Source organism: Peromyscus leucopus, chromosome 6, assembly GCF_004664715.2.
Source record: "Peromyscus leucopus breed LL Stock chromosome 6, UCI_PerLeu_2.1, whole genome shotgun sequence".
NCBI lineage: Eukaryota > Metazoa > Chordata > Mammalia > Rodentia > Cricetidae > Peromyscus > Peromyscus leucopus.
The window spans coordinates 33,506,179-33,578,267 of NC_051068.1; the positions used below are offsets into that span (position 1 = coordinate 33,506,179).

The 72,089-nt window shown below is 40.8% G+C and overlaps 1 pseudogene; it reads left to right on the forward strand.

The window, feature by feature from the left end:
* Window positions 1-22,005: 22,005 nt before the first annotated feature.
* LOC114695866 lies at window positions 22,006-26,543 on the forward strand (annotated as a pseudogene).
* The last annotated feature ends 45,546 nt before the right edge of the window (window positions 26,544-72,089 follow it).

Genomic DNA, 72,089 nt, shown 5'->3' on the forward strand with positions numbered 1-72,089 from the left:
TAGTCTTAGATATATTTTGCATCTCTGTTTCTAAATGGCTTCAGTTCTGGCAGTTGTTACTGCCACATCCTCAAGCTGAAGGAGTTTTTCCTTAACTGCCACTTATGCATTCACCATAGATGCTCTTCATTTCTCTTGTCTAGTTTTGAACTTAGAATTTCTCTTTTTTTTCTTATAATTTACAATTATTTGCTCCTATCAAGACTCGTGATAGTTCCAACAAAACTGCTATTTTAATGCTGGCTCTGATGTCAGTTAGTCTCTTCAGATTGTGTTTTGATTGACTGATTAATTAATTAGTTGACTTTATGTTTATGCATGTGTTTCTGTGAGAGTGTGAGCACATGAGTGTAGTTGCCAGTGGAGGCCAGAAGAGGGCATGATGCCCGAAGTGGGCATTACAGGAGGTTGGGAGGTGCCTAATGTGGTTGTCTGGAAGCATAGTGCATACTCTAACTGCTGACCTATCTCTGCAGTCTCCAGATTGTGTTCTGAAAGGTGACTATGAAGAGCTGTGTTAAAGGGACTGTGGCTCATAGGCCTTTAGTGACAGTGATGTGGCTGTAGACTGTAGTGGCAGGGGGAAGCATTTAGAATCCCTGTGATTAGGTTTGAATCCTTTGATTTTATACACACACACATACACACATACACACACACACATAGACACGCACATATATGGTACATTTTGAAATATTTACTGAGGGAAAAAATCCTTCATTTCAAAAACAAATATTTAAAGTTTTATTTATTAAAAAAACTATAAAAATAATAATACATCAGAAGGCAGTGCCAGAAACATATTCTGATAGAGAACATCCTCAAAACTCCAAATTTTATGACAGAGATGGATGTATCTGCAACCAGTTGTAGGATACGATGCACTGAGTGACAGCCAAGGAAAAGTTCTATGGCAGAGAGAGAAATGGTTGACTTACCAGCAGAAGGAACGGCCTCTGGATGGGAAGGCAGATCAGCGGGACCCAGATGGGCTCTTTTCCCGTTGGACCAGAAACGGAGGCTGGGGGCCCTGGACTCTGGCTTGAGGAACTTCCGAAGCAAAGGCACTGGGGAGAAGAGGGACGGACCACTGCACGGGAGGACAGGTTCTTCCTTTGAGTGTTATTCCATTGGCACTGGTGCAGCTCTGAAAGTTAAGCCACATAAGGACTTAAAAAGAAAATAGAAAAAAAAGACATTAACACTCTAGTTTTTTTTTTCAGCTTGTTTTAGAATGAAAAAAAATCTATTGCTATTCACCATTTCATATTTAGGCTTCCACATTGCCACCAGACTAATTTACCTAAAATGCAAACCTGGCCATGCCAGTTCCCATTTAGACATTCAGGGAATGCACAACACTGGCCAAAAGAAAGTGTCTAAGCCAGAGGTCTGTACTGTCCAGATCAGGACCTTGCATAACGCAGAGCCCTCTTGTAACCTGGAGTACTTCAATCTCTCACGTGAGAAAACACCAATCTGCTGCAGTTTTCTGGATGGAACTTGCTGATTCCCTAGTAATATTTTGGTGTGGTGGTGCTGATGAGTCCTATTTAATACTGAAAATCAGCACCCCTTCACACCCAACCTGCTTTTGGTGGCAAGGGGTTCACTGCGGTTGAAACTGGGAGTAGAGGCTACTGTCTGTGTCCTGAGTCAGACTGAAATAGCTTTAGAATCATTTAAGATGGTCGTTTTTGCTCTTAATGTGCATGAAGTTGACAGCTTTGACAGGATGTTATTCTCTTTATTAGCTTTTCTTTCACCTCTGAAATATGCTGTGTGTGTGTGTGTGTGTGTGTGTGTGTGTGTGTGTGTGTGTAAGAGTACAAAGAACTTGAACACTTGGAAGAGATTTGAAATTCTATGGAACAGCCATGATGGTTGGTGCTTCCCATTACAGTAGTTCAATGGAACGGCCACCACGGTTGGTGGTTTACATGATAAGTACTCCAAGTAGCACTTTGGAGTGCTTTGACTACTCTGGGATTTTGAAGTATCTCAATTTTATCCATGTAATTTTTCAACATGAAATCCTGTAAACAGCGTTTAGTTTTGGTGGATTTGCTGCTTACACAAACACAGTCACATCATAAATACTTCATACAATTGAATTCTTTCTGCTAGGTGCTTGGTTCTCCACTGGATACAGGTCCACTCAGCCACAGTCTGTTTATTTTCCTTACTCCATGGCAGTCCACTGTCACATGCCAGAATTTGCCTGTGAGTGGTCCTGCTGGTGGCCATTGGCTGGTTTCCTTGTGAACAGGGCTGTGACAAATTGTATGTGTCTTTGTAGGATGATGCATTCATACGTGAATTTTTTTGCTTGGTACTTAGTCTGAAGTGGAATTTTCTGGACTGTAGACAAGCTTATGATTAGCCTTAGTAGGTTTTGCCAAACAATGGCCCAAAGTCATTCAACTCATTTCCACTCCCATTAGGCAGCCCATGAGGATCCCAGCATCCATGTCTTCTGAATCATTATCTGCTAACCCCAATTCTCATGGGAGTCATTCTGGTGGCTGTGACTGTATCATGTGATGGTTTTAATCATATTTGATTAGAGGAGTGGAGAAACCGTGTGGGTTTATGTTGACATTTAAATGTCTGCCACTTCAGCTCATCGCCAGCATCCCATGCTGGGCTCATGCCATGTCGTCGGCACTGTTGTTTTCCTTCATTTGTTGTGTGCCTTGTTTTATTGATTTGTTACACTAGTCTTTATTTCATGGCTTTTGATTTCCTTGGATTAAATCTGCCCCTTTCACCTTATTTCTTGAAAAGACCCTCCGTTTTAATGTGTACAATTAATTCTCTTGCCTATTCCTTTAAATAAAGAGCTAGCATTCGACTGAGAACCATTTGACTTCCACTGACATCACTTTTCTGCTCATGCCGTCTTGCATGCTTGCTTTAGCTCAGCTGTATGCATGTGCACGCCTGAGTAGTGTGTGTGTGTGCGCGCGTGCGTGCGTGTGTGCGTGTGTGCGTGCGTGCGTGCGTGCGTGCGTGCGTGTGTGTGTGTGTGTGTGTGTGTGTGTGTGTGTTGTAGTACAGAGGTTGGCTTCAGGTGTCTCCCACTGGTGATCTCTACCTTATTTTTTGAGAAGGAGTCTCTCACTGAACCTGAAACTCATCAATTTGTCTAACTAGTTGGCCAGTGAGTTTCAGGGATCCACCTGTCAATCATCCCGGCACTGGAGCTACCCTCCCCGACTTCTTACCTACCAAGTACACAGAGTGCTTAGGTAGCAAGTTCTTTATTCCCTGAGCCTTCTTCCCAATCACTCAGGAATGTCTCCTAAAACAACTAGATGTTTTCTAGTTGTAGTTCTGTTATAGATTTCCATATTAACTCTTTTGTAATCAAAGAGTTTTGGTTGTTTGACATTTGCTGAGTTCCACTTTGCTATCTGGCTTCTCATTTATGTTGGTGAATGTTCCAGGGAGATTTGAAATGCCTATCTTTTGTTTGAGAATAGTGTTTTATAACTATCTGTAAAATCATTAACATTTGTTAATATGTTACTAATAGCGTAGTGTTGATAACTTAATACATAATACATATGTATACATATATATAACTAGTATATAGATACACAGCATATGCATATATACATGTATATTCTCTTTGATCTCTATTCTACTGCAAAATATATGTTTAAATATTCTTAATGTAATTGCAGATTTATCCATTTCTCCTTTTGCCTCTGTCAAATTTTTATTTATAGATAGTAAACTATTTTGTGAGTGTATATATATAATATATATAAATATTTAACATTATTTTACCTTCCACTGAGTTTATATATTTGTGATTGTGATATTTCTCCTACAAACTAAAATGATGTTTCCTAACATCCTGCTCAGTCTGATGACTAACAGTTCAGGTCAACTTTCTTTTGGATGGCATCAATATGATGTTTATTTCCCAATTGTTCACACCCAACAATCTCCTTAGATCTATACTGAGCATCATAAAAGCAGAATGTAGTTGGTAACTGCTTAATTCATGTAATTTTCTTGTTTATTTGAAAAATTACCTTTATTTGCATATAATATAATTTATGATCTAATTGAACTTAATTTAAAAATTTTGTTTTAAATAATTCATTTTGTTCTTTATTCTTAGCTATAGCCTAAAAAATCTTTATTTTAGATAATTCAAACATTTGTGTGTGTGTGTGTGTGTGTGTGTGTGTGTGTGTGTGTGTGCACGCGCGCTTGCTAACCATGCACACATGTTCATAGACCATGTCCAATCTCCTCCTCTCTGGCTCTCTGCCTCATTTCTTTGAGTCTGGCTCTGTCACTGAACTTGAAATGTCGTGCTTCAGGTAGACCAGATGGTCCTGTCCCTGCCTCCTTTACACTAGTTCTACAGGCTAGTGTGCAGCATACCTGGCTTTTGTGTAGATACTGGGATCTGAATTTAGGCCTCCATACTTGCCCACAAGTGCTCTTATGTGGAGAGCCATCACCCCAGGCACTATCCAAATATTTTACTAAATCCAATTTACATTACACATTTCCTGTGTTTTTTCTTGCCTTGGTTGCCATACAGGCAAACAACCTACTTTGTTCTAGGTGAAATCTGATTTCCCTACCCACTGGATGCAAATTCAAACAGACTTTTTGCATGCTCCCCTTCCATGGAGCAGTTAACATGTTTTATACTTCTGCCAACTTCATAAGACAACCCTCCCCCCTGAATGCATTGTTATTTCTTGTTGATTTTGGAAATAGCAAATGCCCTAGTTTTACATTTCAGATGCATTTTATTCTTTCTTGCAGCTTCATGCTTTTATCTGGGATAATTTTCACTCTGCTTGAAGAAAATTCTGAGGAACTTTCAAAGGTCTGTAGCAAGCATATTCTCTCAAGTTTTGTCTTTATAGGAAGATCTTTTGGTATCACTTTTTGGGGAACATCTTCAAAGGGTACTCAATTATAGGCAGTCACTTTTGTTTGTTTGTTTTCTTCTTTTTTCTGCTCAAGTGTCTTCTCATTTAAAGAAATTTTTTTCTATTGTATCATGAGTTTCATTGGTTTATTTATAGCTATAAGCTTTATTATTGCTTCTTTGGAGATGAAATATAGTTTTCCCATGGTTATAAATGAGATTTTCCCCTTGTTTTGTGTATATTAGTGTGCCATATTTCACACACACTTAGAAGATTATCAATTTAATTATGTCTTATGGAGTCTTACTTTTAATTGTTCTGATGTTTATTTTGCATCTAATTTTCTTCCTCTTTTTAATCGCCTTTATTTTTTCCTCCCTCCAGTTTCCTGAGTGGTTTTCATGCAAGATTCCCTCCCAACACAGGGCGCTTGTGCTCACTGTTCTGTGCTCTCTACTTTCTTTGCAGTACGTCTCCTTCCTTTTCCAGCTCAGGGTCATTCCCAGGGCTTTTTACCTATTGCTCCTGATTCAGAAGTAACAATAAAATGATCAGTTCTTTGATAATTTAATAACATGGGATCTGGTTATAGTTACCCTTCCCCCAGGGCTTCCCTGATCCTTCCTACCTTCCTTTCCCACCCATCTTCTCATTTTCACCCATCAGTCCCCATTTGTGCTGCCCATATGTTCCTGGAGGTGTGGCCTCCTACTGTAGTGTAAGGAAACAGACTCTTCCTCTCCCATCCATTGCTAATAGCTACTGGGATAGGGGTGGGACTTCATGGCAGCCTCCTCTTTGCATGTAGGGGTTTGGTTTAGCTTGAGCTTGCATGGGGCTTGTGCATGCTGTTACAGCTGCCCTGACTTCACATGTGCGGCTGCCCGCCGTGTCCAGAAGATGTGTCCCTTCTGTTCCTGCATTGCCTCTGGTCCTTAGAGTGTTTCTGCTCCCTCTTCCGTGTGATTCTTCAGCCTTAGGTGGAAGAAATGTGATTTAAGAGTGAGTATTCGGAATTCTTTTGTTCTCTGCACCTCAGCCAGTTGTGGCTCTGTATATTAATCACCACTTACTACAAAATAGAAGTTTCTCTGATGAGAATTGAGAGATGAGTTATGGGTATAATAATAATTTATAAGAAGTTGGATTAATACTATGTTTGTTTAACAGAATAATAGTAGTAGGTTTTCCCATAGGGCCTATGATCTACCTAGCCACCAGTTCTTGATCTAACAGTGACATCAAGTATAAGTTTCATCTTGTGGAGCAGGACTTAAATCTAATCTGAAAGTGCTGAATTCATATCCTTTATAAAGATGCACAGATTTTTTTCCCTCCGAGAACTGGAAAAGCATCCTATTATTTCCAAAATTTTGATGATTGCAAAGAAAGCTGCTATGCTCTTTCATAGTTCATACTTAGTTTTGAAATAAAAATATTATTTATGTTTTACTTCTTATGAGACAGGGTCTCTCTGTGTATTCCTGGCTGTCTTGGAGCTTACTCTGTAGACCTGGCTGTTCTGGAGATCTCTCTGTAGACCAGGCTTGGCCTCGTACTCACAGAGATCTTCCTGCTTCAGCCTCCTGAGTGCTGGGATTAAAGGCCTGCACCAGCACCACCTGGCTTATGTTGTACTTTTTAGACTTTTGTTTATTTGTGGCCTTAGTCTGTTTTCTTTAGTAGCCTTAGGGAACTAATTCATGCGTGCATAGTAGCTAAGAATTTCTCACTTGTACACATTTGTGTTACCAGTACACATCTGTGTTACCAACAAGTAGATCATCATCGATACAGTCAACAAACAAATCATGTCTAATTTACAGCAAAATATCTGTGGACTGACTTTGCTAGGAGCTGGGGAATGGAAGGTCTCTCTTTCCTGTTTCCATGTGTGTGATGGCATCAGTATTGGGGGCCCAGATAACCTGGAAGCTTCTGCCACAGGAAGAAAAGTGAAAAAAATCAAGACCAAACTTGAGTTGCAAACCAGCAGTTTCAAGTGATAATGTTCTCAGCACAAGGCTGCATGTGCTCACAGTGAGAATGTCCTCAACTCCCCTCTCTCACCTTCATTTCATAACTAAGAGGTTTCACTCCTGTAATGAACAATCGTCTATTAAAAAAAAAAAAAAAAAAAAAAAAAAAAAGATAAAATCTTACCTTCAGTCTTACTGAGAAGCTACTTCTGTTTCTTTTTAATAGTCTTTTTCTTTCATTTTGTAAAAACAATGCTCATCAGCTGTAAGTCTCATTAGCTATTTAATCTGTATCTGCATCTACCTAGTTTTAAACCAGTTTGCTTGCTTAATACTTACAGGGCATTATTAACATCACTCCATTCAGTACATTTTGTAGCCTACTGATCTTACACTCTTCCACATCAGCTCAACAACATCTCTTCTCTGCTTTCTCATGTATTTCTAATGTTTTAGTCACGTTCATCAACAGGCTTTGTTTGCTTTACACAAAGATGGATGGGCGCAGCAAACTGTATGTCCCACTCATAACCAAGAGGTATCTGCTCAATAGATACAGGATCTTTCAATCTTTTCTATTGAAAAAATTCATTTATTAAAAAGTGTTCTGAAGGCTGAAGAAAGCAAGTAACACCAGTCTCACTTGAAGATTAAAATCTGACACAGGAAAACATATGTGGAGTTTCTATACTGATGTTAGCTGTTTTCCTTAGGATAGTTTCTAGTTTATCTTCTGAGAAAAGAGAAGTTAACCAGAAACCAGAATCCATCCTCCAATGAAAAGAGGAGCATAGAGTTCGGAGCTGAGACTTTAAGCAGCAAATGTGCTGAGACAAGGAATTGCAGTCAACTGGAAAATTCACATGAAAATCCCTCACGTCGATGTTTGAGCCTCAGCTGTGCAGAGGAATCTGCGGAAGGCAGCAGGAGAATCAGCCTGGAGTCTCAATGATCAGGGTGAAATTCCAGCATGCAAGCGACTCAGCTTTGAAGTCTAGAGCATATGTATCATGAACAGAGGACAAGTAGAAGCCATTTACAATGAATGTATCAGCCACGGCAAAGCTGAAGGAATGCTTGAAAAGATTCAGGTGAGAACACAGAGTTACTGGGTAACAGGTAGGACATCCAGAGTCGCTACAGTAATACACAGTGGATGTCCAGCCTCTAACCCCACATGACAGGGTGTGACTGAAACAAACAAACAAACAAACAAAGCAATAGGATCATCAACCAAAAGGAAGAGAAAAACAAACCAACAGAACTGAATAGAAAAGTAAGTGACCTGAGATTTCAGATTATCAGACAGGAACAGTGACACATTGTTAACCACAGGCTGGGGACCAGCTTAGCCAGCTAAATGCCTGGCACATGGACAAGAGGCCCTGAGTTTGGATCTGCAGAACCCAGGGAAAAAGTCAGGTGTGGTGGTAGGCACCTGTAGCCCTGTGCTGGGAGGGAGAGATGGGATCATTAGCCAGGCAGTGTTACTGCACCAAAGCCAATGGTTAGAAATTCATGGTATTTGTTGATCTTATATTTATTTATTTATTTATTTGGTTTTTCGAGACAGAGTTTCTCCGTGTAGCTTTGTGCCTTTCCTGGAACTCACTCTGTAGACCAGGTTGGCCTCGAACTCACAGAGATCCACCTAGCTTTGCCTCCTGAATGCTGGGATTAAAGGCGTGCGCCACCGCCGCCTGACTTGTTGATCTTATTAAAGGATGTTATTTATACCAGGTAAATCTTTTAAATCTCTAACTTTTCCCCTTTTCATGCAAAGATATGATTCAGTAAATACCTGTCTTCTCCAACTCTGATCCTCCCCTCTCCCTTTCTTCTCTTTCCCTCTCCCTCTATCTTTCTGTCTTATCCACTTCCTTCTTTTCCTCCTTCTCTCTCACTAACTCTCTCTTTAACCCTCATGGCATGAAATTCATTGAGAATCAAAACTGTATTTGGGGTGTCATTTAGTTATAGAATATATGTGGTCTAGGTTACTAACAAGACACTGTCTTTGTTGAGCTTTGATTGCCTCCGACTTTCAGACATTACTATTATTTCGTACATATGTGTCTTTTGCCTACACGCATGTCTGTTGTACCACAGGCACATCTGAGCCTGTGGAGGTCAGAAGAGGGCATTAGCTTCCATGGAAATGAAGTTATAGACAGTTGTGTGTTGCCACCCACGTAGGTGCAGGGAATCATCCCTGGGTCCTCTGGAAAAGCAGCCGGTGCTTTTCACCGTCTCTCCAGCCCCTAGACATTATCCTTTATTCTACTGACTTTTGCAATAGTAATTGGGAGAAATCACTAGCACTTTACAAAAGCTGTAACTAATTATTAATATGGCTGTATTCCATGATCCATAAAAGCACTGGAAGATGGTCCTTGAACTGTTGCACAGACAAGTCTCGGCTTTAAATAAAATCAGAGAAACTGGAGCATGCTAGAGGAAGGCGGTGTAAGGTCTGTGAGTGTCCCAAGCCACCCTCTCAGGCACTAATGCATGGCTCTAATAAATCACCCTGAGGCAAAGGGCTGAACAGTTGGTGTGATCCTGAAGAGATCACTGTCTCTCTCCACGCACTCAGACACTGAGCATTGTTTAAAGACGGGTAAGTCACACTCTACTCACTTTACACTTCACACAGCCTCTCCTGTGCTTCAAAAATCATACCAGGTGTAGCTGCTAATTACACAGGATATATGTAAATGTTTTGCATAAATTGGTATTATGAAAGTGGTGGGATTTCTGAACAATGGACGTGGGTAACATGCTGCCACATCAGAATTTTACTTTTGAAAATGTTAATGAGTTTGCCATTAAAAAATACTGGGAGTGCGAGTCCCTGATTCCATATGCTGTTCAAAGATACCCAGGTGTCTCAGTGACATCATCCCATTCATTCCAATCTCTCCACAGTTTAAGCCAGCTGGTACAGTTCAGTTCCAGAAGCTCTGTAATTATTCAGGACTATGTTGTGCAGAACACTCTTGGTGGGATTGGAGGGTAAGCCGCTATTGCAGACATTCTTCTAAGTCTGAAAAAGTTCCTGTCTAGAGATGGATGCTCTTATGAGCTGCTCAGTAGCACTCATACCTGTATCCATCAACTCAAGGACGTTACAAGTGGGAAGTATTCAAAACCCCTTTAGATTTCACATATTTGGGGGAAAGTGGCCCTTTTATTGTCACATGGCATACAGACTTACAGCTTTTGCTGAAAACCATGGACTTACATGTGAATTATGGCATTGTTTCCAGAAAGGAGAATCAGGAGTTGAGTGAATTTTCAGAAGCCTTTTGGGGTATTTAGTCCTAATAACTTCTGCATGTATAATGAGATGTGTGGACCAGAGTGTCAGAAGCGCCACACAGCTGAGCCTGCCGTACAAGACAGAACTTCTGTGGGCTCAGAATGGTTTGCTGGTGACATCAGAGCCAGTGTTTGGTGCTAATCCTTTGGCTCTTATGGAGTTACCATGTCGAGAGCAGGATTCATCACCCCATGGTGTAAGTCCCTACTGAGGACATGAAACAGGCTGCTCAAGGCCTCCAAAGTAGGGATGCAGGAAGGGCCGGTCCAGGACCCGGCTTCCCTATCACTATTTTTACTGCTCACTTCATTTCTGGCTCTCTGAACTTCTGTTGGCTTCAAGCTTCACAGATGCATCAGAGGGAATAAATTCCCAGAATCAGGTGGTAGATGTTTCAAACTTCCATATGTTCTTAAAACACACATTTAATAAACATTTATGGAACATTTTTAATGTGCAAGTTTCCCAGCATTAAGAAAACAAACAGAAAGTGGTAACAAAAGAAAAGTATTGGGAAAAATCTCCAGGCGGGTGAGGATTTGAGTGTTTTAGAAACGAAAACAATGGGGACAAAGATGGAGGGTCGCGATGGAGGAAGGCAGCATGTGTGTGCTCACTAGTGGGAAGAGAGTGTTTGAAGGGGTTGGGGAAAGGTTTTTTTTTTTTTTTTTTTTTAGTAAGAAACTTGGGAGGCAGTTATTGAAAAGTGGATTCTTGCCTCTCACCGAGATAAGAATCATTTCAGGAAAACAACAAGTAGGAAAACATTAAAAGTAATGCGCAGTGTGATTAATGGTCAGTTACTAAGCCCGGTGTGTTGACCCCTCTGACATGAGATAGGCGTTCATGCTGTTAAGGGCAAGGTTGACCTCAGCTTCAAGGAGCTTATCTAGAAGATGCTTAAGACATCACCACTATTTAAATTCATGCGTCACGACTATATTTAATATGCACAGCAATGTTCTGAGAAGTGTAAGCCTCTGTTTACTATTGTTCTATGTTAATTCCTCATACAGGACCATTTCTGAGCCCAAGCTGAAGCTTAGAAAGTATGGCTTTAAACTTGGTTGAACCTTGCAAATTAAGGGCTTTTAAAACTGTAAAATATCCACACCCATGTTTCCTTTATGGACAGACAGGCCTTATATAGGTGAGGACTTTAGATCCAAAACTCAACAGTAGTCACTGTAACCATCAGAGACCTCATCTGAGAAGTGCCTGTGAGGAAGGCACTCATAATGGAGGCCATACTGTGGTTTGGTGGTTTGGGAGCAGAGTGTGAGGTCATGATGCCATTCCTCTTTCAGAGAGACCTGGATCTACCTGGAGCAAAAAGATAGCTACATCAGAAGAGCAACTCACATTAAAAAAAAGGGGGGGGGAACCCAGGGTTATCTCTTCGACAAATGCAGAGTACAAGCCACAAGTCCCATTTTCAGGCAGCAGCAATTTATCAAAGTGGGGGAAATAAAAGATTCCTGGAAAGAGCTGGTGAGACAGGATATGTCTGGAGAGTCTAGACTTACTTGGCAAGGAAAATATTTTGAAGAGAAGATATAGCAAGGAGTGTGTGTATGAGTCTCAAAAGACCATGTGTATCCATGCTTGCCACAGAGGAGAGCACCATTTGAAAATTCACTAAGGGCCATCAACATGACTTAGTGGGTAAAGGCACTCATTACCAAGCCTGATTACATGAGTTTGAAGGAGAGAACTGATTCTCACATGTTGTCCTCTGACATGGTACATGCACCCCACCACATAGAAATTAACTTTAAAAAATGTGATTAAAATGTGTTTTAGAAGTGCATTGGCACTAAAAAGAGCTACAGTCCATACTGTGGCAGCCTCTGATTTTTCTGTCACACATGATAAAGACAAAGGAAGCCTTGGGACAGGGGCATGGGGGATTCAGAGTACAATGGGAGATGGACTGTAGGAAAGCTTGTATGTAGGACTCTCCATAGTGAGGAAGAGGCATACAGGCTCACCTAGGATACTGTCCAGAGAACAGAAAAACAGACATCAATAAGGAAGACAATAGAGAGAATTAGCAGAGTGTCCTTGGGCCATTTCTCTTCCACTCTGTCTAAAATTGAGACTTTCTTAGCCCCTTTACTCAGGGTTTGGTCCCTGGTAACACACTCATGATGGCTATTTACTTATGCCTCTTCTGTAAGGTCAGACCACTGACTTCTAATAGCAGTGCAGAAGAGAATTTTTCTTTTTGTTTTATAAAGAATGTCGTCACTGACAGAAGAGCCATAGGCTCTAAGGCTCTTCTGGGGTTGATTCTCAATTGAGATCATTAGGTCCCTGTGTTTTGTGGACATCGACGCTGGCAGGAGAATAAATTCCCATGAAGAAATGGTAGCGTTCGGAGAGCTGCACAGTAAGTTTTCAAAGACATACCATTAACACGTACAAATAGCACTTGCCTAGTCTTTATATCTTTCTGTTTCCTTTATTTTGATAAAACAATTTGAGAGTATATATGAGGAAGAGTTGAGTCATATGTAAAGTGTTAGTGGAAGACAAAACGAGATTCGCAAAGAAGAGATGTGACAGGATAAACCTGTTCAAAATGGATAGGCCTGAGAGAAAAATGTATGGCTCTTGCAAAAGACAAATGCAAGGCTATTTAAGCTAAACACAAGGCATATGCCACCCATCTCATGCCTAGACTCTGCCATGTACTCCCTGCTGGCTTGAAATTGCTTGAACTTAATGGATCAATCTTTGGAACGCTAAAGCACACTCACTGAAAGACCGCTCAATGCAATGCTCAATGGGGTTGCCTCTGACTTTCCATAGGGAGATCTATGTTTACTCATCCCAAATAGGGACACAGGGGAAATTCTTTTATCCAAATCTAGCTTGGAAGTTTTTCTCAGAGCACAGGAGAGGGGTTGCTTGCAGGAGCATGGATGACTCGAAGGCAGATGCATCACTGAAAAGCCCACCTCAGCCTGGGTGATCACCTTCAGAACTGCATCCCTGGAGCTGCCTGTACGACAGTTACTGCTCTGCTTCCTCAGCCTGCGGAAGGACCTAATGAGTCTAGTCACTTTCTGAAATTCTCTTTTCTTTAGTTCCTCATTATGAATTTCAGTTGAATGAAGTGGCTCCACAGGAGGTTGGAACAAAATTTACAGATACCATGTGACCTGATGCTTTCATTTTGGTGCTGAGAAAATGAAGAACTTGAAACATCAGTCAGCTCAGGTAAATTTGTGGTGCCAGCCAGCAGACTGCTGATGCAGTGGCCCTGGCTCCAAGCCGGTGTCAATTTATAACAATCTTTCCTCCCATCTTGTCTTTACACAGGAACACAACCATATCCACATCTGTGTTTTCCTCAGTGTCAATCGCCCATGGCAAGTCAAAAATATGACCTGAAAATAACCAGAAATAAGCAGTAACTAAGCATGAAATTGCAAGCCATTCTGAGCAATAAGATAAAGTTATACTGTCCCTCCCCATTCCGTCTGAGACACAGCATCCCTCTGCTGATCAAATCCCCAGTGTTCATTGTATCTACCCATTAGTCACTTTCCATTCAGTTATCTGATTGACTGCCACAGTATTATACTTCCGGGGTTGTGCTAACTTTATATAGTAGCTTAGTACCATCATCCTGCCTAAGCCACCACTTCACTTCCTGTGGAGGCCCACAAAGGTTTCTTAGTGAATCTGAGCTTGCTTTAGGCACCAGAGGTTACTAGGTGATTGGAAATGGTCTTCCCTTGGCTGTGCTGAGGAGGGGAGCCAAGGCATTCCTATAAATATCCTTTTAGGAGAGACAGAAGGGGCCTCTGGATAATGATCCAGGCCCTCCTGAGGCTATCCTGTGTTTCTATCTGTTTCTCTCCTCTCTCTAAATCTCTTATCCCTCACTCCTCAAGAGTATCCTGGGTTAAAATGTGGGAGCCAGTCACCCAGCTGGCCTCCCGCAACTTCCTGTCAAGAGCTCTGCACTCATCATCTCACAGAAAGTTGAGTGCTATGTGATGAGAGAGAGAGAGAGAGAGAGAGAGAGAGAGAGAGAGAGAGAGAGAGAGAGAGAGAGAGAGAGAGAGATCAGCAGAAAGGACATGTCCTGTTTCATTCTGTTGCTGGAACAGAATACTCTGACCAAAAGCAAATTAGGGGAGGACACTTTCAGCCTATCACTGAGTAGGTCAGGGCAGGAACTCAAGTGGGGAAGCTGAGACAGGAGACACGGAGAGACACTGCTTTCTGGCTTACTCTGACTTCTTCTCTCACAGGCTAGTGTTCAGTTATCTTTCTTATACAATCCAGAATCATCTGCCTAAGGATGGGGCCACCTGCATCAGTTAATAATGCAATCCCCCATAGACATGCCCACAAGGCAATCTGATCCAGGCAATTCCTCAGCAGAGGCTTTCCTCTCAAGTAACTCTAGGCTACACTGAATTAACAATCTAAGTAGAACAGGACACCTCATCTGCATTATGTTTATTGTTGCATATTATAAATGGTCTATTTTTACTCTAAATTTCTTATTGTGCCTGATTCAAAAATTAAACTTTATCAAGGTGTATATGCATAGAAAAAAGGGTGTTTTACTTTCAGGTCCTAGAACATATTCTCCAAGGATAAGGGTAAGTACTGTATTCTTCTGATGATAATAATGTCTAGGTGAACTCTCCAACATTTAAGTCCAGGGCTATTCTTCCTTCCTTCCTTCCTTCCTTCCTTCCTTCCTTCCTTCCTTCTTCCTTCCTTCCTTCTTCCTTCTTCCTTCCTTCCTTCCCTTTTTATTTCCTTCTTTCTTTCCTTCCTCCCTCACTTCTCTCTTCTCTTCCTTCCTTCTTTCCTTCTTTCTTTCTTTCTTTTCTTTCTTTCTTTCTTTCTCTCTCTCTCTCTCTCTCTCTCTCTCTCTCTCTCTCTCTTTCTTTCTTTCTTTCTTTCTTTCTTTCTTTCTTTCTCAATCAACTTTTCAGATCATGGTGGCCAGGCAAGGGTGTCTCTGGAATGGGGAACTTGTTTGTCAGCACAAAGAGACTTTGCAGGTTTGCTTGAGTTGAAGGATCTTGTGTGAAGAGACTATCATGGAGTATCTGAGTCTGGTCCTTCACATGGAGAAGAGACAGGCAGATATAACATCAGAATGACACAGGAGGGAGGGAAACTTAGGCAGCCATTGCTAACACCGAAGATGGAAGCAGGCCATGAATGAAGGACTGGAGGCAGCCTCTGACAGATGAGAGGGACAATCATAGACTGTCCTCCAAGCCTGCAGAAAGAATGTAACTCTATGCATGTTTTGATTCTAACCCAGGAAGACTCTGTTTGAAGTTCAGAGATGCAGAACTCTAAGATGGTAATTCTGTGTTGTTGTTGTGGGTACATTCCAGGGCAACAGTGAGGAACTGATGGAAAGGTGGTTTCACCCTTGTAACTTAACCATGTGTCATCTGGAGGTTACTGCTACTTAGGTTTTAAGTTTAGTGTCTTCAAATAGGTAATGAGCATTTTAAAATCCATGTTCTGCATAGATGCAAAAATACTCAATAAAATATTTGTAAATTGAATCTAAGAACACATAAAAAAGATCATCTACCATGATCAGGTAGGCTTCATCCATGAGATGCAGGGATGGTTCAACATATGAAAATCTGCCAATGTAAACCACCATATAAACAAACTGAAAAAAATCACATAATCATATCTTTAGATACTGAAAAGACCTTTGAAAAAATCCAACACCTCTTCAGGATAAAAATCTTGGAGACATTAGGGATACAGGGTCCATGCCTAAACAAAACAAAGATAATTTACAGTAAGCCCATAGCCAACATCAAGTTAAATGGAGAGAAACTCAAAGTATTTCCACTAAAATCAGGAACAAGACAAGGCTTTCCATTCTATTCAATATAGTTCTTGAACTTCTAGCTGAAGCAATAGGACAACTCAAGGAAACCAAGAGGATCTCCTTAAAAATTGGAAAGGAAGAAGTCAAAGTATTATGATTTGCAGATGATATGATAATATACATAAACGGCTGCAAAAATTCTACCAGGGAACTCCTACGCATGATGAACACCTTCAGTGAAGTGACTGGATACAAGATTAACTAAAAAAAAATCAGAATCCCCCCTATATACAAGTGACACATGGACTGAGAAAGGAATCAGAGAAACAACATCCTTCACAATAGCCACAAATAATATAAAGTATCTTGGGGTAATTTTAACCAAGCAATTGAAAGACTTGTATGTCAAAACTTCAATTCTTTGAAGAAAGAAATTGGAGATGGAAAGATCTTCCATGTTCATGGATTGGTAGGCTTAACATAGTAAAAATGACCATCTTACCAAAAGCAATCTATAGACTCAACACAATCCCCATAGAAATTTCAACACAATTTTTTTACAGACCATGAAAGGACAGTATTCAATTCCATATGGAAAAATAAAAGATCCAGGATAGCTAAACAATAAAATAACTTCTGAAGATATCACAATCACTGATTTCAAGCTGTACTACAGAGCTACAGTAAAAAAAAAAATCATGTGGTTTTGGCATAAAAACAGACAGATGGATAAATGGAATCGAATCAAAGCCCAAATATAAATCCATATGCCTATGGATACCTAATTTTGGACAAAGACACCAAAATTAACCAATGGAAAAAAAGACAACATCTTCAACAAATGGTGCTGGCATAACTGGATGTGCATATGCAGAAGAATGCAAATAGATCCATATTTACCACCCTGCATAAAACTCAAGTCCATGTGGATCAAAGACCTCAACATAAATCCAGGTACACTGAACCTGATAGAAGAGAAAATGGGGAATAGTCTTGAACACATTGGCACAGGAGACAGCTTCATGAACAGAACACCAACAGCACAGGCACTAATGTCAACAATAAATGGGACCTCATGAAGCTGAAAAGCTGTGTAAGGCAGAGGACACCATCCAAAGGTAAAACAGCAGCTGACAGAATGGGAAAAGATCTTCACCAACCCCACATCTGGCAGAGGGCTGATTTCCTAAATATATATAGAACTGAAGAAACTAGACATAAAAAACAAATAATCCAGTGAAAAAATGGGTACAGATCTAGAGACTTCTTAACAAATGGAATCTTAAATGGCTTAGACACACTTAATGAAATGTTCAACATCAATAGCCATCTGGGAAATGCAAATGAAAATGACCCTGAGATACCATCTTATACCTATCAGAATGGCTAAAATCAAAAACACTAATGCTAGTGAGGATATGGATTAAGGGGAACGCTCCTCCATTGCTGGTGGCAGTGTAAACTTGTACAGCCACTTAGGAAATCAATATGGCAGTTCCTCAGAAAACTGGCAATCAATCGACCTCAAGACCCAGCTATGCTACTCTTGGGCATAAGCTCACCATCCTACCACAAGAACACTTGCTCAGCTGTGTTCATGGTGGCTTTATTCATAACAACCAGAAACTAGAAACAACCTAGATTGCCTCAAGTGAAGAATGGATTAAAAAAATGTGGCACATATACACAATGGACTGTTAATCAACTGTTAGAAAGAAGTGACATAGGAAATTTGCAAGCAAATGAATGGAACTACAAAAAATAATCCCGAGTCAAGTAACCCAGACCCAGAAAGACAAACATGGTATGTACTCACTTATAAGTGGATATTAGCTCTTAAGTAAAAGATAATTCACACTACAATCCACAGATCCAAAGAGGCTAAGTAACAAGGAGAGCTTAAGAAGGAATACATGGTTCTCCCTTGGAAAGGGAAATAAAATAGATTTTATGGATAGACTGGGGGTGGGTCAGGATGGGAACAGGGGGGATCAGGTTGGGGAGAGAGTAAAGGAGGAGTAGAGTACATGGAGAGATGGCAGGAATTAGGGGTGCACTTCAGGGGCAATTTGGAAACCTAGTACAGTGGAAACTTCCTGGAACCCACAAGGGTGACCTTAGCAAAGACTCCTAGTAATAGGAGATATGGTGTTTGAATTAGCCATCTTCTGTAACCAGGCAAGGCTTCTGATACAGGACCTGGGACATCAACCCAGCCACAAAACCCTTTGACCTACACTTTGTCCTCTGCAAGATGTGCTGGAGTAAATATGGCATAGAACTTGCGGGAATGGTCAACCAATGTTGTCCATCTTGAGGCCCATGCCACAGAGGGAGCCCATGCTCCACACTGCATGGTTGTCCAGGAACCAGAGGTTTGAAAGTCCAGAGACCTAGAACAGAACCAAACACGACTGGCCAAACAAACAAACAAACATCAATGAAATGATTCCTAATGATATTCTGCTCTACTCATAGGTCAGAGCTTAGCCCAGTCGTTATCAGAGAGGCTTCACCCAGCTACTGATGAGAGCAGATACAGTGACTTATAGCCAAACATTAGGTAGAGTTTGAGGAATCCAGTGAAGGGGGAGGAGGATTGTAGGTGCCAGAATTCTTGAGGAATCATGAGGGCACAGCTCACAGAACCAACCAGCAGAGCTCACAGGGGCTCACAGAGAGTGAAATAACCACCAGGGAGACTGTATGGCTCTGAGTTAGGCCCTCTGCATGTGTGTTATAGTTGTGTAGCTTGCTGTTCTTATGGGACTCCTAACAGTGGGATGGGTTGTCTCTGACTCTTTTGCTTGCTTATCCCATAATATATTCTTTCCAGAAAAAAATTCTTTCAGTAGCAGACTGACCATAGTTAATTGAGCAATCTATATCTATTGCTGTTAAATTAACTGTACTATAAGTGCATATGCTTTAATGAAATTCACAAAAATAATACCAATACATTCATGAAAAACCATAAATAACCATGAATAATTATTATATTAGCATCTGATCTAACCATTACCTTTCTTCTATACACTAAAATTCTGAATACAAATTCATACTACCTCATACTACATCACTAAGGTGGGAGGGATTGTTGGGGAGGAAGAAGAATTGGCACCTGATTATGAAACTGAATGAGGGTATGTCAGATGACTCTCAGGAGCTTCAGGAGCTGTGTGTGGGCAGTGAAGTTCTGTTCCCTTGTTCCTCAATAACTATCTATCTCCACTGATTACTGTCTGTAAACATGTTACGGTACAACTTAGCATTCCATCACTGTTACAAATACCTGAGACAAATCACTAATAAGGAGGCTAGGCTGTTTGTGCCATGGCTTCAGAAGCTCTGACTGTGATCTTGTTTACCTGTTGCTCCGGCTCCATGCATGGTGATGGTAGGGCAGGTGGGGAGTGCTTATCTGCAGCTTGGAAGTGAAGAGGAGGAGTGGACATACCAGGGTCTTCACATCCTCCTCTGGGGCAAAGCCCCAGGGACAGAACTTCCTTCCCTTAGACCCCACTTCCTGAATGCTGAGAACATTCAGCTTTCTACCCATGGCCTTTAGGGACGGGGGGCACCTGCAGTCTAAACAAAACAAAAGCATGGCATCTACAGACATGTGATTTACAGTTCTCATCAAATGCATGTGTGGGCGGAACCTGAGTGTCTGAATTCTGTATCAGACCTTTAGGTGTATAAAGTCATGCTATTTGTATAATTTAGGAAAGAAGATGGAGAACATTCAGAAAATGAGGGAGCAGAGGTGGTTAATAGCCTGGTGACCTTTGCACTATCTGTATAATCCCAGAGCACACCAAATCCTCCCCAGACCCTCAAGATGTCACATGTAGTCAATCTATATTGCTCATATTTATGAAAGAGGTCACACGTACTTTACAAAGAGTTTCAATGGAACCATGTTTTAAGCTTTTTGTACATATAGGACTTAGTTGATTAACACCAGAAATTTTTTTCCAAATTGTGCTGTGCTTAAAATAAGCTGCCTGGTATCAGACTTCCAATATTGGCTACTGAATTGTGTTGAACCAGACTTCCTTCTTGCCTCACATGGATTGACACCCTATTGGCCCTGGTCGTCACAGAGGCCTGCCACATCGTCCAGATTTTTGAGGGTTGTATTTTTCTCAGTGATTTCTTCCTTGCATGAGGCAGATTTCCTTTGCTATGACAGTACATTTGAAACAGTCAATTTGTAAGAAGGGAGAAAGGTTGTTTGGGTTCATGGTCTCAGACATGTCAGCACCTGTTTGCTAGGCTCTGGTTCTCCAGGTCCACAGTCAGGCAGAACACAGTGGGAACATGTTTTAAAGGTTCCACTATTCTCACGGAGCAACGATCAAATGTGAACTTGGTGAGCTCATTTCTGCCAGTAGGCATTACCTATTACAGTCCCACTACCTCCAATCGGTGCCACAGGCCAGGCAGCAAGACACTTAGGAGGCACTCCTATGGGCACTTAGGAGATGTTCCAGATCCAGACCCAGTACAGCTTGAGACTCTCCCCAGTCAGTCAGAATCATCCTGGAATGGCTGGCAGGATTGAGACTGAAGCTATTTTCTGTGAACTGAAAACCCACATTTGACACTAGCAGGGTCAGCAAGATGGGTAGGCAGGTAAGAGAGCTTGTCACCAGGTCCAACAACCCGAGTTTAATCTCTGGAACCCATATGGTAGAAGGAGAGAGCTGATTCATGCAAGTTGTCTCCTGCACTCCCCCATGTGCTCATGAACACACACACACACACACACACACACACACACACACACACACACACCCCAAACAACTTTTCTGCTTAGCCTTCAACATCTCCTACATGTAGACCCCCAACTAAGCTTTTGAGTGATGTTCACTCTGGCTCTATTGTGAAATGGGCATCACATCTGCAGATTCAGTTGATGCCATGTCTTCATTAACCATGGACATGCTTTCTTCATGTTATTTGTCTCCATAGAGTACAACATGACTGTTTGCGTAGCACTTTATTGTACCAGGTATCTTAAGTAACTCAGAGACCACTGAGGTGAAAGAATACTACCTCATTGAATACAGGCTTGAGTGTCCACAGTGGATCCTTGAGTCAGCCCCCTGCATATACAGGGCAGTGGCACAGAACGAGCTGGCAGTGACTTCCTCTTTCTTTCCCACTTCATAAATCTTTTGCCTCTATGGTGTTTATCATGTAGCCTTCCCAACTAGGAATATTTACTCTTTTCCCTTCAGAATCCATGTTCTTATAAAAACTAAAATTTCCATCTCTTTGAAACTTTTCCTGACTTTGTTGAGATGGGACTGATAACTCATTTTGAGCTCCAAGAAAGTCTACATATCTATCTTGTCGAAGTTACCATATTCTGCCTTAAACTACGTGTTAGGAATTTTGTCTCAGTCACCCACTGCATCATCATCGGTAACCCCTTCAGTGTGTGGGTACAGCACATTGCTCACAGGTGTAGTCTGACTGTTCATTTCAGGACATAGTGACACGTGACAGCCCTTACTATATAAATAAGAAAGTAGCTGCTAGGATACAAAGATTGACAGGAAGTTTAAAAGTTCTGGAGTACTGGACCAGTGACCTCTATCGGGTATCACATTCATTCTCCCTTGCTCTTGAGATGGCCAGCAAAGGTATTCTCTCCAGAAAGCTGAGCTAGAAGAAGAGGGGCCAAGCCTGTGCATGGGTCACACCATCCATATTCAAACACAGACCATGACTGACTGACCCGGATGCCAGTGTCTCAAAGTACGACCAGTTTTATGGTACAACCTGTGACCCAGAGTCCTCTACATTTGGTTTGCAAGATGACTCCAGGTTCTGATGGCATTCCCACATCATCACTCTTAAGTAATAGTTGAAAAAGAAATCAGGAAGGTGAGGAGTCAGGGTGCCATTTAAACCAAAGCAACCAGAGAAAGTGAAGAGTTGGGGGTGCCGTTTTAGCTATGGCAGGAAGGTGAAGAGTCAGGGTGCCATTTTAAATTTGGCAGTCAGGAAGGTTCTTACTAAGTAGTGGAGAAGCTCACAGGTGTATTAATTATCTGAACCAACAGTTATTTGAATTTCAGAGAGCAAAGAACTTTAAACAGAGAGGCATTTCAAAGATGGCGGTGCAGGTAGTGGAGGGAGCAATGTATGGCAAAAATACATTATCGAATGCCCTGGTAGAGATAAAATAGCTTTTTATTTTATGCCACCACATTGGGTTTGGAAGGTGCTGGCAACTGAATCCAGGGTCTTGTGCATGCTAGATAAGCTTTAACAACAGAAGCATATCCCCAACCATAGAGAATACATCCCATTCTACAAGTGACAGGGAACTGTGTGGAGAGCTGAGAGCTGAGACACACTTGACGGCATCTGATTTCTAAGTGGTGAGCATCTTCCAGGAGCTGTGTGGGGACACTGACATGCAGGTAATATGACATTAGCTTGGATCAGCATTGTCACATTGAAAAGAACCCCAGGACTTTTCTTATATAGTGCTTGAGATATTATCAGAAAGAGGTGATTCTGTAGGCTAGTTAGTTCCCTCTGTCCCCCAGGAAGTAGGTGAATGGAGGTCTCTTTATTGAGCTAGAAAACCTGGGTTGAAAAATATGTTCACTTGGAGAGGTGATGGCAATTCTTTTACATGTGAACCTCCAGCATCTTTAGTGTTAAGTAGGATACATGGGTGGGACTGGCGTTCTCAGGGGACTGAGGACATAGGGGCTGTGCCTCTGGGAGTCAGCAGAAAGTATGGCATTGAAGACAGAGCTCTGTGTGCAGTCACTTAAGGATTGAGTGCAGAGAAGGCAGTATTGAAAACTCCCAGCTTGAAATGTCAGAAAACGAGATGAGACCCAGAAGGAATGGCGGGTGGTAGGAAAGAAATAGGGAGTGTGTTTAGCCCTAGAAGCCAAGTGAAAACCCAGTGTCTGCAGCAAGAAGGTGCAAAAAGTGTTTCCCTTGCACTCAAATACTTTCAAACAGCTAACTCTAAAACTGACTGGGAGAGAATGGGGTATCTTCAAATTAATTAATTTGGCTCTCACAATGCCTTTTAAGACTAGAAAATGATGGTAAAAATGGGACAATTTCTAAGGCCATTTAAAACATCAGTCTTTAAATATTATCTGAGTGAAAGGAGAGGGTAAGTGTAGCCAACTGCATACACTGGAAGGAGCAGAAATAGATGTGATATTTTAGGCAAGGGGATGACAGGGACGTTTATTGTTGAGTCATGAATGTTTGCAGTAATTAGGGGAAGTGTAGGTGCTGCTCTTGAGAGTGAAGGGGGTTGACGATGCAGCTCACAGGAGCCTTAAGGAAACAGCAGATCTGCAGAGGACAAAATTCAGTGATGTGACCCAGAGCCCCCAAGACTCACTTCTCCTGCAGTAATTTCAGAGTGATGTGTTTGTCTGAGAGCAGCACCTCTGCATCTATGTCTCCTCAGCATCAGGAGGCTGTCCCTTCCCAGCATTCAACCATGTACATGTTCAAAAACAGAGTAAGCAGAAGGGAGCTGATAACGAAACAAACTAAAATTGAGCCAGAGCAGTGACGAGTACACTTAATGCCAGGAAAGAACACATCACTACAGTATATAAGTCATGTGTAAATCAAGCAGAAATTAGATAATCTAAGGCACAGCTGTTCAGTGGCCAATGGTGTGTCCAACAAGCTCAACACTGAAGGGTTTATGCCCAAGGATTCTCACTGATAACCTTTATGCTAAATTTCAAAGTTCTCCATAAGTGGATAATGAAATTCTGAGAAACATCATCTTTTGTAAGTTCCTGTTATAAATGTGCTTATGATATTGCGTGGAGTAACTTACTGTCATCTGCATGTTTACATTAGACGAACTCTCAAAGCTGTTCTCTCCCCCCTTACTCTCAACAATGTACCTCACATTCTAATCGTATTTTGATTGGAACTGGAGAACAACTTATTAATTGCTCATAATTATTTGCAAATATTTATGATCTCACAATAAACGCCTCTGCATCATTTGTTTTTCCTAAAACCCACAAGGCTAAGTTTTCCTTTCCTGGTGTATTCAGCTACCTGAGCTTCATTTCTCGTTTCCCTTGGTGTTTGAGAGGCTGACTTAAAATAAATGACCTTAGAATGAAATTAAACAATAGTTTTTAAATGCTGTGATTTAAAGCAATACCCATTTATCTCCCAGTTCTGCAGACTGGAAGTTTGAGCTGAATGTAACTGGATGTTTATTTTTCTGCTTTCTTGGGTCTATGCTGTGTCTGTAGTTAGTTGCTATTTGGGACAAGCTGGGACATCTGTGTCTGCTCTGCATACTCTCCCATCTCCTGGGAAGTTAACTCATCCTGGTTCATAGGCAGAGGAAGAGTTCTGCAAGTGGTGAGAGAGGAAGCTTCAAGACATTGTCAGTCATGGATGAAAAAATCTAAGCAGGACACTGCTTTCTTCTTTCCTTTTGGTTGACACAATCTGGTGACTTTGCACACACTTCTTTACCGTCCAGTTCTTCGGCGAGGCTTCCAGAGGCTTCATGAAGGTGGCAGCAATCATCCCCTCATCTGTGCTCCTGTGACTCGGTTTGTGGCTGTAGACAGGCTGTTCCTGATGCATGGGAAGGGCTTGGGTATGTGCCATTGTGTAGAGAACTGTCTGTGCATAGACTCCATGGCAGTTGCCCTGCTAGGATGATGACAATGATAATGATGATGATGATGATGATGTGATGTGTGTGTGTGTGTGTGTCTGTGTGTAGTTGTTCCCACTAGATTCTTAGTTGTTAAAGGGGCAAACATAAGAAATGTGGCCTTATTCATGATTGTGTCTTTGTGCTCAGTGATATGGACACAATGGTGCCTTTACACAGATTCTTTAATTAGATGTGTTAACATGACTAATATTTTAAATGCCTTCATTAAATGCCAAATTTTCTACAGAATAATGTATGATAATCAATGCAATCACTGAATCTAAAGACTTTTCTCAGAAGTGAATAAAGTTCTAGACATCTCCATTTCCATCCTGGGAACCATGTGACTCTGTATAGGTAGTACAGTACACCAGCAACTCGATCTGTCCCTGAACCTAAGCAGAGCACATCTGTCCTGAGGTGGATGGAATCACTTCCTAGTTCCTTTCACAACTGTAGAATTAACTATGTAGATATCACTCTCATGATGGCTAAATTTCAAAACATTATCAACAAAACTTCATGGAAGCAGGGATCTCTGTTTCTTCTACATCTCAATACCTAGAATGGTATATGGATGATACATTTTCCAATTAAAGATACTTCAAACAAATGAGTAAATTAACAGTTCATATGCACTGTATGAACTGAACTATTTCTATGTGGCAATTCAGTGGCCAGAGATAGAGAACTGTCTGATTCTAGCCATGCTTGGGCCACTGGGCTAAGAGAAAGATGTCAGGTATAAGAAGAAATGCTAGGAAACAAAAGATCCTGAGAACAGGCTAAATATCAGATATTCAAAATTTTGATTACAGACTTTTGTACCTTCTATTTCAGACTGTAATTCTTACAGATGTTCACACTGAAGCTCAGAGGAGTTTGAGCATGTGTACACAAGTCTTGACTAACTCAGACTGCGTTTAGTCCTTCCCTTTAATGATAGGGATTTTGTAGATGTCAGGCTAAATGTGTCCTACACTTTAAACAGCAGAGTTTCAGAAAAGTATATAATTAGTTTGTAAGCACTTTTCTCTCAATTACTCTTTTTAGTTACATAGCAAAAGCCAGGACTGCAATTTTAGGCTTTCGGTTGCATATTTGCTCAGTTTTGGAAGGAAGCTTTATTCTATTAGTAGAAAACTACTTAATGTCTTCCCATTATTTAAAAAGGGAGAGGTAAGCTTGTCCAAAACTTCATCTATCTTGGGCAAGTTATGACTGCCTATTACTTTGGGAATAACATGTCTTCTCTAAAGGTTTATTAGGTGCAATCTTTGCATACATAATTTACTCTAAAATAACAAAAATTCTAAGTGCTTCTTGACATGGACTAAGTTCATAAAAGTAGTTACCTTATTAATAGTTAATGTGCATTTTTACAAGAGAATTTACTGAAAAAAAATTGCTTTTTTTTTTCTGGTCAAGTTCTGTGGTGCTTAAGAAACTCCCTGTCCATGGACTAGCATTTCTCTCTGTTTAGCCTCAGTGACAGAAGCAAGATGATGAAAGGAACATCATCCTTTGGAAAGCGTCCCAATAAAATGCACACATTGTGTGGCCGCTGTGGCTCTTAGGCCTCCCTCCTTCAGGAGTTGACCTGTGGCAATGCGACTCCCCTGACAAGTGCAGGAGAAAGGATAACTGGAGTGCCAAGGCTCAGAGACGAAACACTACCGGGACTGGGCGGACGAGGCACCTGAAAATTGTCTACTGAAGATTCAGACCTGGATTCCGTGAAGGAACAACATCTAAACCCAAGAGGGCAGCTGCTGCAGCATCCAGTTTGTCTTGAGAATTTCAATCAGTCGTAAAATAAATGTTCTGGTTTCAGAAAAAACAAACAAACAAACAAAATATTTTCAACATAATTATTATTATTTCCTCATGATTTCTCTTTAACTTCCCTGATTTCTTCATTTGGAACTGAAGGTGAACAATGAAGATGAGTTTTATCAAGGACCAAGGCCAAATTGTTGCTTTCACTAATCTTTTGTGAGGATCAGGGAAAGGGCTACAGCTGAAACATAATTAAACCCAGAGGAAGGATCCCCAGCTCTGACCAGTCAGGGATGAACATGCAGCCTTCTGCGCTTTACTGGCATACCCTTGCTTTCCGTATCCACGGGCAGAGTCCCTTTTGTTCTGTTCTTTCAAAATTTGTATCTTGAAAATCCTTCTTCACATGATACATAGGCTCTCATATGTGTTCTTCACTGAAAATATGGACTTTTAAACTTAATGACATTATATTCATTTTCAATAACGTGGAATATGATAGCTAACTCTTCATACTGCATTCATAAAGCAGACTTCTCTCCACTGATTTATTCAGCTATTTCACACAATATTCTAGTGCCTTGGAGAGGATAGTCCTCTTTTTAACTCTTCCATCCATGGTTATATATATTAGCATTCTGGACTTACAATTTACCACTAAGTATATTCTTAACAAGTTCTGATGTCATTCAAATGCTATCATCTTTGAGAAAGTCTTTTTTCACTGATTGTTGCTGGCTTAAAGGAATGCTGTTGATTTCTACATAAAAAATTATTTTCTAACAGAAGTCTAGAAAAACTGCATACTATGTTTAGTTAAAAATTCTGAGTATTTTTCTCTTGTTTCTTGGATCCTTTTGGTGTAAGGTCCAATTATTTTGATACAAGGATACTTTGCTCTTCCCCTTTTAATTCTTAAAAATATTTCATTTTAAACATCACTTAATAAAATGGCCAGGATTTTTCAAGGCCAGTTTAAAATCAAGACTGTGATAAACATTAAGCTTTAAGGATTTTTTGCATATTTTTAAAAACATAAACACCTGGCAACGATGTAGATATACTTTAAATACCTATGTATTTTCATGATTCGTTCAGAATTATTTTCTAATCCATAAGTGAGGGTTGGTTGCTGTCAAATAAAATTTTTTTCTGCATTGATTTAGAAGATTATCTGGCCTTTTTTGTCTCTGCTAATCATATGGGCTCATTTTAATAATTGGATATTTAAAATTGCAAACAGTCTAGACTATGTACAAAAACCCCTTATAAATAGTTTTCTTTCTTCACATTCAATACAGGGTGTTTCTGTATTTGTTCCTCACAATACAGAGATATTTTTTCCAGCACTGTCCACTTGTAGACACTTACCTCAGACTGAACTGAATTCTGATGAAGTCTGATCACATCTCACAGATCAGGGGGTAGAGTCCCAAAAGATGGCATTTTCTAGTTTTTCATAACAGATTTTTCTTATTTTTTCCATAATGTCAATAAAATTTTAGTCATCGTGATTAACCCTTAAATAATGTTAACATCCTAACCTGCTAATTTCAATGCCAATCAATTATGGATTTAATTTTACATCTTTTTGCCGTTTGTGATTTCTGTTGCGTGATGTGATGATCTTGTCTCTTAGAATACCTGATATGTATTTATTAGCCACTTGACAATGTGAGTAAGAATTTCAGAGTCCGCCAGAAGATTCTTCACTCTGCCCAGCTTTGCTCTGGTTACTACAGTTCCGCAGTGGACCGGTGCCTTGGTTTTCATTTTACCAGATGCTTCTAGGTAAAAGATATGCTACAGATTTCCAAGTCACCTCATCCTAAAAGGCTTTCATGCATAGTCTTCTGGGCTTCTTCCTTCTTACAGGTGGGTGTTTGCTTTTGAACACACTATGAACATATATATGTCTCTATTCTCACTTTCGTTGTGACATAATAACAGATCTAACAGAGAAAGGAAAATATTCCCCAGAACCTAGTAGTCTGTGCTTCCCTTACTACCCACAATCACTGTGGGTTTTACCTTGAATTAGTTCACATACATTCTCTCTAATGTAACAGCTCCAAACACAGAGCTCCCAGGAAAGGAAAATATAGTTTTGGTATTGCTAAAGGAATTTTCTTTAGGAAACCTGTTTATGTATTGGGTTGTGGGTATAGAAATCAACCACATGTTAAGCATTTTCATGAGTTATTGGTGATTATCAAATTGGGATTAACATTGCCTTGAGATAACACATACTCAACCTAGAGCACTGGTTCATTGCCTCATGTATCTATGTGAGTGAACTCCCTTTGAATTTTAATGGAGACGAAGGCCTGAAGTGGGAAGGCAATAGTTTCCTTATTAATGTGTACAAATATTTTATAGTTTAGTTCTATAGGTAAAATTCACTAGAGTAATGCTATAATCTGGCCAAGAATCTGTGGCTGGGGAGAGCATAGGATGTATTACTATTATTTGGCTAAAGGGACATAAGGTCAAAATACTTATCCTTCTTCACATAGACTAGTGCAATTTTCACCTTTATCAGAGAAGCATCTTTGTGCAGTGGAGTGGTTAATACAGACGAACGTGACTGTGCAGTGCTCAGCCCTGAAAGGGACATCTTTGTCACGTCCTCATCTCCAAGGGACCTTCCAGGGACCATCAAGGAAGAGGGAGCAGAAAGACAGCGAGAGCTGGAGGTTGTGGAGGATTGCTGCAAAGTGATGTCTCCTGGGCATGATGGGGTGTTATGCTTGTGAACTCACAGCTGCAGTGGCTAGCCACACAAGGCCTACAGAAGGTCAAGCCAGAGGACACCCCAGCCTGGAAAAGGGAGGGATTCATGAGACTTCACCCCTAGTCAAGGAGCTGTTTGTAGCTGATGGTCTCTAAGGTGTGGCCCATAGTGCATTGCCCATGGCCCAGTGGATGTTCTGTACCCATGAGCATGAAGGCAGCCCTAGTTAGAACTACTAAAGACAGAAATATGGGGACTTTGGAGGGGGGGTTGGGGAGTGGATATCATCTAAATACAATATTTTTATGCATTAAATTACCAAAGAAATAGATAAAATGTTAAAAAATATGGAGGGGTAGGTGGGTACAAAGGCCCACACCTAGATGAGGAGCCATTGGCAACTGATAGTTGCTAGGTGAAGGAGAAGGAGAGTTGGTTTTCTTTCAGGATGTGGTGGTCATCTTCTATAGAAAACCCCACTCCTATTTTCTAGGGCTAACTCCACTCGAGTATTTGGGCAGCAGAGGTCCTCTTCAAGAGCAGCAAGCACCTATGAGCCATCTGCCCAGCCCTCCTCTTCTCTTCTCCCTTCAACAAGCAACCTTTAGGAGTCCAAAATGCAATTTATTTTGTTGCTGCTCTGAACACATATACAAGGAGCACATAGCACTCATACAACAGCCATTGCTATAAAATGTGAAGAAAAATGAGGACTTACCAGTGGTCCACATTGCTAAAAGGGAAATGATGCATTCTATCAGATGAGACCCCGTGCCCATTTGAACTGAAGAATTAGTGTAAGCCTTGTCCTCATTCCAGATCCACCGATGCTTCTGAAGTCTGCACAGAAGCAGAGCAGTTCTGGACCTTGTGACTCAGGAGCTCCTCTCCTAAACTACCCTATAAAATATTCAAGCATGTGCGTGAATGCCACTGCCATTTCTTTTAAAATCATTTACATTTCTTTCTTCCTGGATTAATTACTTTCAGATGTGCTATAAAGAGTACCTAATAAAAAATCACCTGGAATCGTTTGGTAGATAATTGGAAGACATTAAGTGATGTGATAATTCTCCACTCATGACTCAGTCCCACCCACCTTTCCTGACTGTGACATTTCCCAACTATTCTAAGAGACTTCCTGTTGTCTGTTATCTTCAATTAGATTTTCTGTCACAGACGACCATTTGCATATCTAATAACTTTTTTGGTGTGAATGTTATATCTTTTTTGTAATTTTTTTGAAGGTGTTCTAAGAAAAAGAGATTTAAATTTAGGCTAAAATATAAGAGCATTCATAATTTCCTATCTAACTATGGGTTAGTGATTTGGTCAAGAAAGAGACTCTTCCGTCTGCCTCAAGTTTCAAGTGTGGTCCCTTGCCTTCGCTCATAAATATCCTTGCAGCTCTGCTTCTAGTTCTACTTCTGGAAGTACAGAAGTACTTTTCTATGATGGAGAAAATCAGTCATTGCTCCCTAGAAACTGTCACAGCCGCATCCTATGACTTGATGAGAACATCACCGGCTTCATTTCAGACTTTATTCCCTGACAACCATTCACAATGCAAAGGCCCCAACAACGACGTATGCTGTGATCCATTTGGAAACAACCACCAGCTCATCTGACAGAAAGTGACACGAACATGGTCTCTGAGAACAAGCAGGGCTACTTCTTCTGACCTACCATTTCCACAGCTGCTTGGTGCTAGGAGTCAATGTGGACCAAAGGAAATCAAATGGGTCAACTTCTTCTCAGACACCAGTAGCCCCAGAACTGAGCTGAAACTTGAATATTGACATCTGATGAGCTTATTGAGAAGTTGGGCCCTGGGTCCATTCTCTGGAACTCTAGTTTACCTTTTAGAACACAGGATTCCTCACACCCCTCTGCCACATGCCATCATCCACAGGGAAGTATTCAACAAGAGCCTATGGTCCTGGGATTAAAGGCTGTGCCAGTGTGCCCAGGATGAGATAGCTATCAGCAAGGTCAATCTCTCCTTGGTCCTCAGTCTACTGCCTCTCATCCAAGTTTCTAAAAAGCAAAAACAAAACAAAACAAAACAAAAAATCAGAGAAACAACATCCTTCACAATAGCCACAAATAATACAAAATATCTTGGGGTAACTCTAACAAGCAAGCTACAGACCTTTATGTCAAAAACTTCAAGTCTTTGAAGAAAGAAATTGGAGACAATATCAGAAGATGGAAAGATCTTTCATGTTCATGAATTAGCGAGATTAACACATTAAAAATAGCCATCTTACTAAAAGTAATCTATAGATTCAACACAGATTTAATTCCCATTAAAATTCCAACACAATTCTTTACAGACCTTGAAAAAACAATACTCAACTACATATGGAAAAACAAAAAGCCCAGGGAGGTTGAAACAATCCTGTATAATAAAAGAACTTCTGGAGTTATCACAATCACTGATTTCAAGTTGTACTACAGAGCTATAGTTTAAAAAAAATCATGTGGTATTGAAATAAAAACAGACAGATGGATAAATGTTGTAGCTAGAGTTTTCCTGCCTTGTCCACAGTCAGGACAAATCTTTGCCACCCGCCAGTCCCACAGCTGCTCAGACCCAACCAAGTAAACACAGAGACTTATATTGCTTACAAACTGTATGGCCGTGGCAGGCTTCTTGCTAACTGTTCTTATATCTTAAATTAATCCACTTCCATAAATCTATACCTTGCCATGTGGCTCATGACTTACCGGCATCTTCACACACTGCTTGTCATGGTGGAGGCTGGAACCTTCCTGTTCTTTCTTTTTTTTTCCTCTCTGTTAGTCCCGCCTGTACTTCCTGCCTAGCCACTGGCCAATCAGTGTTTTATTTATTGACCAATTAGAGTAATTTGACATACAGAGCATCCCACAGCAACATACCATGTTTGTCTTTGTATTTTTGTGTCTGAGTTACCTCACTCAGGATTATTTTCTAGCTCCATCCATTTGCCTACAAATTTCCTGATGTCATTGCTATTAATAGTTGAGTAATACTCCATTGTGTAAATGTACCACATTTTCTTTATCCATTCATTGGTTGAGGGACATCTAGGTTGTTTCCTGGTTCTGGTTATTATGAATAAAGCTGCTATGAACATAGTTGAGTAAGTGTCCTTGTGTTATGATTGAGCTTCTTTTGGGTATATGCCCAATAGTGATATAGCAGGATCTTGAGGGAGATTGACACCCAATTTTCGGAGAAACCACGATATTGAATTCCAAAGTGGCTGTACAAGTTTGTACTCCCACCAGCAATGGAGAATGCTCCCCTTGATCCATATCCTCTTCAGCATGAGCCGTCACTTATGTTTCTGATGTTAGCCATTCTGACAGGTGTAAGATAGAATCTGAGCTGTTTTGATTTGCATTTCCCTCATGGCTAAGGATGTTGAACATTTCTTTAACTGTATCTTGGCCATTTGAGATTCTTCTGTTAATAATTCTCATTTTAGGTCTGTACCCCATTTTTTCACTGGATTATCTGGTTTGTTGATGTCTATTTTCTTGAGTTCTATATATATTTAGGAATATCAAAATTAAATCAAGATCAGATAAACAATTTAAATAGACTTACTAACCCTAAGAAAATCAAAGTGGTTATTAATAGTCTCCCAACCAAAAAAGCCCAGGGACAGATGGCTTCAGTGCAGAATTCTACCAGATTTTCAAAGAAGAGCTAATAACAATACTCCTCAAATCAATCCACAGAATAGAAACAGAAAGCACACTGTCAAATTCTTTTTAAGAGGCCACAGTCACCCTGATACTCAAACCACACAAAGACTCAACAAAGAGAGAGAATTTCCGACCAATTTCTCTCATGAACATTGATGTAAAAAATACTCAGTAAAATATTTGCAAATCAAATCCAAGGACACATAAAAAAATCATCCACCATAATCAAGAAGGCTTCATCCCAACAATGCAGGGATGGTTCAACATACAAAAATCTGACAATGTAATCCACCATATAAACAAACTGAAAAAAAAAAAACTTTATGATCATGTCATTAGAGGCTGAAAAAGCCTTTGAAAAAAATCAAACACCTCTTCATAATAAAAGTCTTGGAGACATTAGGGATACAAGGTCCATGCTAAGCATAATAAAGACAATTTAAAGCAAGCCCATACCCAACATCAAGTAAAATGGAGAAAACCTCAAAGCAGTTCCACTAAAATCAAGAACAAGACAAGGCTGTCCACTCTCTCCATACCCATTCAATATAGTACTTGAACTTCTAACTAGAGAAATAAGACAACTAAAGGATATTAAGGGGATAAAAATTGGAAGGAAGAAGTCAAAGTTTCATTATTTGCAAATGATGTGATAATATACATAACTAAGCCTGAAAATTTCCACCAGATGAACACCTTCAGTGAAGTGACGGGATACAAGATTAACTAAAAAACAATCAGTATCCTTCCTATATACAAATGACAGATAGTCTGAGAAAGAAATCAGAGAAACAACATCCTTCACAATAGCCACAAATAATACAAAATATCTTGGGGTAACTCTAACAAGCAAGCTACAGACCTTTATGTCAAAAACTTCAAGTCTTTGAAGAAAGAAATTGGAGACAATATCAGAAGATGGAAAGATCTTCCATGTTCCAGCAGCCTGAAAGCAATCCAGTAGGGAAGAAGTTTTCAAGTCAGAGTCAATTTCAGCTTGATTTGTCTATGTCAGGCCTCAGCTGATTAGAACACACACACACAGACACAGACACAGACACACACAGACACACACACACACACACACACACACACACACACACGTGCGCACTTGGGAAAACTGAGAGAACTTATCTGGACAGTCACACTTTTTCTTGGACACAACATAGTGGGATGTGATGTTTGGACTGTTCAGTAGTAAGGAAGGACACCTAAGGCTTTGTACAGCATTCTTAAAGGACTATTGCTAATATATATGAGTTACTACAATAGAGTTATCCAGAAATCTGCCTTGATATTTTAATTTGCTTATAATTCAATGCTGGTGATCAAATCCAAGGCCTTGTGTATGCATTGTACTCTATACACCCCCCAGCTCAGGAAATCTACATTACACTATTCTAAAGTAAAAACAGAAAACAGGGTGCTAACCTGTCTCCCAGCCACAGCACCTAGAGAGAAACTGAGGAAACATAGACTCAGGCCACTGCAGTGGCTCAGCAGATAAAAGCATTTGCTCCCAGGATTGGGTGACTTGTGATCGACCCCTGGGACTCATACTGGTAGAAGGAGAGAACCAACTCCTACAGGCTGTCCTCTGAGCTCCACACATGCAGGGTGGCACATGTACCTCCCCAACCCCACTACAATCAACTAGAAAATCTCATAAAATTTATAAAAGAGAAAATGTAAATTGTAGTTCCTGTGAGAAGGGCCATTATAAATAACAGTTATTAGGTGCAGTTTGTAGGGATAGAGGAGAGTATGACAAGGAAGCAGGGTGGCAGTGATGACCATAGGTGACACATACTTTCTTGGTTTTGCATGTTGAATTGTGTATTTGGCTGGTCCTAACCAGCAGTCCTCTGTGTAACCATGTTTTTCTCTACCCACCAACTCAAGAGCACATTGACAGTCTGTATGCCTGTCTTAGTTAGAGTTTCTGTTGTCGTGATGAAACACCATGACCACAAGGCAACTTGGGGAGGAAAGGGTTTATTGGCTTGCACTTCCACATTGCTGTTCATCTCTAAAGGAAGTCAGGACAGGAACTCAAACAGGACAGAAACCCAGAGGCAGGAGCTGATGCAGAGGCCACAGAGGGGTGCTGCTTACTGACTTGCTCTATATGGCTTGCTCAGCCAGTTTTCTTATGGAACCCAGGACCACCAGCCCAGGCATGGCACTGTCCACCATGGGCTGGACCCTCCCACATTGACCACTAGTTTAGAAAATGCCTTGTAGCTGGAACTCATCGAGGCATTTGCTCAAGTGAGGCCCCTTCCTCTCTGATGACTGTAGCTTGTGTCAAGCTGACACACAAAATCATCCAGTACAATGCTTGTTCCTGTGTGGAAGTTTCCACATGATAATTGGTTAATCCTTCTTCATTTTCCTTATGAGTCAGCTCAGTTTCTCTAAGGTTCAAATCTTAAATCTTGAAGGTGAAAATCTTTTTTTTTCTGATGTATATAGATAATGGGGTTTAAAAATAATTTCTGTGGCTCACATGGTTCATTAGCCAATGAATAATACATGAGATTAATTTTCATAGTTTATGTCGCAATGTCTCCATGTAGTTAATAATATTTGAGACAATTTCTAAATTGGAGGAAAAGGCTCAATTTATAAAACACACTGTGTCTTAATAAAGTCACAAGGGAAATCATGTCTGTGATGTCTCCTTTTTTCTACCCACTAGGCTTATCCCTTCAAAAGCTTAGATTGTCTGCTTCTCATAATATCTTTTAATATCTTGAGATGGTCCTTCACTTGCTTGGTTAGTGTTACCCCAAGATATTTTATGTCATTTGTGGCTATTGTAATGTTCTGACCTGATGAGTGGTTTAAGTCACTGATGGATTCAAAATCTGAAGACTGAGAGAAGGTGGCCCTGTGGAAGTCAGAGGTTCCAGGTTGTCTTGTAGCTGATGCCACACCATCAGAGAGAGCTCAAGTCTGGCACATAGCAGCATGCTATAAATGTTATATGTACATAATCAATAGTGATTGGTAGAGGCATAATGGTTGGAAGATGAATGGTTGCCAAAGCACAAAATGGAAAGAGATGATACATTTCTCTTAATTTCTTACTAATACATAATTTCCAGTATGATCAGATTCCAGCGTATAGAAATAACAAAATAGTTTTCAATTTGCTTCTTAATGAAAATTTGGTTTCTTTCCAAATTTGAGACCTGTTATCCATAATTCTATTATGAATGTTCAAGTAATGTATACTGGGATGTGCTTGACTTTCTCTTAGGTGAACATCTGTGGGTAAAATGGTTTTTACATGCCAGGTGAAATAAAAACATTAGGTTGTTCTAAAGTAGTTCCACCATTTTCAATTTCAATGGGAGTTACATCACATAAACAACAACAAAATAATGCAAATAAAAAAATTTCCTTATTGTACAGGTTTTCAGCACTGCAGGTACCAAAGTAAAGCCAGATGTTAAGGAGAAACTACCTAGTAGCAGATAGAAAACAAATCTAAGAAATGCTTTTTAAGGAATAAGAGCCAGGAAGTAGGCAGAAAGTCTAGGAAAAGTCATCTTCTGGGAAACACAAAGCCATTGCAATCAGGAACTCAGAGTCGCTGAGGATGCCTACCCTGGGTCTACATAAGAGACTCTTGTAGTCAGGGCCTCAGAGGCCCCTTTGATTACTGAAATATTTGCTACTGATAGACTTAGGGAGAGGGAGAGTTGCTGTATTCAGTTGTATACCACCTGATGACCCCACCATCCTCCAGTAGATTGTTCCTCCAGTGATTGCACAGCTGATCCTGTTAAACTAAATGTATCAAAGAACAAAACCCAAAGTCATGAATCTGAGACACAGACAAGCAAGGAGGAGGTGGGATGTTGGTGGATAGGGAGGAAAGGAGAGAGGGAAAAAGGAAGAGAGGAAAGAGGGTGGTGTGGAGAAAGCAAGCAGAGTTTATGCATGTGTGAAATTTTCAAATAATAATAATAAAGAGAACAAAGACATTAGGAAGTATACATAGTATAAAGAGTATAGTATATGCCATCTATCACGATGTTACATATAGTGTAAAGATAATTCCTTTCATGAGGCTATTCTCTAATTTTTCTCAATAATTCTAGAAAGAAAATGTCTGGGGTTCAGTCTTTATCTAGATGTGATAACCATGCCAATCTTACATGAGTATGTGGGAAGATAAAAGTCATGATTATAGTTAAATGTTAGATATGTAACTACAACTTCAAATTATGTTTCTGCTTTCCTTTAAACATCTGGTTTTTCTTCCAATACATTTTCATTAAAAGATGTTATTAAATATAATTTAGGGCTGGGGCTGTAGTTTAGTAATAAGACCCTGAGAAAAAGCCACAATATTACAAAAACAAAATACCTTTATATGTCAGACACTGTATATTAAAATGCTCTGTTTGATTTGTAGTTTGGTACATAGACAAGTCATCAGATCACCTTCTATCAAAATTTCTATCAAATTTATCCTTTCTCTATGTAATTCCTCCCTTACACAATCTCTATCCCTATCTATAAACATTGATCAGCTTTTGGTCAGTCTTGGTTAGTTCTAAAATTTTATGTGAGTGAGATCACTTCACATGCATGCGTTTATCCTGTGCCTTCCTTTCAGCTGTTTTGGGGACTCGTTTCTGTCACATCAACATTGTATACGTTTTTAATGCAGATCAGATCCCATCATGTGGATAGAGCAAAGTGTTTTCCACTTTACTTCCCGACGGACATTTGGGTTATTTCCAGTTTTGCGTCTATTTTGCATAAATCTGCTGAGAAACATTCTAGTAACCACGTGGGGACTGCCCAAATTCCTTGTCCAGTGATACACCGTGACCAAGGCAACTTATATAAGAGAGAGTTTGGGAGACTTACAGTGCCAGTGGGTGAGTCAGCGTGGTGGCAGGCAGGCAGGTGTGGATCTGGAGCAGGAGCTGAGAGCTTACATGATCCACAAGCAGAAGGGGGAAATCTCTGGCTAGGAATGGTGTGGGACTTTGAATCCTCAAGGCTCACCCCTATTGACACACCTCCTCTAACAAGGTCACATCTCCTAATCCATATCAAATATTTCATCAAGTGAGGACTGAGTGTTCAAACATATGAGCATACAGGGGCCATTCTCATTCAAACCATCAGAAGGATGTGCTTACATTTTTTTTTCAGTGAACACCCGTGGGTGGAATAGTTACCATATGATAGGTAGAATAAAAACACCCAAGTTGTTTTAAATCTGTTCTACCATTTCTCTTTCCATTTATCAATGAGATAGTAGGAATCTGATCAGCAGTGAAGATGGCCTGTACACAGCGATCCACCTCACCCTTAAGGACTTTTAGTGTTTTGCTACTAGTTCATTCCGGCAACTAGCAACTCATTCACCTATTGTCTCAGCTAGATTCAACCTATTTCCCCTACTGCTAGTCTTGACCCCTGTTCTGAATCTTGAATATGCCTTCCTGTACCTTAACTCCACTGAGTCCAAAGAAATGTCTGTGCATTATCTGCAGACTTATAATGATAAGGTATGCGTTTGATAAGCTACCTTTTCAAACTTCTGTGGATTTTTAAATACTTTATTTTCATTTATGTGCATGTGTGGGTGCACATAAATGCCCAGAGGAGGGCATTGGATCCCCTGGAGCTGGAGTTACAGGTGGTTCTGGAACTGAACTATGGTCCTGTGCAAGGTCAGTATATGCTCCTTGACCAGTGAGCCATCTCTCGAGCTCTACGAAATCGCTATAATTTCATAAAGTCTTCAGCCTGGCTTTGGGGAGGAAGGAACGTGACCTTCTTTTCTTTTATCAGCATCTGAAAAGGTGGAAAAGGAACGCAGGATGGGTATGTGAGTGTTTCTGCACTAACTACAGCCAGGGCTTCTCCAGCAGCATCAGGCCGGAGGTGTTGGTGGGGAAATGACAAATGCCTTGGGGAAGAAATAGAAGGCAGAGGGAAGGGTCCTGAAGAACCATGGCACCTGTTCAGACTTAATGCACACTTGCTACCTCCTTCACCTATGAAGGAGGCACCAGCAAGACTCCATTGGAGGTGATGAGGTTAGAAAGAAACATTAGGGGAAGATTTAAAAATACTCTCTAGTAAGTTAAAAGACAATTTAGTGCTAAAGCTCCCCCTCTGGCTTTAAAAGCACTGGCTTTTATATTTATCTGAGGAGCTTAATGAAGCTCTTGCCCTCAGGAATAATTGTTTTAAAAGAAAAAAAGGCATAAATTACTATGGATCTGAAAAACTATCTAATATTTCATCTGAATGACTCTTCATTTCTTACTCTGTGTGCTCTTACACTATGCTGTTAGTGTGATAATTCTGGAATTTTACTTTCTTGTACAGTCGATTGGCATTTTGTTTGGGATGATCCAAAAATAAAAGCTTCATTATTTAAAATATAATTTCCTTTTACAGGATCAAATGCAGTTTCGAGTCACAGTGACACAGAATACCTCTTCTGACACAATGGTAGGACATTCATGAAGCTTCAGATTTTTTTCATGCAGCTTCTCAACTCTCCACAAAATATCTCCATTTTAGAGAAAGATCTTTGAGTCAGTGTACACATAGTTTGAAAGTGGTGAATCCAGGCTGAGCCATAAATCTGGTGTAATTCAGTACTGTATGTGTATATATTCAACATGGCCTTGTCATCTCAAGCTTCCAGCTTATGGAATCTCAGCTAGCTGGTGTGCTAGGAGTGTGTATCTGAGAACAGGGCAAATGAGGGCCTGCAGAATCACCAGAATCACTGGTCTGAGTGGCACTGGGAAGCAAGAAGTCCTTCAACCCAAATGACCTCTTCTCACACTAAAGGAACTCCCTGGAGAATCTTAGGTTAGCTATCCGCTTCCACAATAATGTCAGCACATGCATCCACATATACAGACATAAGTAAGCATGAACACTGTGGTCAGTGAATCCAGATCACCAGACACCGTCACAATGCCATTAACCACAAATGCATTTTGATGTTTTTAATCTGCTCCATACAGTTTATACTCATTAAGTTTGAAGTTCTAGGAAAAAGTCAGTGGTCCTGTGGAATCAGAGGCGCTCATTAGAAGAACTCAGAAGTGTGCAGAATGTGCCAACCAGGAAAAACATGATTTTGATTTGCTTACCCTGAAGGACATAGAGTTCCAGGGTTAAAAACCACAAGTCTCTTTAGAGACACATGACTGAATACTTTGGGAGGCTGCAAAGTAGTCAAGGCAAGTGGAGTTGGAGGAACCTTGACACTCTCTACTTGAAGTTAGGGTTTTTTTTTTTTTTTTTTTTTTTTTTTTTTTTTTTTTTTTTTTTTGGTTTTTAGAGACAGGGTTTCTCTGTGTAGCTTTGCGCCTTTCCTGGAGCTCACTTGGTAGCCCAGGCTGGCCTCGAACTCACAGAGATCCGCCTGGCTCTGCCTCCCGCGTGCTGGGATTAAAGGTGTGAGCCACTACCGCCCGGCAAAGTTAGGGTTTTAAAGTGTCTTTGTTGTAGGCTTGGTCTTTGTCATCCCAAATTCTCTAGTTCTCCACTGCAGAGCATCCATTTCACCCCTGGCATGCTCATGGAGTACTCTTTGGTTCCCCTTTTTCTATGTGTTTACCTCTGACAGTCACCCCGTTAAGACCTGTGAGAACATCTCAACAGACTGCTTGACTCATCTTATAAATTCAGTTCCAACTGTTGAACAACGCCCAGCAAAGCCACCTTCACTGTCTTCTGTACTTTATAGTAGTTCCCAATAAACAGAAAGGCTGCAGAGGCCATGGTGCCTGTGCATTTGATATAGCCGCTCCGTTTCCTCAGCTGATCTATTTTATATTATGATATGTTTTCAGAGTTAATGAGCCATCGGTGACACAAGCTAAGCTCCATACCTGACCAACAACATAGCTACTTCCTTTCTTCCTGTTCTACTGCTCCGTTCATGTTCCCACAATGCATTGAATCATCTGCATCCTTGGGCTCCTATGGATAGTGACAATTTTTCAGACTATCCTTATTGTAAATTTTTAAAAATTTATTTCTTTGTAATTTTTAAAGGAATTTCATAAGGGAGTGCAAAGATTGTAAGAGCCAGAGAACCAGGACACCTATTGCTAGGTAGTGCTTTCTAGACATGACAGAAATGCCACATCTGTTAAATCTCAACAGGATGTTTGACTGGACAAGGCCTGCCTGACAACACCAGGTGATGCTCACACTGCCATTATTTTTAATGACTGACAGATTTAAGAAATACTGTGGAGTATTTGCTAGTTTTGTCTGAAGATTTTTCTTTTTGCAATTATGTAGACCTGACTGTTCATCTATTGGTGAAGTAGCTTGTGACTTCTCAAGACATGTGGACATATCTATCTCTTCAAACATTTATCATTTCTTGATAGTTTATTAAAACGCTCTCTTCTATTCCTTAAAATATACAATGATTTAGAGTTTTAGGAGGCAGAAAAACCACAGACATTAAGTGATGTTCTACAGATGCTTTAACAAAGCTGCATGCCATCAGCATACCTTACCCCGATGAAGTTAATCCATGCTTCATGCAGGCAACACTATCTTCTATACTTCAGCACATCACACCCCATTCTTCTGTCCATACTAGTTTCTTTGGAGGCAATCTATGACATGAAGCCTCAATTTGAGAAGTGAGAGATGTATTTAAACTTCTTTCTAGGAAGTTTGCATGCATAATTATTTGGAATTTTTCTGTGTAAAAGTTTTATCCATCATTCTTTATTTCTTTACTATTTCAACTATGTTTATAGCAGGATGTTCAGCTAGGTATCTAGTTGTTAGTCTAGGTTATAATCTAAGACATGGTTATTTATTTTGTTTCTTGAAGTTTTCCAGCTTTGGTCACTGGATACTCATTCATTTGGGTCCTGGTGGTATACCCTTGTATTTTATTCAAGTTTTTCATTACATTTTTATTAATTAATTAATTAATTTATGTGTGTAGTGTATGTGATAGATGTGGTGTGTGTGTGTATGTGTGAGTGTACGTATGTATGTGTGAGTGAGTGTATATGTATGTGTGTGCACATGTATGCACATGTGCTATGTATGCATGTGGAGTTGTTTAGTTCCTTCTGTTGTAGGTTCTGGGGCTCAAACTCAGGTCATTAAGTTTTAAGCATTTTTTTTTTTTTTGAGACAGGGTTTCTCTTGTGTAGCTTTGCGCCTTTCCTGGAGCTCACTTGGTAGCCCAGGCTGGCCTCGAACTCACAAAGATCCGCCTGGCTCTGCCTCCCGAGTGCTGGGATTAAAGGCGTGCGCCACCAACGCCGGGCTTAAGCATTTGTTTTTATTTGCTGAGCTGTTTTGACAGCCAACCTCTGCCAACCTCTGCCCCCTCCCTTTTTAGTTGAAGAATACTGCAAAGCAGGGAGATGTTGTCTACAACTTGCTCTGTAGGAGCCTGTAGGTATTCATATTAAATTAGTATCTATATTGGTGTCTCAAACTAATCAGCATCATGTGGTCCTTCCTAACTTTTCCCTGCTTCCTCATCTCTAGCCCCACAGCAAACATCCAGATGCTTTGTCACTCCCTTAGATATACAGGGTGTTTTCAGAACAGTAAACCCTTCTCTGTATGAAATGACTCTTCTCTAGATCACAGTGTTCATGCACAGTTGTTTTTTTTTTTTTTTTTTTAATCATCAGTCTTACAGCTTTGAGCCGTGTCTGTGATTATGCGGATCAGCTCCTCTTGCCATGTGTCTGCAGGCTACATGATCTCCTACTTAAAAAAAAAAAAAAACTGTGTATAATGTTTAATTCTTTGTGATTTAAAGCTAAATGGGCCTGACATATAGAATAACAACATGTCTATACACTATGAGATCTGGGAATTAAAGCATTTCAGGCTAGCCACAAAATGGTGTTTACACTGACGACCAGAGTCCACGGTCTCGACGGCTGGAGCTCTGCACTTGTGGGTTTATGCTGGGTGTTAATTCTGCTATTTAAATGTCTCTCAATGCCAAGGCTTTATATACCATCTTTCTGAGATTGCACAGACTCTGTTGTGCACATTGACACAGACCCTGCTTTTCCATAGTCTTGTGCTGTGCAGTTGAAACTGGTATGCCTCTTGCCTTGGTGAAGTGGCTGGCCATGTCTGACACTTCGGCTTCTCCAGAGCAAATGCTGAGAGTTTCTGTTTTCACTTTAACCAATGCTATTATTGCATTTTCAATTAAAAAAAATTCCCCCACTTGCTTTAGAATTCAATTCTCTTAGTCATTTATTCTATTCTTGGAGAGATTAAATTGTTATCACATGAGATAAAATGCTCTTTGCTCAACAACCTTACAGATTCCTGGGGAGGGAAAATTCCCACTGCCTGACCAGCGGCCGCTATGATGCCCACCACCACCATTTTGTCATAGCAATTTTGCAAACATTATTCTTTACAGTTGGCAAAACCCTGGACAAGATTATCTGGTTATCACAATGTAAATTTAGAAAGAAGTGTTCAATTCATTTTGAACTTGTGTTTCAGAGAAGTGAAAGGATTTGTTCATGGTCATAATATCATGAAGTAGTGACTGGAAATGGGAATGCATTGCCATCATATATAAATTAGGTGTTTGGTTTGTCTGTTTTGAGACAAAGACTTGCACCAATGTTAAAATTTCATATGTTTACATATGCTCCTGCACAAACGGACAGTGGCAGGACCTACCCAGAGTCAGTGGCAGACAAAACCCCTACCCACTATGAACTTCCATATAGGTGTTCTTCTACCACTGTCCTCAGAATCAGCACATGCAGCTGATGCACAGGCTTCCTGTCTCCTCCCCCAGCTCTTTCTTTAATGACGACATTTCCTTTATCTGACTTGGCAAGGTGTTCTCATGTTGCAGCCTGCATTTCCATTTCATTCATGTCCCATCTGCATTCTGAGTAGGTTCATCTCACAAGAACATTGACTTCTGTATATCCATGTGGTCGTTTATTCCCACCAAAGATTTTTTCCATTGTCCTTCTGTCTTAAAGATTTATTAGTTGAATTTAATTTTAATCATGTGTGTCTGTGTGTGTATGTGTGTTTGTTGAAGTAAGTGCATATGGGTGTAGGTGTCCACGGAGTTTAGAAGCGGGTCTGATCCTCAGATGCTTGTGAGCTACCTAGTGACATTTCTGGGAACCACACCTGTATTTTCTGCAAGCACAGCCAGAGCTCATTTTTAATTAACTTATTCTTATTTCATATAAAACGTCCCAACAACAGCCTTCCCTTCCTCTAGTCCTTCCTAACCCCCCTTCCACTTCCCTTCTCCTCTAGATCCATTCCTCTTCCATTTCACTTCAGAAAAGAGAAAGCTTCCCAGGATATCAATGAACATAACATAACAAGATGCAGCAAGAGTAGGCACAAACTCTCATATCAAGGCTGGACAAAGCATCCCAGTAGGAAGAAAGGGGCCCTGTTGTGGAATATTTAACCATGTAGCGATGTGTTATATTTGTTTATGCTATAGAATATTACTGTAACTGTGTAAAGGTATGCTACACTGGTTTATGCTGTACTGTATTTGTTTAATTATGTAAAGGTGTGTTGCTGTTTCACTTTGCCTGTCTAAAGCACTTGATTGGTCTAATAAAAAGCTGAATGGCCAATAGCTAGGCAGGAGAGGAGTAGGCGGGGTTGGCAGGCAGAGAAAAAGTAGGAGGAGAAATCTAGGCTGAGAAGAAGAAGCAGAAGAAGCAAAAGCAGAAGAAGAAGAAGAGGAAGAGGAAGAGGAAGAAAAAAAAGACGAGAGGAGAATGAGGGAGAAAGAGAGGGACATGCCCAGGGCCAGAAGCCAGGCAGCCACTAGCCAGCCAGACATGAGAAGCCGTGAAAGTAAGATATACAGAAGGAAAGAAAGGTAAAAAGCCCTGATGCAAACTGTAGATGAAGAGAAACAGATTAAGTTATAAGAGCTAGTGGAACAAGCATAAGATAAGACTGAGCATTCATAACTAATAAGTCTCTGTGTCATGATTTAGGAGCTGGTTCATGGCCCAAAAGAAAAACTCTGCTACAGTGCTCCAAGATCAGGTAAAAGAGTAGGAGACACACCCTCTCCCACTGTTAGGAGTCCCATAAACACCCCAAGCTAAACAACTACCACATGTATGCAGAGGACCTAGAGAAGACCCATCCAGGTTCCATGATTGCCACTTCAGTCTCTGTGAGCCCCTAGGAGCCCTGCCTGGTTGATTCCATGAGCTGTGGTCTCCTGATATCTTTGACTTCTCTGGCTCCTACAATCCTTGCTCCCCCTCTTCCACAGGGTTTCCAAAGCTCCACCTAATGTTTGGGTGTGGGTTTCTGCATCTGCTCCTATCAGCTGCTAGGGAGAGCATCTCTGATGTCAATTGGTCTAGGCACCTATCTATGAATATAGCAGAATATCATTTGGAATCATTACATTGACTACTTGTGTGTGTGTGTGTGGGGGGGGCGGTCAGTTGTGTTTGGTTCTACCATAGGTCTCTGAGCCATCCAGCTTCCAGTTCTTGGCCATGAGTGGTGTTGGACATGGGCTCCCTCTGCTGTTGTGAGCCTCATGTTAGACCATGAGGCTGGCCACTCCCACAAGCTCTGAGCCACCATTGTCCCAGCACATCTTGCAGACAGGACAGGAATGAGTCAAAGAGTTTGTGGCTGGATTGGTGTCCTGGTTCCACCACTGAGAGCCTCACCTGGTTACAGAAGATGGCTGGTTCAGGCTCTATATCCTCCCTTACTAGGAGTCCTCACTAGGGTCAAGCTCACAGGTTCCAGGAAGTTTCCACAGTACTAGGTTTCCACAGTCCCCTTAATGCCCCCCCAATTCCAGCTATCTCTCCCTGCACTCTCTTCCACCACCCCTCCCTCATCCACCCGATCCCCCCTGTTCCTATCCCCACCCACCCGAGTCCACCCACAAAATCTCTTCTATTTCCCCTTCCCAGGGAGATCCATGTGTCCCCACTTGAGCCCTCCTTGTTACTTAGTCTCTCTGGGTCTGTGGATTGCAGCATGATTACCCTTTACTTAACAGCTAATATCCTCCTATAAGTGAGTGTGTATCATGTTTGTCTTTCTGGGTCTGGGTTGCCTTGCTTAGGATGATTTTTTTTTCTAGTTCCATTCATTTGTCTGCAAATTTCATAATTTCAGTTTTTTTTTCTAATAGTTGAGTAATACTCCATTGTGTAAATGTAGCACATTTTTTAATCCATTCTTTGGTTGAGGGATATTTAGGTTGTTTACAGTTCCTGGCTACTATGAATAAAGCCATTGTGAACGTAGCTGAGCAAGTGTCCTTGTGGTAAGATGAAGGGTATATGCCCAAGAGTGGTATAGCTGGGTCTTGAGGTAGATTGATTTCCAAAGTGACTGTACAAGTTTGCACTCACATATGCAATTGAGGAGTGTTCCCCTTGCTTCACATCCTCCCCAGCATGAGCTGTCACTTGTGTTATTGACCTTAGCCATTCTGACAAGTGTGAGACAGAATCTCAGAGTAGTTTTGATTTGCATTTCCCTGATGGCTAAGGATATTGAGCATTCCTTTAAGTTACTCTGCTATTTGAGATTCTTCTATTGAGAATTCTCTGTTTAACTCTGTACCCCCTTTTTAAATTGGATTGTTTGGTTTGTCAATGCCTAGTTTCTTGAGTTCTTTATATGGAGATCAGCCCTTTATTGTATGTGAAGTTGGTGAAAATCTTTTCCCATTCTGTGGGCTGCTGTTTTGTCCTTTTGATGGTGTTCTTTGCTTTACAGAAGTTTTTCAGTTTCATGAGGTGCCCTGCATTAACTGTTGATCTTAGTTCCTGTGCTATCAGTGTTCTGTTCAGGAAGTTGTCTCTTGTGCCAATGCATTCAAGGCTGTTCCCCACTTTCTCTTCTTTCAAGTTCAGAGTATCTGTTTTTATGTTGGAATATTTGATCCATTTGGACTTGAGTTTTGTGCAGGGTGATAGATATGGAGCTGTTTGCATTCTTCTACATGCAGGCATCTAATTAGACCCCCAACATTGTTGAAGAAGCTTTCTTATTTCCACTGTGTCTTTCTGGCTTCTCTATAGAAATATTGGGTGTTCATAGCTGTATGGATTTATGTCTGGATCTTTGATTTGATTCCATTGATCAACATGTTCTTTTTTTTAAAAAAAAAAAAATATCAATACCATGCAGTTTTTATTACTATGGCTCTGGAGTATAGCTTAAAATCAGGGATGGTGGTACTTCCAGAAGTTCATTCATTGTTCAGGATTGTTCTAACTACCCTGGGTTTTTGTGTTCCTTCAAGGTCTGAAAAGATTGTTTTGATGGGGATTATGTTGAATCTGTAGATTGCTTTTGGCAGAATGGCCACTTTTACTATGTTAATCCTAATCATCCATGAACATGCAAGATCTTTCCATTTTCTATCTTCTTCAACTTCTTTCTTCAAAGACTTGAAGTTTTTGCCATATAAGTCATTTACTTGCTTGGTTAGGCTTACCCTGAAATATTTTATATTGTTTATAGCTATTGTGAAGTGTGTCATTTCCCTGATTTCTTTCCCAGTCCATTTGTCGTTTGTATATAGGAGGGCTATTGATTTCCTTTAGTTAATCTTGTATCTAGTCACTTCACTTAAGGTGTTTATCAGCTGTAGGAGTTTCCTGGTAAAATTTTTGGGGTTACTTATATATACTATGTGTATAGTATACTTATGTATATCATCTGCAAATAACATTTTTACTTCTTCCTTTCCAATTTGTATCCCCTTGATCTTCTTTTGTTGTCTTATTGCTCTAGCTAAAACTTCAGTTACTATATTGAATAAATACGGAGAGTGTGGACAATCTTGCCTTGTTGCTGATTTTAGTGGAGTTTCTTTGAGTTTCTCTGCATTTCATTTGATGTTGCAGCTAGAGTTCTTAATCATGAGCTGTCTCTGTAGCCCACACGATGTCTTTTTCCATTTTGCATATTTCCTCCTCACATGCTAACACCCCACTGGTTCTTTTTAGAGGATGCTATAACCAGGGTAGGAAGGGACTCTGGCCTGTGTATTGTTCATTCTTTTTCAACATCTGCATTTGGAAATTCAGCTGTCCTCCATTTTGATGTTGCTCTCTTGTGTGAGTCTCCGACCTCCTCCACTTCACTTGCATAGAGCTGAGACTCATGTGTTTGCCCAGCAGTATGTTTTCATCTGTCCAAATTTTAGTTTTAAATCCTCATTATTAAGTCATCCATCTCTGGAATAATACTTCCACATGCAAGGCTTATTGGCAGAAGATGAAGAGGCATCAGCCTGGTACCTTGAGTCATAATTTGGAAATGCACATATTTAAAATTTCATTTCCATGCCCAATGTTTTTATTCCCATGTGTTTCTTTTTCTTTCAAAGTTCCAACTGCCTGTGGGAACAATGACTAAAACACCACCTGTGAACACGTCTTTATTAATTGCCAAAGTCTATAAATCTCTAAAAAATGGTGTTTATTATATTTTATCTTAAATCTTAATGAACAACTGATGGAATTGAAAAATCTCAAAAAAAAGTTTTGTTCTTTTCTTTCTACTTGCTCTGCACATCCAGAAAAGAAGCATGGCTCTGGACAAAGAACTTCATTTGTTCATTTATTCACATGTTCCAAACAGCATTTGCATTGTTAAATATGGATCTCTGCTTGGTACACTGAAGAGCTTTACACTGGGCAGAGTAAGACTTGATGAGCTTCTATTAGAGTCAGGGCTTCAGACAGTAGAAAACAGGGAAGGAGCCAGGTGGTGCTGGTGCACGCCTGTTAATCCCAGCACCCCGGAGGCAGAGCCAGGCAGATCTCTGTGAGTTCAAGGCCAGCCTGGTCTACAGGGAGAGTTCCAGGACAAGCCTTATTTGCTGTTCCCTCTCTGCTTTCTGATTGTGGAGCAATGTGACCAGCTGCCCGACCCTCCTGCTGCCTTGCTTCCCCCTCCATGATGGATGGTATCTCCTTGGAGCTAGAAACACAAACAGACCCTTCTTGGGGCAAGTTGTGTCTTCTCAGGTATTCTGTCACAGCAATAGGAACAAGTCCAGTGACTTAGTCTAATGACAAACTCCGAAACCAAGATCAGCTTGTCAGTTTTAGTAGACTGCCCGGTGATGTAGGGTTCTGAGTTTTACCCTTCACAGTCCAGTGGGGGGTGAGCTTCTGTGTTCTCTCTATAAGAAGGGCTTGACCACTACAGGCAGGGGATTGTCGCCTACACTGTCTGCTGTGTGTTCTCATCATCTAGTTATCTAAAAGATGGACCTCTCCTTAGCTGGGGTCTGGTCTCCACTTTTCACAAATCCTCACCCATGGCCATTATCCTTTCTTCTGTTCCCTCCTTATGTCTCTTACTCAGTGTTATGTCCTGGTCCAACACAGTATTGTGACTGTGGAAAGTAGCTGTTTTTGTACGTGAGTTCCTCAACTGTAAAACGATTGCTAATGATAGTAATTACCATGTAGGCTGCACTGGAGGTCACTCCAATGCTAGCTATTTATAATTCCATCAGCTCAGTTCCCAGGAACCTACTGTTGCTATCACCAGATGCACTTAGTTTTCTGTCCCTGGCATTTTGCACATTCTCATTTTAAAGAGTATTACTCACCCCAAGATTCTGCAAAGTAGAGAGGGTTTTTTTTTTTATGACATTTCTTAATTCTCCATCTTTTCAAATTGTTTTTCAAATAGAAGAAAGACTGTCAGTCAATGACTGACACATGGGTTTTTCATGCTGGGGACAGTCATATAAATGCTGTGTGTCATGAGAGCCTGACTGCAGACAGCATCTCAGATACTCCATTTCTGGTTCTTCACAGTTACTGTCTCTCCACAAAGGTAGCCAAGCATTCTTCTGACATCACTCTGTCCCAGGACAGGTCTGGATGAAATTGAATTCTGTACCAATCAATTTAAATAGCATGCTCTCTTTGGCACAGATTTGGCCTTCTACTGGGTATGGGATATTTTTCTTCCATATTGTTGTATGCAGTGGTAGCTTGTTAATGCTCTGAGCTGTGAGCAGAGATGAGCAGACAGCTCATGTGTTGAACCCTGACCCAGTTTCCTGAATATGTTTATTTGAACACAGTGAACACAACTGCCTTCTGTTACTTGTGACTGCTTGTGGCACTTTTCATGTTAGAAGGTGGAGCTGAGGCCTGGGGAGTGGAGGTCATATGACTTTCAAAGCCTGAAATACGTGTTATCTTGTCCATTCCATGTGGAGAGAGTGCCAATCTGTTCTTTGTTTCAGAGTTATTTTGGCCCTAGAATTCTGTGTTCTCCAGGCAGGAAGTGTTGAAAAGGGGGTACTGAGTGGAGGCCATACAGCCAGGGGACATAAGTTCACAGCAAACTCAGCCATCTAAGAGAAATGAGCATAGACAAAAGTCATCCAAGCCACATAAAGTATAATGTATTTGTTGTTGCTGCAAAAATAGTGACAATCCTAGTAGCCTTGTCCTTTTTGTGCTTGTGAAGACTCATCAGGTTTATATGGGAAGTCAGACACTCAGTTCATTTTTACCTCACAGTAGCAATGCAACCCAAAGCAGATTCTTTGCTAAAAATCTACTGTACATGCTTAAGATGTGTATCAGCAAGGGCAATCAATCAATATATCCAGGTCATGTTTTTTAAACTCTCTAAGCCAAAAAGTCCTATCTTATAAAAGAGGTAAAGTATGGGGTCCAGTTCTCAGGGGCTGCTGTTGGCACCTCAGCTGATGAGCTGAGGCAAGCCCTGAGCAAAATGCCTTCTCCGAGCCAGCAAGGAGTGCATGCTGGTCAGTACCACTACCATTGTTGCCATTATCATAACTGACAGCTAATCAAAGAAAAAGCAACTGCAAAGACAAAGAAAATGATTTAAAAATTTGTAGCATAGAATCCAATAATGAAGGCTGCAAAGACCTCTCTTGAGTACCAACCTTTTCTGGCTTATTTGCTTTAGAAATTATCATCTGTTTCCCTTGGAGAAAGAAAAAAATATTTTAGTTCCATAATGATCTCATTCCAAATAGAAAGCACTTTCTAATGTGAACGTTAGAAATAAATTATAAGAACTTAAAAGCCACTTATAATAAAATATTTAGTGATGTGTAGAAAAAAAACCCAGTATTTTGTTCCTCTGTGCCTTGTGTTTTAAAGGTTTTGCTGAACCCCAGAAGGTCCCCAGATTTCTCTCCTTAGATGATTCAAGGGTCTTAAACCCTACACCATCCACATCAGCACATCCCCACAGATACTGGCTGAGTTACTCCACAGACATCAGACCCTCCCTTTCTCCCTCGACCTGCTTTGCACCCTCATCTGGGCCCACTGCCTTGTTAATGTTTCCTGAATACAACTGCTTAGGGCCAGTCATGGGAAGACTCTCCAGTGATTTCCTAAAATCCCTCACTCTAATATTAACCATGGCTACGAGACATCTCTCCCCATGAGTGCTTCATTCCCTGGGAAAGGGATTTTGCTGATATGATTAAGGATACTAGTCATATGTCTTTGAGTTAATAAAAAAGAGGATTATCTAGGTAGGCACAATCTATGTGAGAGGCAAAGAAAGCAGGGGAGACTTAAGGAAAGAGAGCGATTTGGAGAGCGTTTGTTTTTGCTTGTCACAGGACTCTTTGTCACCCCGTCCCACGCCTCAGACCCAAGTAAAACAGAACTATATTGCATTATGGCTGTAGCTTTTACTACTGTTCTTTAGTTAATTAATCATTTCATAAATCTATACTTGCAGTGCTGTGCTTACGCATCTTCCTGCTGTCATGCGCGCTGCAGTGTCTCTCCGCCTCAGCCTCCGCTTCCAGATTCCCTCTCTTGCATACTTCGCTGGACTGACAATCAGTTTTATTATTGACTATCAGAAAATGACATACAGACGTCACACAGAAGCGTCTCTGTGAACAGTTACAGTGAGTGACTTCAGTCCCAAAGCACAAGGAACTGCATTGGACCAATGACTTGACTGAATTGGAAATGGATGTGTCCTCAGCTCCTCAGATTCCCAAGCACAGCTTACTCTGGCTACATTTTTGCTTTTGGCCAGTGAGACCCTAAATCATGATTCCAGGCAAGTCCACCCAGATCTCTGCACTATACAACCATGAGATAAAGATAGATATTGTCACCGAGGTGTGAAGGTGCACTCCCAGCTCTGGGGAGGCAGAGGCAGGTAGATCTCTATGAGGCCAACCTTGTCTACAAAGCAAGTTCCTGGACAGGCTCCACAGTTACACAAAGAAACCCTGTCTTTAAAAAAAAAAAAAAAAAAAGGTATTGTCTTGATTTGATGAGTTTGTAACAATATGTTATCTAGCAAGATGAACCTTGTTTTGTTTCCTTTAGCTGGAAAGCATCTTGCCTTGAATTCACATAGCTAATTTCTATGGTCTTTACAGTCTCTTCACAAATGATTTATTTCTTCTTCAGGATTCTATCTTGCTGATCTAATTTAAAATGCTCTCCCCATTCCCTCACCCCCTGCACATACACATGTATGGACACATGCACGCACAGCACACACACACACACACACACACACACACACACACACATATGTGTGTAAATGCTAGAACATAAACATATTCACAATATAATTCATAATATATTTATTTTCTAATGGTCACTACTCTCCCCTGTCACTAGATAGAAATAAAGACTCCATTGCATGCCATATAAAAAGGTCATGTTCCATTGTAGTTGCCCTGGGTCAAAGGGGTAAATAAGTGAATAAAGGAATACAGTGTTCACAACATAACTGCCCACTCAGGCAGTGAGATGGAAATTATACAGCATACCATTAAAGATAGTTAAAAATCTAAGTCACAAACTGTCATTATCTTATAATGGTTTTATCCCCTTTTTCATTTAGTTCAGTAAAGTTTTACATAGAATATTATTTAACCACATGAAGGACACTAAATTTTGAAATGATATTTAAGAAAAGAAAGCAGAGGTCACATGATGTATTCACATTAATGGAGACAAAAGTTAACTTCAAATTTTTCTGAAGCAAACTATTACAGTTTCTGAAGGAAAAGGAACAAGATATGTTTCGGTCTCCTCAGTGAAAACCTGTAGAGAATGGGAGCACTGGACACAGTCGTCTCTGAGGCAGGCTTCGGGTGCTATGACTGGAAGGTAGTCAGACTTCAGGAATATAAACCGAAAACAAGACAAAAAGGGAGGAAACCCAGGAAATCGTGTCTTTCTTCATTGTTTCATAATTTTTAAGTGAGAAAATTTTTGAGTGTCAAACATCTTATGTTTACTTGCGCATTCAACATGAACATTGCCAGGAAGGCTTGATGGAATATAAACTCATGCTGGGTTGTAAGTGAAAGTGTAGCAATACCAAGTATCCAAGATTCTACATTGGCAGGAAGCTGTCAACTTCAGTGAGAGGTGCTTGGGATGGAATGAATGCAGAGGAGGGCAAGGTGCCGCTTGCCCAGATCCCTGAGCATGAGATAGACAGGTGGAACAGGAACACACTGGGATAGCCTTAGCTCTAGCGAGTTAGTGGTGAACCCACATGGGCAGGTAGCATTCGAGTCACTACTCTCTTTCCTTTTTACTGTATTAACATTAATCCAACCTCAATGTGCTATAAATACACAAGGCATTTTTCCCTCATACTGTGCCAGAGTTTGAAATCAGAATAAGTTAGGATGAGGAGAGCCATCTTAAGTGGAGAACCAAATGGGGGGAAGATGGAAGAGATCATTGAATCAGAGTGGATTGTGAACAGGCCTTTTCTCCTCCAGGTTCCTAGAACATGGCTGCAGCCTGGATAGGGACTGACTGTCCCAGCATCAGGACTGTGAGCTTTGACTTGCCCTGGACTATGTGATTTACAGTCACAAAGCCCCCCCCCCCATCAGTAAAACACTTTCTCCAGTGTGTGTGGGATGTTGCTCTTCATTAGTTGTAGATCAGCTTATCGATAACAGGAAGCTGTCTTGACAATTGGTCAACAACGAGGTATTTATCAGTACATGGCATCATCTTGGATTCTTTAATCCCATGATATCCAAAGAAAACAACTCAAATCTTCCTCTCAGAAGCATGAGGAAAACCCAGAAACTGGACATCAAGTGTCAAGTGATCCTTCCAGAATTCAAACTCAGCCATGGATGATTGTGATACCAAGAGTCATACTTTATTAATAATCAATGAAAAGCAATTAGATGTTACTCTAAAGTGAATACTTTAATGTATGAAGTATTGTGTTAATATTTAATACACAGAAAACATGTGCTATGCTGTAGATCACGAGTGAGCATCATTGGTAATAGGAATAGCTAACTTTCCAAGAACAGATTTTTGTTCATGTCTATCATTTCTTTGGCCCCAGGCAAACAAACATGAAATATTTCTATTTCATTACCTGTTAAAGTGCAAACAAAACTAATGCTGGCCTTCTGGGGGTGTTATTAGATGAAATATTCTAGTGACAGGTAGTGACTGACAGATCACAGTCAGTATGCATACATTGGTGCCCTTATTGTTTGCGTCGCCATTATTATAAAACCCTGCTCTTAGACAGAGGCTGATGATTTCAAATTATTCGGCACATTAGAGTTGAATGCCAGAAGTGACTGTATTAGAACCCTGGGAAAATGACCAGAGGCAAGTATTAACCAAGTGAATATTAATGCCACTTAAATCATAGGAAAGCTTTGTGATATCTCTCCTGTCCCCCACTGACTTGACAAGAACCTCAAAGGTGACAGCCTGGACTATGTAAAGTCTTGTTTCTGCTAGGAAGGAGTAGAGTAGACTTTGTTTTAAAATTAATTTTGTTTCTAATTTTCATCTGAATGAAGACTTTCAGAAGGATGGGTATGAAATATTTATCTTCATTTTCCAACTTACTCGGAATCTCGGAGTGGGAAATAAAAAGGCTTTGCTCAAAAATGTCATCTGACTAGTAGGAAACAGTGCCACCTAGGGCAAAGGGTTGTGGTTGAGGCATACAATAAGTGAATAAACTAAGCTGGGGAAGAACACTGGGAATAGTTTCTTTGGGAAACTGGGATGTTTTTAAAATGCCTGTGCTGGAGGATCACAAGCTATGTAGATCCTCAGAGCATAGAGGAAATAACATTGACTTTCTCTGTGGTTTATTTCTAGGCTCAGCACAAACTAGGTAAACACTGAAAAAGTGCCTTCCTGTAAAGCCAATCTGTAGAGACAGGAAACATGGTGACGCATCCCCAGGATTTCCACATGCAGAAGACGAGCGTGGTCTCGGACCTCCCAGCACAAGACTACAATAGCACAGAATGGAAAGACAAGCCAGGCACAAGACTGAAGACCATAACATCTCACAGGAATATGAACTGAAAACATGTGTAACCTTGAATTAGAAATGGATTCCCACATACTGCTTCAAAAGTTTGGGAAATAATGCAAAACAAAACAAAAACTGATGACTCAAACCTCATCAAAATTTAAAACCTTTGTCTATAGAAGGCTGTGTTTAAGAAAGTATAAAATGGGCTGGCAGGGTGGCCTACTGGGTTAAGGCACTTGCTGCCAGCCTAGTGACCTGAGCTTGGTCCCAAGGACCCATGTGCTAGAAAGAGAGAACTGACTCCTGCAAGGTGTCACCTGCCCTCTACAGGCACCCTAGAGCACATACATACAAATATGTGCACACACACACACACACACACACACACACACACACACACACACACACACACACACACTCATATAATGGTAATTTTTAAAAACAAAGTTAAAGCAAAACCCCACAGAATGGGCAGACTCACTGTAAACCAAAATCTGACATATGTTTAGCAAACAGAATGTACACAATTCCCACAGGGTCACAGCGAAAAGACAAATAAAAAATAAGCAACAACAACAAAAATACAAAAAAGGAGTTCACTTAGGCATGTCTCCAAACAAAATGTGACATTGCTTATAAATGCATGAAAGATAGCAATGAAATTGTTGACTGTAAATCACAACCACCACAATGCCACATCTCATGCCATCTCATGTGACCAGTGACCACTAAAAGTTAAAACAAGTGTCAAGATGTGGAGAAACTGGAACCCAAGTTAAAAAAAAAAAATGTTCCAACTTGTAAAATCTTCAATTTTCACTTGATTTTATTCAGTCCATTTTCAGCTACCCTGCTAAAACATTTTCACCAGTTGATCCAAATAGTGCAAAATTAGATATAATAGTGAATATCTATTTATTTTTACATGTCCATCCTTTGAATAAACTTAGAGGCCTATATACATATACATATATGTAACGTGTATCTACAAATCTGGAAGGCGGAGTATTAGATAGTGTTATTTTCCCCAAATTCGATACTTTTCAAATATATTTATTTTCTCCCAAGAATGTATCCATTTTCTTCATCATAAAAATGAAAGTAAGCAATGTTTTGTGAAAATGGCGCATTGCCTCTGTGAGTTGTAACCAGTGTTTGCATTCCTACCCATACAAGCTGCCAGTCATTTTGTTGTTGATTATTTAACAAGTCCTAGGTTTGACAGTCAAAGCCATTGCTTTAGTTTGAAAACAGTATCCAGACTGCAAAGCAAACTGAACAGAAACCGGCTGCACTTCTTTGCCAAAAAGTAAAAGTCTTGCAAGTGGCGACTCACTGTGCTGAGCTCCCTCGGCTGTATTCTTTCCAAATAACTCACCAAATAAGTCCAGAGAGCGGCACCTGTGGGCTGTGATAAATTAAATGTCACCCCTGGCTTCTGTAAAGGGGCCATACTGTAGCATGGTCCTTCTCAGGGCTGGTCCTGGGTTTCTGCTCTGCAAGTGTGTGCCACCGGAGAGGCATGTCCTGAAGCAGCTGGAGGGCACACTGCCAGCTCTTAGCAGATCCACTGATTTCTCAGCAGGAGGGATGAAGCCTTCAGGAGCTGCCACAGAGAGTCCATGCTGTGCCGCCATGTCTGCAATTCTCTAGGGCACCTCCACCCACCTTTCACTCTGTGGGTTATTTTTTCTTTCTGTTACACCAACTGCTGCTAAAACCAGCCCTACCCATAGACAGAAAACATACATGCCGCAATGAAGCTTGTATTCTACTTAATATGTGTGCAACTATGAAACATATATGCTTCGTCTAATACTGTGGGAGACAATACAATGCCCCCAAATCTCAAACCTAAGAGCTGGTTTGTAATTACATACATACAAATGTGTGAAGACACCTGCATACATTAAGATGTTAGTTAGAGATAGAAAATTGCTTAAGAGGTTTGTGATCAGTAATGGGTGTTGTGGGGACGCCCTTTCCTCCCTCATCACTGCTGTAGAATGTACACAGCAGAGGTCAGCCAGCGGTATCACAGATCTTTAGACCCCCATTGATGGCTGACTCCCGTATGCCCACTCAGCCATCCCTGGTCATACGAGGGGATTGCCTCAAGGTAAGTATGCAGCCATTTATCTCATTATCCATCCATCCACAGAAATGTGCACTGTAACACGCCTTGAATTATTTTGGTGGCAACTTTCTAAGTAAGAGTGTTTTTTCTTCCTCAGACATAATTCCTATTAATAACGGTGCCATCTACTCTGGTGTAATCTATATTATTGGTAGAATTCTTCATGTTTATGTATTAAGTGTCACTAAAAATACATTTTACATTTTTGATTTAGAAAAAAATAACCTTTGAATGTCTTAGGATAAAATTTTAAAAATGCAAACAGAAAAAAAAGGACATGGAAAAGTAGTCTTACTAATATTTCAAAAGTATCAAGGCTTAGATTATTAGATCCCTAGTATTAAAGACAAGGGCTCTAACATTTAGTTCCTGTAATGTGAAATTTTCTTTTCCTATAAAGGGAAAATATATTCTGTCACAGGAATTATCAGCTTTGCTTTAACAGGTTTCTTTTGAACATTTTTTTTTTTTTTTGGTTTTTTTGAGACATTTTTTTAATTGCCCTTTTGTTTTAATTCAAGTCTTCATTTACAGCACAGTATTAGACCTGTTTTACTTCAAGTCTTCATTTACAACACAGTATTAGACCTACCCCACTGAAGGACAGTTGCCAATGAATTTTTTTATTTGATTAATAAGAACTTTGTTTTGAAGTTTTCACAAATATATTTTAGACATTGATTTCATAAATGACAGGAAAAAAAGCTGAAATACTGTCCATTTTAAAACTAAAGCATAAATTGAAAGTCAGAATGGCAAGTGATGGCCTAGCAGATCAGCTCTTTACTCTAGCCTTTTTGTCTAAAACCTTGAGCAACAATGTGGATTACTCAGGTGGGAGAATTGTTATGTGCCACCAAGGCAATGGGCATCTTACCGGCATTGTTTTTATACTATTTTTAAAGAAAGAAAGGACATCTTCTACTAACACAGTAGAGATAAATGTATGTGTTGATCTTCTCCTTCTGCTAATGAAAATATATCATATATCCCTCCCAGTTACTCTGTCCTGCCTTTGAAAAAGTATGAACAAAGGTTTGTAGTAAGATGTCTAGAAAAACTTAACCACTGGGCCACAGTTGTTTCCAGACTGTGAACCTTGGAATTAGGTTTACACAAGGCATTTCAAAGGCCATTGTGAAGGGTGAAAGAGTAGAAGTCAGGGGCTACCTCTAAGGACTCCCCACATTTCAACAATGGATCAGCTAAGGGGTCTACCTGGCCATGGTGGTGTTGTCAATTTGGAAAGGAAGTTGCCGCTAGACTACACAAGATGCCGGTCTGGAGCCTCAAGGAAGCCTGGAGAACTTGTTCCAATGATATGATGTCAAAAGAGGTAGATGTACAACAAAGAAAACTTCAAGACTTCTGATGGAAAAGGAGCATCCTCAAGGGTGAGCAGTAACTCAGAGACAAGATAGAAGCAAGGACTCCAGGTGACAGACAGCAACAGAAATGCTTCCAAGATGCAGAAGAGGAGATGCATGCCAGAGGCTGAACCCACTGACCAATGTGAGGAGAAAGAATTGTGGGAAGGTAGTCATGGATATGTGGACATAGTCCCTTCCAGCTGCCCTGAGTGGACTCTTAGGCCTGGTCCTGACTGCCAGGAGTCCAGAGTCTGGAGACACAGTCTCCTCCATGGCCACTGCAGTACATGCAGGCTGACTAACGTAGGTGATGAGCAGATTGAGAAATGGGAGTGGAGAGATCTCTGAAGCTAAATGTATGAGAGACAAGATCACATTTCCTTTTATTTTATTAGGTGGAGTAGACTAACTAAGTTTTGTTTTTCTAAGTTAATTTTTAAGTTGGCATATACAGTAATGGGCTTCATTCTGATACGTACATATACATGTATCATTATTCTTTGTTTGCTTTGCCCTCACCCCCCACTGACCCCCTCACCCACCCTTCCCATTGACCCCCTCACCCATCCTCTCACTGACCCCCTCAGCCCCCACTGACCCCCTCACCCACCCTTCCCATTGACCTCCTCACCCACCCTTCCCATTGACTCCCTCATCCACCCTCCCAATGACCCCCTCACCCACCCTTCCCACTGACCCCCTCACCCACCCTCTCACTTCTTGTCTTGTGGGTCCTTGTCCTCTCCCAGGGATCCCTCCCTTCTACTGTGGGTTCATAGCCTCCCATCCCTTACTCTTTTCTCCTCTCATGGTCTCCTTTCTAGTTTCATTACTAACTACCCCTATACACACACATACCCCCTACACACACACACACACACACACACACACACACACACACATACACACACACTGACACACCACACACATACACACACACTGACACACAACACACACACATACACTGACACCACACACACACATACACACACACACACACACACACACACGTACACACACCCCTAGATTCCATATATGAGAGAAAGCATGGTATTTGTCTTTCTGAGAAGAGACTAAAAAAGTTTTTTAAAAGTAAACCTTTCCTACTTTAATTTTAAACATTTTTGGCAAAATGGCAAAACTTTTCAGAAAAAGGAGAGAGAGGAAAGAAAAATCAGTAAAGCAAGATTTCTGAAAAGATATTTGTAAAATGAAATTCTCTGGATGGGATGCGGCACTGATGGGGAATGAAGGAAGTATAATGCTTTCCTACACTGTTTAATCTCAACTTTTCGGCACGGCTTTCTCGATGAACAATATCCCAAATGTGTTTTATGGATGTTGCTCCCAGTTTTGTGGTGCCCGGCAGTCTCCACGCTTACAGAAACAGCCGTCAACAATGATGGTTGTGTGTTGGCAGTTTCTCATGTATTAGAGATATGCCTTTTCAGTTTGTTTTCCTGTAAAAGTCTTGTGAGATGAAGTCATTTTTATTTTCTGGATTAAATTTGATATTCAGCGAGGTTAAATGTTTCCCAAGTCACACAGCTATTGGACAGCAAAGCAAGGCTAGGCTCTAAAATTTTGTGGCTTCAATCCTTCTCTGCCTTCCCACTTAGAGTCGTCAGCTGATGGCCCATGATGGTGAGAGCAGAGGCAGGAACCCTGCACCCGCCCTCCGTGAGGCTGGTACCCACCCTGGGATTGCTTTCTGGGGAGAACATTGTTCTGGCTACTCATTGGAAAGCCAATCACCTATTACCGCCTCGTTACTTTCCTAGCTGCCTCTGTAATCCTTCGTTTGTTTGTGCTATGCTTTCTTGGTGGCATTTTGAACCTCTTGAAAAGTTTCTCATTGCTGTCACTCAAGATGTTCCTGTTAATCGGAGTTTCCTTGGGGGCTAGGGTGGAGCTATGGTGGGGTGCTTGGCGAGGATTACAAGGCCTGGGTTTGATTGCTCACACACACACACACACACACACACACACACACACACACACACACACACACAGTAGGCCGGTGTCATCCTTCTGAGAGTGGCTGGACAGCTATACTGAAAGCTTAGACCATGTTCCAGTCAGGCTTCATCGGCAAACGTGCTGAAAGGTGGCCAAGCCATGCATGTCTCACAGCTGCAGGAACTATTATTGTAGCAGCTAGTGCAGGCTGTGGGGGCTGTGGCAGTGAACCCCACATGCAGGTGGACTGCCAGTGGCAAGCCAAAGACAACCCCAAAACCTTGGCTCCTGTCTCATCTTCCAGCTGCTATACTGATGAGCACATCGCCCAAAGACTGAACTTAAAACACCGACCGCCAGCTGTTACCATCATGGGAAAACACTCACTAAAACACAGCAATTAACGACTTTGTAGTTAGAGGTAAATTACCATGATTAGGGCCAATTTCACTGTGTGCAGTGTTGAGTGTGCTATGTTTTATTTGCTCCTCTATTCTCTCCACAGAGGGAATGGTACCCAAAATAATAAACGAATTTGCGAATTATTTGTCCTTATCAATATGGAGGCTCTCAGTGACATGTTTACAACGGAAAATGTTGTTCATAATTTTGTTTGCACTTGACCTGGCTTAACCAGTTTGAACTGTCCAGATGCATCCCCAATGAGAATGTCACTGTCTGAGAGCAGAGAGGTGACATCGCCTCCTCACTGCTGCGTCCTTTTTACCTCCTTTGTTTTTCTTCTTGGACATCTTAAGGCTGCACACAAGACAGGAAACAAAGGGAATTTGCCTGGTTCTAGAAGCAACCATGTTCTAAAAGAAATAAAGTGGAATTCTGAAAGTTGCAAAAAGAGTGGGACTGGGTTTGGGAGATGGATCATTAAGTGAAGTGCTTGGAGTCATTGATGGCTGGTTTTGTTACCTGGACACCATCTAGAAAAATCTGGGAAAGGAATCTCAACAAAGGATCCTGTAGATTAGGTGGGCTTGTGTATCTGTGTGGAATCACCTTGATTATACTAAGTGAGGCAAGAAGACTCTTCCACTGTGTGCAATCATTCCCTGGGCAGGGTGGAGTATGTGGGCAGAGAATAGCGTGCAAGCATTACTTCAAGGCTCCCTGCTCTTGACTGAGTGGGATAGGAGCAGTTGCTTCTTGTCTTGACTTCCCCACAAGGATGGGCTTCAGCCTACAACTGTCTGCCAAATAAACTTCCTCTCCTTCAAGTGGCTTTTATCAGGACGTTTTATCATAGCAATAGGAAATAAAGTCAAGACATCCGACAACCTGAGCTAGGGGAAGGACAGAAACGACCTCACAAGGTTGTCTTCTGACCTCTGCGAGGGCACTGTGGTGCGCACACAGTCTCTCTCTCTCTCTGTCTCTCTCTCTCTCTCTCTTTCTCTCTGTCTCTCTCTCTCTCTGTCTCTCTCTCTGTCTGTCTGTCTCTCTCTGTCTCTCTCTCTGTCTCTCTCTCTCTGTCTCTGTCTCTCTCTCTCTCTCTCTCTCTCTCTCTATCTCTATCTCTGTCTCTCTCTCTCCTCTCTCACACACATATGCATGAGAAGTGATTTCAACTATTCTGGGGAAGGAGATATCACACGAGAAGGAAAGCAAGAGACGAGTTTAGCAGAAACAAGACAGCTTTACAAGGGAGAGGCAGGATGAAAGATGGCAAGAAGAACCACGTGGAAAGCAGAAAAAGAAAAAAAATCTGCGTAGTAACCAGTCCCAGACTTCTGCCACTGGTGGCCTCAAGTGGCATTTGGCAGCAATAAAGCAGGTCTGCTGTGTTCAGATGGCCGGAGAAGCAAGCATCGTATCTCAGTAAACAAAACTGGGCTGAGACAATAAAAGGCTGTTTGTGTGAGATTCAGGTCCTTCTTAACCCAGTGGCAATCAATTTTTTTTGTTCCACCACATCCCTCTCTGGTGACAGGAATGTTTGAATTGTGGTCACTCAGGGCAGACTTCTGTAGACAAGGCCAAGAAGAACGATGAAGCAGAGGAAAATGGCCGGAAGACCATTCTACATTAAGGAGATTGTAAGTTGTTATATATTGTCAAAGAAAAAAAAATGTGATTAAAGACAAAGTAAAACAAAATGACAAAGCTGAGCAGCCGATGTGTGTCAGAGACAGGAGTTTTGTCGTACTTGCCGCCACACAGGTGCACTGTGGTGACGCCGTGCCAGCCAGCGCTCCAGCCAGTCAGAGAAAGGCGGCTGCAGACTCTGGGGAAGACAGATGGGTGGCCCTGGCAGGAGCTTCTTTATCTCCCACCCCCCTCACTAGACAAACTCAGGAACTCACAAACACCCTTGGAAACCTCTCGTTGGGATTGACAGAGCTCCAGCTGCCTACAGTCTTACCAGGGAGGCACTGGCTCTTATGTGAAGATTTCCTTGAAGTCCTGGCACCATCTCAAAACAGCACAAGCCAATTCATCCCCGAGGGCAAGGGGCGGGCTCATCAAATGAAGATGGTCAGGCGACAAACGATTGAAGAAGTTATAAGACCGTGAGGCCAGAAGGGACGGATGCAGACACTGTGGTACACTTAGGATAAGCTATGCCTCTGCGGGTCCCCACTGTTCTACAGCCTGCTGAGAAGCCGAGACAGAACACTCACCGGAAGCTAATGGGCCAGCTGCCCGGTATACACTGCCCAGTCAAACTAGGGAGGCTCTCCACCGGCATGGTAGAAAGGAAGAACAGACTCCGGAGACATTGTCCTCTGGCCTTCGTATGTCCACAGTGGTACACAAACATGCACATGTAGGTACACTTTGAAACATAATAAAATGGGGCTGGGGAGTGGGCTCAGTGGGGAGAGGTGCTTGCTGGTGCACCTGATGACTTGAGTTTGGTTCCCACATTCCATAAGGTGGCAAGAGAGAACTGATTCCAGAGAGCAGTCTCCACGCCATGCATACCAACACACGCACGCATCAATAAGCAGACATTTAAAGATAGATTAAGAAGAAAGCCTTGTGAGTTCAGAGAGTCTGTTGGCGGTTAAACACTTTAAAAAAATAGAGAAAGGGCTCAGACCTAAATACCATTATGAGTTACATGAAACTAACAATGCCAGAGAGACTAATAAGAAAGAAATAAGGAGAGGAGAGAGGAGAGGAGAGAAGGGGAGGAGAGGGGGAAGAGAAGAGAGGGGAGGGAGGGGAGGGAGGGGAGGGGAGGGAGGGGAGGGGAGGGGAGTTTTGCTAGGTTCAAAGCAATGAGAGGAACAAGAAATGAAACGTTTTCCCTGGAAGAGAAGTTGAGAGAAGGACTCAGCTGTTGGTTTTGTCCTGTTCATGAAGGGGCTGTTTCCCACTGAAACTGTGGGAAACAAGGTGTTGCTGTAATCTGAGCTTAGGGGTGCAGATGGTGAGAGGATACATAATTCTGCCCCTCCAAGGCTGAGCATCACTCAGTGAGAGCAATCACCAAGGTTCAGAAAAAGAGAATTTTAGAACCAAGTTGAGCAATAATAGCCAATGGTAAAAAATGAGACTGGCGACTAGGACCCAAGGGAAATAATTGTTTTCAAATAAATGAAAGATAAAGTACCTGTGAGGTCTTACTGTGAGTCACTCAGATTATTTTAGGGTCAAACACTCAGATAAGAGCAAAGCAAACATCAGTGGCAGTGCCAGTGTTTGAGAACAACCTGTGGTAGAAATACAGTTCACAGAGGGGTCTCTCTCCCTGGGTTTACACTAACTTCTGCCAAAGGCTTCTTTTACTCAAGAGATAAAGCATAAGATTCCTGCTTGCTTTTGCATTTATTAGCCCTACAATTCTTTATATTACTGAGTAATATTCTAGTGTTGGTACACTAAAACTTAGCTTTTTCAAAATGAAGGAAAATTACTCTTATCTCCACTCATAGTATATGAATGATCCACTTACTGTGCATGCTTGCCTGTCTTTGACTTTACTAGTCTGTTTCATTTTACCTATGTGTGTGTGTGTGTGTGTGTGTGTGTGTGTGTGTGTAGGGGACGTGGGTTGAGTAGTCATTTTTAAAAGCATTGTTATATTGTCTGAACACATTACTGATGGGAAATGGTTGAATAACCCCCCCCATTATAGATAGCTGAAAAATTATCCCTAGCAATGATAATCCATGGAACACATTTGATTCTCCAAGTCTACCTATTAACTGTGCAGGTGTGGGTACCTTAACCAGGTCTCTGCTTCTTTTGTTGTGAAATGATCCAATGTGTGATTCAACTTACAGGCTGATTAGAAAGATAAAATGAGAAATATCTACAACAACTGAAAAGGTGATTTTCACATATCAAACACTCTACAGTCTTAATAACTACAGGAAGAACAACCTTAAGAACATAAGTACCGAGCCGGGTGATGGTGGCACATGCCTTTAATCTCAGCACTTGGGGAGCAGAGCTAGGTGGATCTCTGTGAGTTCAAGATCAGCCTGGGCTTCAGAGTGAGTTCCAGGAAAGCTGAAAAACTACACAGAGAAAACATGTATCAAAAAAACAAAAAAATTTAAAAAAGAACGTAAGTACCAAGTCCTCAGGAGTGTGAGGAAAGTGTACTACCTGATGGAGGTGCTTTAAATGCATAAATCAGAAGATGAAGATATGGGCCACAGCAGGAACTGACAGGTGAACCATTCACTCTACAGATGGCAGAATCAAAATAGAAGCATGCCCTATGGAAGTGTAAAGAAATGTAAAGAAAGTTGATTTGTTCTCTGCTAGTACCTTCCCCAAAGCTCACATGTTACAGATCTCGTACCCAGGATTAGACTGCTAGGATATGGTAGAGTTTCTGAAAGGCATGGTATGCAGAGGTCTTTATGTCATTGGGGGAGAGGCATGTCCCTGAAGGAGACAGTGGGACCTCAGATGCCTTCCTAGCTACTTTTTCACGTATTGTTCATAAAGCACACAGGCTTTGCCCACTCCAACTCCTGCCATGTGTGTTGAATCTAGACATGCTGCAAAGCACAGAAACCAAGTAATCATGGAGTAGAACTTCCAAAGCCATGAACCAAATTTTTCTCTTTATGTTAATTGTCTGTATGTCAAGCATTGGAAAGTTGACTGACTTCTGCTCTCATTCAAGTGATAACTGTGGGGGGAGATGCACTGGTTAAGATTAGCTAGAACTGGAGCCAGCAAGAAGACATAGTGCATAGAGACAATTGCTGCAGAAGCCTAGCAACTTGAGGTTATCCCTGGAACTCATGGTAAGCTGGAAGGAGAGAACAGACTCCACAAAGCTGTTCTCTGACATTGCCATATGCACCATGGCATGTGTACTCACAAGCATACCATATGTAAATAATAATAAAAAATTAATTAACAAGATGTAAATATACTTTAAAATCACATTGTATATGGTAAAATACATAATGTTGGTTATTAATAAAATATTTTCAAATATGTATCTTTTAAGGAAATAAAGTAAGCAAATACCAGGTATAAAACAGTATAAATTATGAATGTGGGATGTTCAGCAGTTGATGTATCTTTGATATAGTTCCAGTCTCTAAGTCCTGAGCATCCTGTGCATAAATGTTGTACCCATTGAGGCAGGTTCTTCCCAAATAAATCACTGATAAGCATTTCTTCTAAGACTTCTGTCTATGGCTCACGGGGTTCCTAGACCCTATTCTTGACTTCTGTTGGTCAGCATTGCTAGCCAACTCTGAATCTGATAAGGGAGCTAATGTGTTTGGTACCAGTACTTAAATGCAAACTCTTTGAGCAGATTGAAACAACTACCATGATATAATAGGGATAAGTCATTATTCTTATAATCAAGCAAACAAGACTCTTTGGCACTTATCAGCCCTGTTTCACTAAAAATTAGGGGGAAATGGTTGAGTTTAGTATTATAATACTCAAACTAAAAAAGCAGTAATATCTATCTTCAACTGTCTTTATAGAATTATGATGTTGACAATTATAATTGTACTCATATATTATATAATTATAATTGTGACATTTAACGTGCTTCCTTTTGATAATTAGCTTGAAGGGAGATCATAAAACAAAGTGTTCCCAGAAGAGGATGAAGATTCAGGTTTTATATGAGAAACAGGGGGTGGCAGCATTGGCAGGACCAGTTTGGCCACAAGACAGTAAGGAAACAGCTGTCATTCCCTCTGCTAAAATCTACAACTAGATCCAAAGTCAGTTTGTTTGGGGAAGGCAATGCTAGCTGAATGAGGGCAACCTGAGCCCTCTTCTCCTTCTCTATCACAGTCCCATCTCTGTGATTTTTTTGCACTTTTCAAGCTTCCATAACAGGCACCTTCTTGTCTGGCATCCTGTGGTCACCGCCCATGACCCCTGGGCCAGGTGCAGACGCTTGAGAGATGTGTGGTAAATCAAGCAGGTGTACTTGAACTACAGAAGCATCCAGATGCTGCTGGATGAGTTTACAGGGGACCATCACCCAGGATGAAGGCAGATATGATACGATATGGCGTCAGAAACAGTGGGGAGTTTGTTTTCAGCTCTAGGTGGGAGCAACTCAGCAAACTCTGTCAGTTCTGTGAGGAGTGACTGGTTTGGGTGGGGTTTGCTGTCTCATTCTGAGTTCTTCATATGTGGATACAATGTTGATGACACATTAGAATTTAAAAAAATCAGAGAAAACAAAAACATCTTGGGAACATTGGGAATGACTCTGACAGGAAGGTCCAGGTTTGTGACTCACTTGCCAAGCAAAATACGTAATGTCCTGGAGGTGATAGTAAGTGAATCACTCATTTTATTTCTCTAGAATGTCAGTTTCTGCTATTTTTCTTAAAACCATATGTCATTATGAAAAAATATCAGACCTCAGAAGTAAGGCTCTTTCAGTACTGAATAGGCTATTTAAAAAAACAAAAAAAGAAAAGAAACCTTTTTTTTATGATCAAGACCATAATATTAATCCCCATTGCTTAAAATTTTGCTATGAGAATTAGAAAAGGTGTTAATTGTACCCCATCAATACTGGAAGGAATTGACATTCATGACATTTTGTAGATGTGATGGGTGCTGTGGGATGGTCTGTATGTCAAATTACTCTGATTGGTCAATAAATAAAACACTGATTGGCTAGGCAGGAAGTATAGGCAGGACTAACAGAGAGGAGAAAAGAAAGAACAGGAAGGCAGGAGGAGTCACTGCCAGCCACCGCCATGACAAGCAGTATGTGAAGACGCTGGTAAGCCATGAGCCACGTGGCAAGGTATAGATTTATAGAAATGGATTAATTTAAGCTATAAGAACAGTTAGCAAGAAGCCTGCCACGGCCAGACAGTTTGTAAGCAATATTAAGTCTCTGTGTTTACTTGGTTGGGTCTGAGTGGCTGTGGGACTGGCGGGTGACAGAGATTTGTCCTGACTGTGGGCAAGGCAGGAAACCTCTAGCTACAAATGGCACCCAACATGTTGGCAAGAGTTTCATCTAAAACCTCAGTAAAAATATTCTAAAACGGAGCTAAAAACAGTTCCTACTTGTCTCTTTCAAGCTAACGGCAGCCTGTGTTTTTGACCTACTATCTACTATGGCGGGTTCCTGGCATGCGCGCTCGACCTGCAGTATGGCAGGAATGAGGCCTCTGCAAGTGGCACATTAAGCTGTGTGGTCGATTTAGCCTTTGCTAGTACAAAACAAAAAGAGTTTTCTGGGCTACATGCTGCTTTGATAGAAGCATAGACCCACTATTTCTGAGAGTTGAAGGCTCCCAGAGCTGGTGGAAAACGTACCACTGCCATGTTGGGAAGCTGAAGTGGGCAGAGCCAGCAGCCACAGCGCCATTTCAGTCTTAGAATGCTGCAGTTTAAAGCAATGGTTCAAGGTAATATAAAAAAATAAGTCAAGTAAAGATGGCTATCACACAGAGAATCTGGATTATGTTCTCTTTGATATTTGTAACTGAAGAAAAACTTTTGATTGTAAAAGTTGTTAGGTTATGCCAAAATGTATATTTTAAAGTACCTTGACTTCCAAATTTGGATGTAAGGATATGTTGCTTTGGAAAGGAGGCTCTGCTTTTGTTTCCACAGAAAGCCAGAGGCTATGGATTTATTCCAGATTAAGATACATCAGGTTTGACCAGCCAAGACCCCCTGAAAGGTCTCTGATGACACCATGGCCCAGATGATCCAACATCCAGAATGGTTTGAAGGCAACTGGCTCAAACAATACAGCCTCATGGACTACACCATAATCCTAAAATTTTCTTTGTGTCCCCATAAGATACAGCACCCACCTCCAGCAGGAAGTAGTAAGAAAAGCTATGACCAAATTTCCAAATTATATGTAATTTTACTATGTTAAGGTTAAAACCTTCCTTTAAAAAAAAAGAAAAAGAAAAGGGGAAGTGCTGTGGGATGGTCTGTATGTCTAATTGGTCAATAAATAAAACACTGATTGGCCAGTGGCTAGGCAGGAAGTATAGGCAGGACTAACAGAGAGGAGAAAAGAAAGAACAGGAAGGCAGGAGGAGTCACTGCTAGCCACCGCCATGACAAGCAGCATGTGAAGACGCTGGTAAGCCATGAGCCACGTGGCAAGGTATAGATTTATAGAAATGGATTAATTTAAGCTATAAGAACAGTTAGCAAGAAGCCTGCCATGGCCATACAGTTTGTAAGCAATATAAGTCTCTGTGTTTACTTGGTTGTGTCTGAGCGGCTGTGGGACTGGCAGGTGAGAGAGATTTGTCCTGACTGTGGGCAAGGCAGGAAAACTCTAGCTGCAGATGGGAGGAAACTTGTGATTCAAAAACACAAAGACTCTTTTCATATTTTCACTTTAATTATGGTTTCACATATCTGTTTTAAAACATATTCTGTATGTGAACTTTATATATGTATACCATCATGAATTAGTTTTTATGCACATAATATTAATTATTTGTATGTTACTTCTACCTTTTTATATTTCTTAAAATGTAGTTCATTTTCTTGTTTGTGATGCTTTTGCCCTAGAGCACTGGGTTAGTGTCTTAAATGATTATATTTTGGATAAAATACTTCTGGCCAAATTAATCAAGTTATGGAAACCCATGTGATCTAACTCATATAAAGAATAAAAATCTCTTTAGTAGTGTCAGGTATAGGTTCTGTCTAAAGGAGTGGTGTTAAATGTGAAGAGGAAAGTGGTTGGCTACGCCTAGAATACTTTCACCACTATTGTACCAGGAGGTCTTGCAGGCAGGTCACTGTTGTAGGTCACATGAGGTTTTCTGTTTTTATTTCTTTTGTCTTATTGTTTTTTGTTTTTATTTTTTGTTTTTTAAGAGAGAGAGAGAGAGGAAGATTGGGTAGGTAGGGAGGAGTTGGGGAGGATCTGGCAAGATTTGGGGGAGGGGAAATAATATGATCAAAACATAGTATATGAAAATTTGGTTTTCTAAATAAAAAAAAAACATTCCAAGATAAAAGAAAAAGAATAAAAAAACTGAAAGGAGTGGTTTCCAAAATGTACCAGGACTTTGTTACAAAAACACATAAACTCATGACGGACTCTAAAGATATCGAGACTGTTTAATCAAAGATAATGATTTATTATGAGACATTACAAGAAAATTTTAAATTTCAGATAAAAATGGCCAATAGATATAATCAATACATTTTTCCTTTTATTTTGAAACAAGAAAATTCACTTTAAGACTTACAAAGCACAATACCATCTAGTTGGTAACAGACAGGAAATTTATACTCACTACAATGGGGTATAACTTTTCTTTGCTGTGAATTTTACCAAATATAAGCCTCTCTTATTTTGAAGCTCTTTCCTGGGAATGCTGTTCTATGTTTCAAATTGATTCTCTTAGACACAATGGCTATTATGTGCAGTTGAAGTTTTCTCTGGTCCTACCCAGTCCCATGGACCCTGCAGCTGCTTATAAAATAATCACTCAGAAGCTTATATTAATTGAAACTGCTCAACCATTAGCTCAGGCCTACCATTGACTAGCTTTTACACTTAAACTCAGCCCATTTCTGTTAATCTATAACTCACCATATGTTCTGTGGCTTTACCTATGTGCCTGTTACATGCTGCTCCCTGGACAGTGGGCTGGCGTCTGCTGACTTAGCCTTCCACTTCCCAGAATTCTCCTTGTCTATTTATCCCGCCTATATTTCCTGCCTGGCTACTGGCCAATCAGCGTTTTATTTATCAACCAATCTGAGCAACACTTTTACAGCATACAGAAAATACCACTGCAAGTATGCTAGTCATGGGATTCCCAGTTCCATGTGACTCAGAATGGTTGGCCCTAATTAACAAGTATATACAATATTTTTGTGACTTAAAGCAGAAGAGAAGAGGTTCCCCAAGTTCGAGGAGAACATTCTGGCTTGGGCCTTGTATCTGCCCAATTATTAACAATAGCTTCATTTTATTCCCAATGCACCCCAGTTGAATGAGTGTCACAATGGCTGCATCATCTACCGGGCACTAACTGAATTGTAATCATAACAGTACCAGCTTGTCTTGTGCAGTATGACAGTTGATCTCATTGACAACTTAAATGAATTAAAAATCCTCCTATGAGCCACATGTCTAGTTGTGTCTGTGGGGGTGTTGCCAGAGATGACCAGCTGAGGGGCCTGGACCAAACAGCAGATGAAAGAGAAAACCAGCTATGTGCCTGTGCCCTCTTGCTTTACAGCCCCAGCCATGAAGAACTCAGTGTTTTGTCACAGTGATGAGAAAAACTAACTCATCCACATGGCGTGGGTCCTGGCTACTCAGAAACGTAGCTGCTTGAGCCTCCCATGATGGCATGGTAGACACTCAGCACTTCCTCACAGCCTTTCATGACATTTCAACAAGATCTCAAGATGGTTCATATACCTAAAACCCAAGGAAAACTACTCTAGAAAACTCATGTGGCCCTGACAGCTGCTTCAGGGTGGCTAGTCCTTTGAAAACATAAACATCTTTCTGAAAGTGCAAGTCTATGTTACAAAATATTTTGTGATTCAAAGAAGAAAGCATCCACCTCTTATGTTCAATTAATCATTGTTTAAATATTCAAATATATTCTTGCTTCATAATACAGATAGCATAACTGTACTTTTAACAGGTTAGGTATGTTGTTGTCTATTTGAAAGGTATGCCAATATTGCTCAAAAAGTGATTAAATATTTGTAAAAAATGACATTAGATAAAATATAAAGTGATTTTCAATGTTTGAAAGACAATTAAAATGTCAAATAATTTTATAGTTAGGAAAAATTTAACTAATCTAGTCACAGGCTGCAGACCTACATCCAGAGCTGTGAGCTACCCCTTTATCTCCAGACCACAGCTTTCAAATGTTATAT